The following is a 72,089-nucleotide window of genomic DNA, read 5'->3' on the forward strand; positions in this document are numbered from 1 at the left end:
GTTGTATTTTGTATTTAATTGTTTGCCCTACTTTCCCTCTCACAGCTTGGCACGCTGAAGCACCCACTCAGCACCAGCACACAGTGCGTCTGCTTTACATTTGTGTGTGTCCTCCTGCCAGTCAAACAAGAAGGTCAGTGCCCTCGTGATCCAAATTCACAGCAAATGAGTCGGTCCACGAGGGAACAAATCCCACTTTTTTTTCAAACTGAATTAATGAGGGCAGGAGTCATCATTATGGGATGTTTCTTTTATAATAAGAGTGATCACTTGAGAGCAGCTGTTCAAGAAACATGCAAACACATGTAACATCTCAGCATACGCGTGTGCATCATGAAATTCCCATGCTAATTTATTTTATGGCAGTCCAAGTGGGAATGAAACAAAAAAATGCAAGACTTTCAAATCTGAAGTTTTATTGCGGCTCTCTGGTGGAAACAAAGCTGTGAGGAGCATCTGGTTTCCCGGTGACAGGAATGGCCACCTGTGTTTTGACATTAGGGTTTATAATCATCACTACCTTTTTATTTAGATTAATTTTCAATCACAACCTCTAGGAACAAGCTGGTATCTGTTTGTAACACTTTACTCTGCAGTTTAGTAATAGCATTGTGATATTATGATAATGAGATGTAATATTGGTAATACCATCTTATTTTCATTTTATATTATTTATTCAGATAAAAGCTTGGCGATAGCAATGGACCACAATGTGAACTGTGCTACCTTGAAACAAAAGAATGTGTGTATAGGACAGTGAGTGAGGACGAACCTCAGCTTTATAACATGGACCTAACCAAGCTATAGATATTATCATTACCAAGTTATTACCTGGAAATGACATTAATATTAATAAAAATGCCTCCCTATTAAGCAATTTCCCCCTGGATATCAATAAGGTATTTCTGTATTCCTGATTCTATTGTTGTTACTCGGTTACTTTGCACTTAAATGTAAACTTTATAACACAAAAGAAAAAGAAAAATTAGATTGACAAGTTGACAAAAGGTCTGCAGTTTTTTTCACAAATAACATAAGAATAGGCTGCAAAGCTGGTGATAATTTAGACATGCTGCCAGAAGACAGGTCTTACTGAGCTCTTAGGAAACCATGACGGCACCTCATCTGTCATCTGTCATCCTCCCTTCAGCCCATCTCCTGGGCCTGGCTGGAGAGCATCCTCCATCTCTCCTTGCCCATATAAACAGACACATTTATGATGGATGAGAGGAGCAAGTGCACAAGCCTCACTCTTTGAACAGAGCACGACTCCATTTACACCTACAACATTTCCACAGACCACTGACTGGCGGCCTCACTCCTCAACAGTGAACCAGACCACTTTTTATGAGAGAAAGCAGACAGATATAATGCACACTTGGCTCCATTAGTAAGCACTCTAAATGTAATGCTGATGTTATAATCTAGGTCATTACAACTGTCTCAAAGGCACAGTGTCACTTGAAATATGTCCCTGCTATTATGACTCTTAGAAATATTCAACAATAGGAAGTCACAGTGAGATCTGCATCATGTTTATTTGACAGTACAAATTCATAGATTTTTGCTGAAACGAGAGCGGTGATAAGCGGCTGTGTCTTAGGTACTTTGCTAAATTTAATCTACTTTGCTTTGACAACCTCAGGACTATCAAAATCCATATGATGAATTATTCCCTGCTGCTTTTTTCTTATCATTAATTATGACATCTGTTCTGTTTTCTAGCTGTGAGATGCAATGTTTTCCTGCTTCCTGGAAAATGTGCATTACAAAGCTATTTTAGAGTCTCTAAGATAGCACAACTGTCACAACCTGTTTCATATTTAATATGTTTGCGTCACTCATCTACCAGATTTAGAGAAAACACAGTCCTATGCTATGCCTAGTCCTCTCAGTACCACAAGTTCAATACACTCCCCTCCACTATCTTGAAAACAGCAGTTGTTAACAATTGCACTTATCCACCATAACCATAGCTTTTTATTCCATTAAAGGTGCCTCACTCCTAGCTATATACTACAAAAGTCACAAATGTGATTAACCAGTTTGTCAAATAATAGCAGTCCTTTGCAAGGATCTGAAGTGTTAATCCCTAATTACACCTCTTAACATATTATTCCCCACTCTGAAATAGTTGTTCCCTGTTGTACTTGCAGGTCTACAGTGTTAGAACAAATCACTGCACTGTAACGCCAGAGGTTTACATTGTAAAAAAACAAAAACAACAAATAAAACACATTTATTTTATGACACTGTGGTTGCTGAACTTCTCAGAAACCAGAAGAAATGTAAAGTGAGAAGGTCGTGTGCCTGCCCTCACATGATACATAATGTTAATTCATTTGAACGATGAAATGATTATGGATTGAACTGTACACTGCTCCCACGTTTTGTGACATACAGCCATGTTTTATGGAAATGTGTATATGGTATATTAACCTAGGACAATGTATTTCAATGACATATTATTAATGATCTGTAAACGGTCTTTGAACATTATGAAAAAAGTCAGGTGAAATGTTAGCAACCATGCTGACATGGATAAGAGGATGTATGATTTTTAATTAGGCCATGATTTACTCATTCTTTTATTTATTTATATATTAACTGTAGTGGGAAAAAACGTGGGATATGCATTGCTGTCAACCAGCAGCACATCAACACACAGGCCTGCCTGTTTTTTGTGTATGAAGCCAAGTAATGATCATGATAATTACAAACAAATCAAACAACATGGCAAAGATCCACAGTTTACATTAGAGACTTTCCGTCTCATCCCGTCTTGAAAGGATTCCTGTCAAGTATGTGGGCTCATCTCACGCATGCACATGTAAATAAATCGCTGGCTGAGAATGTGTGTAATCTACAGCTGGCACTACTAAGAAAAAAAGACAGTAAACCTCATCAAAGAAGCTGTAGTCTCTGTCCAAATCAAGATCAAGACTGCTGTAATCCAGTTCCTTTCATCACCACAGGTTTTAACTGGTGCCGTTTAGCCTATTAGATTTCAAATTATTGCAACAACTTAATGATCTGTTTCTTTTTTTATTATTATTATATTGGTCTCTTATTAGTTTCTCTGGGCTTTAATCAGCACTTTGACATAGATGAGAATCAGTCAGTACGCTTCCATGCACAGTTCAGTGAAAGCTATGCCGTTGTAGTTCAACTAAACTACTGCCCTTGCTATTGTATTCTAGCAAATTTTTAGTTGTCTTCCTATCATCCATTAACTTAAAAATCTGAAATTATTTAAGGTGGCCGAGTCCTGGGAGTTACACTTGTCTTTTTTTTTGCTCTTCTTCTCCCAAATTTAATATTATGTAATAATCCACCCCATACTTTGTAATAAATTATGGATTTTTTGTTCTTTGCCTCCTGAGTGTGTGGAATTTAATTCACACTGGACCTATTCGTTTTAATTTGCGTGGCTAAGATTATTGAATTTGAATCTCTCTCTCTCTCTCTAACCCGTTACTCTGACACAGCACATGCTCCAAAGGTTAAGCTTGTGGAAATCGATAAATGTGTTAAAATTAACAGACCAGTGTTAGAAACAATTTAGCAATATTTTCCCTTAATTTTACCTTTTTCATGCCACATTTAGGATTACCTTTAGGTGCAATCATGACTCTTTTACTATTACTTCGAGAGTTGTTTATTTTTTCTCACTGTTTTTATTTTTTTTATTATTTCTGTTTTTGCTGATCCTGCTCCTATTGATTGGCTACACTCTGATGCAGCTGAGAGGGATGGGTAGGTGGTGTGTGTGGGCGTTTTATGATCCCTCCTCATCCTCTTTCCATCCTGTAAAGTGCTTAACGACAATCAATCTTAACTCCCCTCCTTAGGAGATAACGTTGACCATGAGGTTGGTATTGATTTGTGAAGAGCCCTCCAGGTGGTCTTTAGTCATTCCACAAACCTTACCCACCGGCCGACAGAGAAAAATACAGATTTAAAGGGAATTCATGTATCAGTGATGAATTAAGCTTCGTGGTGGTAGTTAGCGTAACATCAGCAATAAGGAGAGCATATCTGATAACTCAGGAGACATAACCTCTATTAATTAGATTAGCTGGCTGGTGAATGGAACAGTTAGATTAGTTGGTTACATAATGAAATGTGCTGCCTGACTGATTGTCACACTGATTTATGCTGCAGTCGACTATTTGTCGATGAGTATATCCTTCGTCTGACATCTGAATTGCACTGCTGTATGGCTGCTGCTCAGTCAAGATTATGGCACAAAAGCCTGTAACACAGCACCCCATGTATCGATTAATGCCACCTCCTGATCATATCTGTCATCCATCAGCCATTTCACGGGACTTCAGAGCAGAGAAAATGGTCTTGTTAAGGTTGACAATTTTATCACCAAGACAACTAAAGAGTGCTTACCAGTCACAGAGTTTTATTTTTTCCAGCTGAACATTGATTTTGAATATAAATGCGTCTGGCATTTAGAAGGATTTTCACTGAAAGATAAGATTTAAAATTCAGTACATGAGTACTGGGAAATCAATGTTGCAGAAGACTGGCTTGGCTTGTTAGAGGCAATCCTACAAATGGAAGGTCACTGTTCCACTTCTCTGTGACACCCGCTGTCCATAGTGATTAAGACGGACGTAGAACTGCCACTGCGGGAGCACCACCAGTATGACACTCCGATCGGTAACATCGCGCAACCAGAATGTTCACATCCATAGTAGTAACCACCTTACCATATGTGAGCGATTAAAAAATGAGGCTTTAAATCATGTAAAATTCAGACTTAGTATTCAGTATGCAGACAAAACCAAACTTCTTAAAGCTTGAAACTGGCATTTGTCTCACTGCCAACATGGCGCTGTGAGTAAACTGAGTCGTGTGACACCCGGAGCTGATCATGTGGAGATCCACAATTGTATCATTACAATTGCAGGGTAAAAGTAGAGTCATCTAAATGCTGATGTTAAAAAAGTAGACCTACCAATCTAAACTCTTAGATATCTTAAAGTCTCAGCTTTTTAATTATTACCCAACTGCTATTCCTTTTCATCCCTCTCAATTTAACTCTAGAGCTCCTCCCTCTGTAAAGATGTCATGACTCAGTACTAAAAGATCACAATGATGCAAGCTGAACCCACAAGGAAAACATGAGTGCTCAGTTGGTTCTGGATGGTTCAGTTTATTGTGACATGTTCCAGTGTTTCTGACAAAACACCAGGATGCACTAAATTCCCCTTAACTGCCCTCCTTGTGCACATCAAGGCGCCTAAAGCTTCTGTATTTATCACCATTCTTGTGTATGTAGTCTTTCGGTGCTGAAAGTTCACGTCTGGTGGTAAAAATGTGGAGGAAGATAAAGATAAAATATGTAACATCACTACCCATTTTACCAGCCTCTTTCTCTCTTCATGTTTATTCTAATGAGCTTCACTATCCTGATTGATATACATCTGCTCCCAAACAGGAAGCCACATGAAGACGACTTGGTACACTCTTTTGGAGGTCATTCAAATCCAATAGGAACCTGGTGTAATTAATCAAAATAATGACTGGGGTGGGGTGTTTTAACAGCGGTGTTGAACAAGTATGGGAGAATGGAGCATGTTTGACCATGTGCCAGTTGGCATGCCGTAGACATTTGTAGCTTTGTACAACTCTTCACTGTTTATACTTCACCCATTTTTCCGTATGTCCTCTCAAATGTGTCACACATTAGACTGTAGGTCCTTGAAAAGCACTGACCAGAAATATTTGACCATCTGACTGTTTTAGAAACAACATGTATGGTGAAAAAAAAAAAAGGTGCCCATTGTCACACACGGCACGTTGCTGATGACATCAATTTTAAGAACAGGTGCTTTAAAAGAACAAACAAACAGACTGGAGCTGCTGTGTCAGGATATTTAGGTATATTTCCACATTTGCTTCAAATTAATTCAGTGCATAAAATTCAAGTATCAGCCGTTTTATTTCTACATCATTCACAATGGCCCATGAGAAATTAAGCTTTTGTGACCTACATGCAAATCTTTTTGAAGTCGTTTTAAGTCACAAGAGGAAAAGAAACAAATGTCCATTATATTCAAACCATTGTCAAGTGAGTTCACACAATGCTGATTAAGCCTATCAGCCCCACACAATATATATGTTAGAAAATAGTGGCTCTGCTCAACTGTTGAGTGAAGAATAATAGGGTAAAGTTTCTCTTATGGTCAACATATGTCTTAGGTTCAGGAATTTTTAGTCGGGTTTGAAACATGGCTCAATTATTCGTTAAAGCCATAGGCTGCATAATTCTTCTCAAACAATGTTTGTTGAACAGGAGGTTTGATCCCAGTGCTTTCATGTTATTATTCTGTACAAACAATAATCAACAGCAACATTCACAGACGTTGAATAGGCCAGTGGCAGTCCATTAGGAGGAGAGGACAGAACTCCTCCAGGGGACTCCAACTCTCATACACGCAACCAAAGCTGGTGATAGTTGCTTTTCTACATGTTTGTTAGAACAAGACATTTAATAAAAGTGTGTTTCATTTATATTCTGCACAAATGTTCGCTGACTTTGGTCCCCACTTATACGAGTAGGCCAGTATGTGAGTGTCAGTGTGTGTTTGGCTCTTCCAGCTGACACACCCCAGCTTCTCAGAGCAGAGAAAGTTGCTGAATTTGAAACCTATTTTCTACACACGTCTAAACTTTTTAAGCATTCACATTTGGCAAGGTGGTTACTATCATATTTTTTTACTATATATTTTTCTATATATATATATTTTCCGTGGGGTGACAAAGTCAGAAGAGATGTTTAAGTAAATAGTGACAGCAGCAAACTTTAGGTTAAGGCATTGAGCCCAGCTCTCTGAAACATGAGCGAGGTAGTGAGATACCTAAACAAATGTGCAAAGAGAACATTTGGAATATGGACCTTTCAGAGGGTCCTCTGCAGGGTCACCCGTGGAGATGGGTTACAGTAATGACACTAGCAGTGTTATGGTGGCAGAGGTTACACACTGCAGAGTAGTACTACACGTTACAGATACAGTTACAAAGTCTAGTAGTCCCCACTGTTGCTCTCTGTCTGTCTCTATGTGTGTGCACATTTCCCATTTACAATATGAGCAGAATATTTTTTTTAGAGATTTGACTCTGATGTGGATTTGAACACGTAACCTTCTGAGCTGGAGTCAGACACCATTGTGCCACAGTGTCTGTTACACACTTAGGCCTACAGAGACTTGTTGTGTGAATGGGGTGAAGTCTGCCATCTCTGATTGCCTTGTCTCACACTGTGAAGTGGTTTTGGTGCTTGTAAATGCAACGGAAACTAGAAAAACAGTAATTTAAGCGGTTCAGGTTTTTTTTTCCTTTTTTCTTTTTTTTTCTTGAGTTCACAAAAGGTCTTTAGTGTAATATGCGCACACAGAAATACCACTTCAATTATATGGAACTCCGGAAATGAGAGGAAACAAGATCCATTAGGGTTCATCCTCCTACGCTGCGCTCTGTGATCACTGAATACTAACAAAATTAAATTAAATAAACGAAAAAATGAAACACAAAGTAAATTACAATGCCTGGAGGAGTTGAGGGAGTCTTCAGAGTCATGTGTGCACTAACAAAGCAGTAAGACATCCTTTACTACTCGACATGAGTCTGAACAAATGATAAATTAAAGGAACGCCATAGGATTGAGTGAAGAAACACATTGAATACAAATATTCCCACAAGAGAACACATGAATCAAATGCTTTGGCCTCACTCTCCATCACCATAGTTAATTATTGTTTCATTGATTTGATTTACCTCATAACAGCATGGAATCCCATATTTTTAAGAATCACAATTCTGGTGACTATTGTGTTTGTAGTAAATAATGTATAATATTTATATTATTTAATTTATAACCATCTTTTTTATTAGAAGGAGGAGCAAAAACAGTACCACTTTATTCACAATCAGCCTGTAAACTCTTTTGCCCCTGTCTTATCCTAAATAATTGCTGCTTTATATAATAAGACAGCAGAGATTGAAAAATAGATAAAGTAGAGTAATACTCAAGTATTTAAAATTGCGCTTTAAATATACAACTACAATATAAAGTGCAATTTTAAATACTTGAGTATTACTCTACTTTAACTTAGTTTTGGGATTCAAGCTTTTCCACACTAAGCATAAGATGTTCATGAAATATGATGCTTTGTTGTGGATCGCTTCACAGCATGTAAATTCAGCTTATGTGCTAATACACCACCAACAATCTCCTAATATATTTGTTGTAATGCTCAAAAAGAAAAGAAAAAACGATATTAAATCTTGTAGTAATTTCATCCACTTTATCCTCCACAGGAGGGTCGCTGTGCCAATCTGACCTAGGGCGATGGGCGGGGCGGGGTTCACCCTGGACAGATCACCAGTCCATCACTCCTACATTCACACCTATGGTCAATTTAGAGTGACCAATTTACCTTGTCCCCATTATTGCATGACTGTGGACTGAGGAAGGCGGAGAAAACCCACACACACGGGGAGAACATGCAAACTCCATGCAGAAAGGCCCTTGTTAGAACCTGGGTCTTCTTGCTGCAAAGAGCGCTGACCACCACACCAACAGTGTGGCCCACTTTGTTGTAATTTCCTTAACATTTTAAAATGAAGCAATGAGTTCTTTCATTTTGTTGCTTTTGTTGTGAATAATCACATCTATACACAGCGAGTATAAAGATAATTCTTCCCAAACAAAAGTTGCTTAAGTTCAAACAACTCAGTTACAGCAGGTGATTATATGTCGTATTATTATCAGATTATGGTGAACCAGATTAAGCTCCCAAAGAGAGATCTGAGACCTCATTTAGCATTTCAGTGGGCACTTCCAGAGGAGGTGGCATCTCCTGTCCATTCAAAGTACTACACACTCTCCTTGATGCTAATAATGTAGTCTGTCACCCGGTTATAGATGGAATTTAGGCCAAACGTGACAGGAATACCTCTCTCTTCAAAGTCATGCAGTCAGATAGTTCCTCGTTCATCGGCTGATGTGGTGGGGATGTCAGAAGTCAACCGTCAGCCTTTGCTCTCTGCGTGGGCTTCATCTTCTGGATATATGTCTCTTTGGGGGCGGTCATTTTAATATTCAAACCAAGCAGAGAGAACAAGTGCAAAGGGACAGCGGCCATTTGAATAATTGATGAGGCTGCATAGCAATACAGGATCCTCGCTCTCCTTTGCGTTCTCTCTTCACCATATTTTCCCTTACATCTTTTTTCCAGGCTTTTTTTTTTTTTCACGTGGCTTCTTGAAGTTTGTCCCAGAAAGCAGTCTGGGACATGAGCTAGCACAGCAGCCGATCCAACAATCCCAACAGACTGATGGTAGAAAAGATGGAAAAGAGGAAAGATTGAAACGAAATGTCTCACAGAGGGAAAGAAATAGAGAGGCCAAATTTTGACTGAAAAATGCCTATGGACCAAAATGTGAGATGAGAAGGAATCAGCTGAAGCTATTTCTGCCCATAATTTGTTTAATAACACTTTTACATAGCCTTTACCATTGTCTTTTTAAATTGTATTTTTATTTGACAGATCTCATGATAAAACAGTGATGCTCAAGTTCATGTCCATCTGTAGTAAAAAAAATGTTAAATGATATATACTAAGACAAATGTTATTTTCTGAAAAAAAAGGCTGAAAATAAATGTCCTTTTGTCTGTGATTCAAGCTTGATGCAGTCTTTCAGAAAGGAAAATCCATATAAGAACCGATGTGATTCTATTTATTTACAATGTTGCCTATAGCATGGAAAACAGAACCAACAGAGGCTTTCAAGCTGTCAAATATGCTTTAAACTCTTTGTGTAACGCCTTTTGCTGTTGATTGACTACCATATGCCATTGGTGGGCGGAAAATCTTTTGCATTGACACTGTGTATAGATGTTGCATGGCTTAAAATGGGGCTAATTAATATACACAGTATATTTAGTTTGTCTTTGCATGCAATAACAATGTAATCAGGGAGTGCAGTGTTGAAGCACCATGCGGTTGACATTGATTTGATTGTACAGATTTGCTGAAACTTTCATTGACAAGAACATGGTGCTGTGTATCCCTCGTTACATGCACAATATATACATACATATATATATATATATATAAACTGTGTTTAGGGGATATCAAGGGATCAAACTCCATGTTTCATGAATAAAATGCGAACAACATAAATTGTATCAAATGCATCTCTGTAGTGGAGACTCTGAACGTCTCTCACGGTCACATTAATACAGTATTAGAGCCACATGTGAAAAATGACACTGACATAAAGTCCAGTGGGTAAGGAGAAACAGACAAATGTCCAGTTATGTGGACGCAATGGAAATTCCTGTAGATGAGATCTCCACTCATTCAGCTTCCCAAATACTTATATGTACTTATATACTCATATGTGTTTTTATGGGATGCAACATTACTGGGTATGTTAGGTATGCATAAAGGAGGAAACCTCTGATATCCTCAGATGTAGAGGGAAAAATAAAAAGTTTTCAGATTAAGAAACTGGATGTGATTAATGTTAATGATGGCAGTTATGAGAAGAGCTTGACCAATGTATTATACTGGTTGGTAATAATAAGCTGTGAAAATAAGCTTTTTACAGACAACAGTATTTAGCTTTTTTATTTGATGATATTCAAAAAAAAAGAGGAGTTATTTTGATCGGCTCGTTTGCAGCGACTAGGAGGTTTTTAACCATGAAAACAAGTTAATATATGTAAGTAGACCTCCATAACTAACATATATGTGCTATACCAGCATTCGATGTCACCTTTAAATATCCTAAGAATTATACAGATCAAAACGTCATTCATGATCAAATGGTAGGAAAATGACATTGTTGTGATGTCAAAGTCAGAAAATAACATACACAATCATGTGGTGATGCATTAACTTCTGCAACCAATAGAGACAAGACCTACCCTTTATTTAGAATAAACAATCATTATACTATTCAAAAATTATGTCATGATAACACATGAAAATGGTTATTGTATTCTCAGTATGTCATTTTGTTTTGCTTTTATTGATTAAATTATTAATCAATAAAATAATTGTGAAATTGCTTTATATAAAACTCATTAGTTGTAGCCTCAAGGCACTTATTTGGTGTTTTAAAGATGACGGCGTCCTCCTGCTGGTCCATAATCCTCCATTGATGTTCATCTAGTGATCTAGTGACAGTGAAGCATAACAATCACTTCATTTTCGTATACTTGGACAGTTGGATGACACCTCGTGTCCTCTATGGAAGCATCTACCCCTTAATTTCCTGTTTCTCTCACAATTCATTCACATTTTTTCCCCTGCCACTGCTTCATAGATAAAATGTAATTACTTACTTCAGGAACCCGAGGCTCTCACTCTTTTTGAGTGTATGTGTGTGTGTGTGTGCGTGTGATATCAAAACAACATGTAATACATTTCCATTATAACTGATTCATATTCATCCACCCCCTCTCCCCTTTCTCAGTCTCATTCAGCAGCACGACCTCGGTGGCCAGGAGCCACTCTGTCACGTAGCTGAATTGTGGTCCATTATGTCATCTAATGAGACAGGCTGTTCATCTCAGATCAAATGAATGCACACTCACTTGTCCATAGCTCTAGTTCAGTAAGTCACTAAACCTCGTTCCCCACAATACCAACCTTTCTGGCACACTCTGGTTCTTTGCAGTGCATACATAATGTTGTTCTATCTACATGATCAGCACCAGTAAAGGCACTGAGGTTGCCTTGGTTACTTTTCTCTGCTTCCTCAGCATTTGTAAGGGAAATATATTAGTTGCATGTAAACATGCATTTTACATAAAAGCAGTGTGGAACATAATGTCATGTAAGAGTGAATAAACACTTTGCTGTGACACACACAGACAGACGCACATCTACATGTTGAATGCGTTGATCTATATGTGGCTGACTGTGGAAGTGGTGCGTTTTTGTAGTTGACTGAATAGAGACACACGCCTGTAGGTGGCAACCATGCCTCATCAACAACTGAGTCACACATGGACGCGCACCCACGCACGCACAGACACACTCAGAGACATCAGATCTGGGCTTTGTGCGTTAATGCCATTGATCCCAGATAATTAACGACCACGGGGTGATTTAAATGGGCAGATGGACAGGCAGGCAGAGTGGTCAAAGTTAAAGTGGTCCCTGGGCAATACAGGAACATGCTCACGCCTACACAGGCGCGCACCCGTGTGCACTTTTACATCCGCACGCGCACGCGCGACTCGCACACGCGGAGCTGTGCACTGGAGAGACCGTGATTTCAACATGCTCGCTATTCAAGTCATGGACTGCAGAGAGCGAGGGAACCATTAAGGAGTCGGTGGCAGAAAAAAACAAAAAAAAAACAACCTGCTTTATTTGCAACACACGGATGATGCTGCCGTGGCGCTTCCACTGGGCGAGGATCGCACACGCTGTCCGTGACAAGTGGAATTATTACTAATAGCTGCGCTTATGTAATCAATGCAACAACGGGTTGTTTTAGAGGGAAACAGCATCTAGTGGAGTCCTCCACGTTCCGCTTGATAGAAAATGCTATGTGCCATATGTTCTGCGATTTTTTTTTGGAGCAGCCTATGACAAGCCATTCGTCCTGATGCGACGCGTGTGATGGTTGCAGTGGGACGGATATCCTTAATTTTATCCAATAGGCGTTCTCAGGGTTTTCTTTTTTTTTCTTCTTTCTTTTTGTAGGACGCTCCTGCACCCGTTTCTGCGCTGACCTTATCAGCAATGCTGTGAGCAGGGAATAGTTAATTGTCATGACTGTGTGCTTTTCTTGCTCATTTGTTTCAAAGACAACTAATCCGCGCTAAAAAGAAAAAGAAAACCATCCAGACTCCCGAAAAAAAAAGGGGGGGGGGGGGGGAGAGAATAATTGATCCACTTTGGTTCGTCTTTTGCTTTTCTTATTGTTTCCCTGTTCTTCCTATTTTTCTTTTGGCAAAATCATTTGGTGATTTCTGAAGAGGAAACATTTGGTGGGAGTCATTTTCTGAGCTGTGACTAGTTTGGAGAGAGAGAAGAGGAGTAAAGGGCCTATACAGACTTGATCACCCATCAGAAACTCTGCAGGATTTCCTTCCTCCTCAGTCCAGAGGAATAGCTTTCCAAGTCCACACAGGCCACTGCTCACCTGAGGGTTTTTCATCGGCGCTCACTTCAGCAGAGGGAATTGTGACGAGAACCGCGCAACTCTTTCTAAATGTTTGGTATTTTTCGCAGGGCGAGCGTCTTGACTTGTGATCGAGCTACAGGGAGACGTGGACTGCAGCAGCCTCCGGTTCTTTTCACATGGAGATTTGCGCCTCGATCGCACTGCAAATCTTGAAAACGGGGACGCGGGCCCTGCTGGTTTTTGCACCGCTCTCATCCTCGATTTCATTCATTCGAGAAAATGCGTAAGTATTTATTTATTTATTTTCTTATTGAATTCACACCGCCTGAGCCTATGTTCGGCGTGACATGCTGTTTTATGTCTACGTTACTCATCGCCATTTAACCCGTGATTTGTGGTCTGCACGCAGACTTGCATGTGACCAAAGATACTTTTTATAAAACAATATTTTAATGTGCCTTTTTATTTTTCGCCTCTGTCTGTAGGTTATTGTTGCTGTCTGTGTCACGTGTAGACGATTGTGTGAGTGATGGTAAAGATGTGCAGAGATAGAAGAGGGGTTGAGGAGAGGTGGTCGTGGTGGCGTGTGTGCGTGGGGGGGTGGGGGGGATGGGGGGCATAGCTGGTGCAACAAATTGTGTGTTTGATCGCCTGGCACAGACTGCATGGGTCTGTTTTAGCCCCTCTTACCAGTAGGACATTGCTGCTTGAAAAGGGCCTACGTCATATGGTAATTCAAATTCAGTTCAGGTATTCTCAGCATACACGTTTGCAGCAAAAAGAGCGCCGGATTGGCCAGGTGGGCAGGGTGGCCCACAGGAAGGGAAGCCAAAGCTTCAGGACAAGCTTTATTATTCAGATTCTCTTCACGCTAAACCTCACGTACCCCCTTCTCCTCTGTGTGTGTGTGTTAACCCAGTATGTCTGCAAAACCCCAGCAAGCAAAGCAAAGCCACGTATGTTAGATGCACCTCAAGCTGAAATGAGGTTGTCATTCGTTACCTCAGCACTATTCCAGCAGCAGAACCAGTCCTTTTTTGAATTTCGACTTGTCAAAGTTCTGCAGTTGCTGCTTTGACAACACAGCTTCTTCAAATAATGAATAGGAGCTGTCCAGCAGTGGGGGGTGCTGAAGAATGCCCTGAAGTTGAAAATACTTGTGTGTTGTCGTGTATACAGGGAGAGCTGCATTTAGAGCAGCGGTCACATCTGAAAATAACCAGCAGCTGAAAGCATCCCGCTTCAGCCTGAACTGCTTCGTCCTCAAGTGCACACTTCCATCGTCACGGCTGGTGATTTTACGACCTGCCTGTAAAATGAAGGACACAGTCTAAGAGTTTAAGATTGGCTATTGTTGTCTAGTTGTCTACCATAGGAGCTCAGTGTACCTATAGCATTTAATCTATAGCATGTTTGATTAGGAAGTTTAGTCATTAAGTTGATGATGGAATCATTTCCCCACACTGATCACACATTTTGCTAGTCAGATTAAAATTAATATTGGTGTTAACACATACATTATTACATAGTTTGTTATATAATATGTATATCATAAATGCATTACTGTGCAAAAGTATAGGGCCACCATTAGATTTGTTGTTTTAGCAATGTTATAATGACATATATCACTATTTCTCTGTCTCTTTGTTAGAGTGTGACGAGAAAATACAGGGAATAAATAACAGAAACACATAACAAAACGGCTCCTACAGGCTAAAATGTCAAGTATTTAGTGTGACCTCCTCTTACACGTCATCATTTGTCCTACTATTTCAGGTCAAAAGAGTCTGCTGTAAAATAGGTCTATTACACCCGAGTATCCAAGACATGCTTGATCATTGTATACACGTTGCTTAAGTTTAACTGTATTTTTATATATATATATATATATATATATATATGTGAGTGTAACTTTGAATCACATCAATCCATTGAAAATTCTTAAGATTTCAGAATTTGATGGATGCAAAACTATAATTTTGAATCAACAAATCCCCAAAAAAATAAAATATATACATATATATATATATATATATATATATATACATATATACTACTACTGCTACTCTCAAAACTCGCTGAACGGTGTAGTCATTTTTGTTTCAGCTGCTTGAACTATAAAGTAGTGGGGAACATTGTCTCAAGAATAACTGACGGGCTCAGCTTGACTGTGACTGGTGACCATTACTCTGCCAGGGCGGTAAACATGATTTCCATGCTCAGTAAACAACTCTGGGACCTGTCATGGCCTGTAGACTTGGATTTGTCACCTGCACACCATTCCTCTGTCATCACAACATAGACACCAAAGCATAAAAAAAGCGATCGCTCTGTCAGGCGTATAGGTTTTGGCGTTCACCTGCTTTCTGAGGGACCGAGTGAATGTGAACCATGTCAGAACAGACCTGACAGAAACCTTCACTGTGGGAAACACACACAGTGGGCAAATTGATTTATTTTCATGTGTGACACACCTCCGTTTCAGATCAGGGTGAAGGATGACTCATTTAATCATCAAGTTTTTTTTTTGTTATTTTGCTGATCATTAAACATATGCTTTTGTCCCTACACAAAATACCACTATTGTTCATATGTGCTGTATATGTGATGTACTTCCATCTCTATATCGCTCCCTATATATTTACTTAACATGGTGTCGGTACATTTTCATGGTAACACCACTTTCCGCCACATTTTCAGGTCATCATCAACAATGAACCACAGCAGCCACAATAATGAGCCACTGGGTCTGCCAAGGGTTTTTACATACAACACTGAGCATGATGGGATGTTAATCGCTGGGCAATTTTAGGGTCCAGTTAAACACCTGCATGGAGAAAACTGCCTCTTTCCTCCTTTAGTTTAGATGTCAAAATAAAACTAGGGTTGTCAAAAGTCTCATTTTAGTGAGACATCTTTCAATGTAATAAAATCAGAATTTGGTTGTTCTATTAACAAACAAACGTCTCAGACTGTGATGATATTAACTGTCATTATTATTTGATTAGTTGACATCTGAGATGGTGAAATTCTACCTCAGACGTGATGATTTGCTGCTTTCCCCTGTGTCATGTCATCATATATTGACACTATGTGTGTTTTGGGGGGATTTCAATTTAAAGGTGTCACTTTTGGTTCTGGGAAAATGTGATGGGGATCATCATTGATTACTGAAAAACATCGAGTAATTAGTCCCTTGTGAAAGTTAATTGTTGCAAAAAAATAAATCCTCAGTGCATCTCCAGTAGGACGCCCCTTGTACTGAGTAAATTAATGCATAGCCGTGTGACAAGCTTCACCACGTCTTTGCATTTGTAAACCACAGCAAGTCTTTCTTTCAGATTAATGGTAATTTTAAAAGCTTTTGGTTTTAACCTGTCACCAGCAGAAATGCTGAATCATTTTCAAACTACTGTCTACTCCGTTGCACTTATGCTTTTGGCGACTGATGGAGGCAGTCAGTGTTTTTGAAGGATATGCTTTACTAGACTGGAGCATCGTTGTGTTGTTCCATCATCATTTATGCTGTGGTGTGGTCCTTCTGCATGCTTCTGTGTGTGATATGAGGATGGTGATAATTTATGGCTGAGGTCCCTCCAGGTTTGTGCTTTTTATCTTAATGAATACAGAAGGATTGTGTGTGCATTTCTGTATAGCATGTGCCTGCGTGACATAAATAAGCAAGTGGGATGCAGCTTGAGATTAGACTGACTTCCAGCCGGCTCCATTTTGATAGATAGCAGTCTGTATCTTTCTGGTAGCACCTCCACAAAACATGTGTTTGTGTCGAGTCAAGAGACAGGCCAATCTGAAAGGGTGGACCACTCAAGTGTGAAGGAGTCCAATCCATGCCAGGCTGGGGAGACTTAGTATTCACTGTAGCAGCTCGAGTTATGCCTTTGTGCACCAGAAAGAGGATTATTCAGCGAATCCTGCTCCGTGTCATTCACAAGTCTGCATTTCTTAATCAAAGCATATATGAACAAAGCATTAATGCAGAGAGGTGCATATATGTTTCAGTACATCCAGTACATTATCATCAAGTCTGCTGTATGCTGAGACGACAGTGTGGTTGCCTGTGGGGGGAAAAAAACATAACTTATGGCACAAATGTCATGATGACTCATTGACTGTTTTGACTACAGCCAAATTTCACCATCTGTGTTGTGTACCATGTGTCTGTAGTGGCCTGCAGCAGCAACCAGCCATCAACTCCAGTCAGAGCCTTTGAGAGAAAGCGTATGTTCATGCTGCTGGTACCATGTTTCTGTCTCCTCAGCAGCCGACCTGTTCCTGCTCATGCCATGGTGGCCTCTATAGACTCAGATATAGATTCACGACAACACGCATCCATACAGCTCAGCAGTAATCCTCTATTTTATGTGACTTAAGTGATGGTGGAGCTGTGATGTGAGGCACAGCTAAGTGCCACCCACTGCCCTGAAAAATGCATAATCACAGTAAACAATGCCCTAAAGGCAATTGTGGTTTCTCTACAGTTAATCTGCTGTTTTCTGTAGAACTTTTCCTCAGATTGTAGGAATACAAATGAGTCATAAAAAAACAACAGATCACGGACCTAACAGACAAGCACGGAAATCTGTGCATCATGATTTATGAGACCAGCAAGGGCTGCGTTTGGATAGCTGCTTTCATTTTTGGATCTGATCCCAAGTTCATAAAACACTAATTTGTTAAGTTCACAGTCAAACAATTAACTAATTAAAACTTTTATCTCCTATTTTTCAGTTAAAACTTATGAATAAATATTCAGTCAAAGTTATTATTAGTTCATCTAATTAGTATCCCTGTAAACCTGGCGATGGTAATGTGCTGGTTAAAATATATGTAGACTTCCAGGTCTTGGACACATGCATATTTGTTCATTTACACAGGAAAGGAAGTCCTAACCACAATATTAAAAAAAAATGTAAAACGTGTAACTCCACCATCAACATTAAGCCTCACTGAAATGTGATCCGGAGCTGCAATTGCTTAAATGTTTGTCTTTATTTTATGTTTTTAATCTCAAACATTCTCACATTGTGTGACTGGAATGTGATTCCTGTTCTTTCATGGAGGGCAGCAGCTTGGGTTCACAGCTGTTACAATCAGTTTATAGGGGAACAAATGGGGAGGTATCATATCAGTATGTCCATATAGAAACGTGTGCATTATTATTTATTCCTCCTCTGTCCATCTGTATAGTCACAATGTTCCAAACAGTAATATGTACCAGAAAATGTACCAAGAGATTGTGTTGTGTTGACAAACTGAGAATATGGAAGGTCAGTGGAAAAGTTTATATTCCTGCAGGAGAACTGCACTGCAGGAGTTGTGCAGTGCAACATGCTTCTTGGTTATAACCATAAAATGGGTTAGTTGTTGAAATCCATGTCATAAATTCTAAAATAAATGAATATGTCACCGATGCAAAGAGACGGGGTGTTTTAAGTATTGGTGAAGAATTCCTTCTCTTTCCATGTTTCAACATTAATAGTAACTTTGAAGAGATTAACCATTCACAGTATAGGTAGCTTTTAGTTAGGAGGTAAAACTTTGAGGAAAACATCATCATTATAAGTGTTCTTGTAGTGGCACAGCAGCAGCAAGTTGTTCCAGATGTAATGTAAATGTGTAATCTATTCAGTAATATTAAGACATGTACAGAAAACGAAGATAGAAAAGGTGCACCATAGTTTTTCCTTAATTTATATGAACCATTTTATTAGAATATGCTGGAAAGATGTTGTTAAAAGAAAAAAAAGAAAATTTATTTACTTAAGGATTTTTAGGTTTTGTTCTCAACCTACTGTTGAAGCTTGTGAATAGCACAGCCAGCCAAAAATGGACACCCATTTCTATCACTTAAGCTGACAAAACATATGTACATTGTGATTAGTGTTGGAGATATTGGATAAAAAAAGCTTTAAATGTTGATTAACACTGGCAGTTCTAATAATATCCTGAAGCGTAAACAGTATGTGGGAATGACCAGAAGATCCTGTTGTCTCTGGATGCCAAGAAATGACTGCATTGGTCAGACTTTTTGGATGGACTTAAGAGTATGAACCTGAATGCTGGTGGGTGTTTAATACCGTAGTTTGAGCCACAACCAAATACAACAGACCTAGAGGCTCAGATGCTCACATGCGGAAAGACCAGATTTCAAAGACTTCACTGGCGAACACTCACAACCAACTCACTCAGTGTAGGAGGAACAAGTGACAGTTCTACAGCAGAGCAAACAGAACTATCTTTTGGTTCTTTTTCTAGAGGCATTTAAACAACTGCAGGCCAGGAACAGTTATGACTTGTGCTCACAGTGTAGATCACAGTGCACATGCTGATGTGGAACTGACACATTGTGTTGTTTGATACTTGGCACTTAAAACAAAGACCAGAGACCTTTTGGTTATTCATAATTCATAAGATTTGCAGCTTTATTGGACAACTGTATTTTTTTTTTTGGTTTGATGCCTTAAATCAGGGGCCTCAAACTCAAATGACCTGGGGGCCAGTGAACTTCTAGTCTGGTCAGGTGAGGGGCGGGCAAGTGAAAAATGTCCAACAGTTTGAGTAAAGTCAACTGTTAAGTAGTTGTTGGTGATTTGAGCTTATCTTTCTTGATGGTTATTGCACACCATTTCAAAATAAAAGTGTTTGTTTCGATACAGAGCGATACATAGTTCACAAAATAATACATATTGATGATGTAAAATAAAATCTATAAATAAAAACAGACAAATATGAAATGGAATCAAAAGTTAAATCATTAATAATGTGTACAACATGCTGTGTTTATGGTCCATTTTATAACATTATAACTGGTGGGCCGCTTGAACTCAACCGGGGGGTTAAATGTGGCCCGCAGGCCGTGAGTTTGAGACCGCTGTCTTAAATATTTCAAAGTAATGATTGTACAAAAGGAAACATAATCTGGGAATCATGGATTTCTTAAGTTTGTGCCCTTTTATAAATGTGGAGATGTTACTAAAAATGAAAACAGGGACATTCCACTACAGTGAGGAACTGACTTGGAATTTCCTAGCAATCTTGACATTATTTAGACTATTCTGTAACACATATCCCATCTTCATGGGAGATATTTGCACAACTTCCATCCAGTAGTTGTTGAAATAGGTCAGTCTGGGCCAAGGTGAACCAGCTAAGTGATCAACATATACATATATGTATATATATATATATATATATATATATATATATCCCTACAAATTGCCTTCTGTTAACTGAATTTCTTTGATTGGCTTCTTTCTCTGCCTGTAATCACTGCCCAAAGCTGATCTGAGACACTATAGTTCTCCCTTTGAGTTTTCATGTTGGCATATTCACTGAGGCCAGACACAAAAAATCTAACTTTACTCTGCGAAAACCTTAATTATTGCATTGAGTTTATTGAAAACCACCCACCATTAAGTTTGCGCAGCACCCGCGCATATGTTGCTTCAACACACAAGTATACAGAGCAGAAACTAGCATAGTGCAGCACAATTAATCAAACCATAAATGCAGTCTGCAGTGGTAGTGTGCTGCATGCTATGTGGATGTGACAGCCTCTCCGCTCTTTGTGCCGTCTTCCTATATTCTACATTTCTTGGTTCTGTGACTGGTCACATGAAACTCGCTGGAAATGGATGGTGAACAAACAAACAACAACAAACAATCACAACAAATGTATGTTGAACGCATGACAGTCAAACACCAGAAGAGAGACGCACACAGTAACTGAGTGGCGAATGATTCAAACCCTGCGTCCAGGAAATGACCTTAGTGGGATGTTGTGATTCTGGCACCCGAGGCTCTGTGATGTTACTTTTATATTACTTCATGAATTCATGGATTCATGAAAAAAAAAACAATGTTTTCATCATGGTACACATGTCAGTTTTATATTTTATATACAGTATATTTTTCATGTTTCTACATCAGAGTGCCTCAGGTGCCTTTGCTTTGGACGGCCACTTCATAGACTCTCAGTTAAGATTGAAAGGACAGTAATTAGTTTGAATTTTGAATGGACTATTGTTCTTATCCTTAATGTGCACCAACTCTTACTCATTTTTTAAAAGGTTTTTGACCAAAACATGTGACCCTTATTCATCATACGTTTATATTATGTCATGAGAGGCCTCAAGTTCAAACTCAGTGAAGGTAAAATCAAGCCCCTTGACAGGGCTTTGCCTCAAATCCTGGGCGGATCTCACTGTCTGCTCATCAACCTCAAATTTACTCTTCCCTGTCTGTCATGATGAGTCTCTCTCATGTAAAATTCCCCACCCCTTATTCTCTCTCTCTTTCTAGATTTCCCCTATTTATGTATTTCACCACTGATATACATGTTATCTTTTGCCAGTCTGCATGCATGGACTTTTATGTTGCAACTTACTAGGAACAGAGAGTGATTCATGATACACTAAAGGGAGTTACCACGTCAGTGTAAAAGAAAAAAATGAATGTGGTTCATTAATACTTTGACATACAGTGCTGATTCTATAGTTGCTGAATACACTTGATGACTAGATGAAACCCCTGTAACTGGCACCAAGTCAAACACTACTAAACTGACAAGGAAAACTAGTAGGGCTAACTTGATAGCCCCTTTAGTGTGTGGCTGAGTGTTGCAATGGTTACAATTTTACCCTTTTACGACAACATGCTTTCTCAGCAGCAGGGTTTTCTGGATATGAATGATGCCGTTAGAACATTTTGTTCCCCTGTTGCCATGAACTGATACATTATTGGTGAACCTCATTGTTTAGCACAAAAGCATTTTGTCCTTCATATTCAAATGGAAAGAAATAGAAAAGCGCCCATGATGCTCTGTGTATCTTGCATCCCCAATAATAACAAAGTCATATGTTATATTGTATATAAAGCCTGGACTGAGTATCTGCTCCATTTGGAGCACCTACATGCCGTTTGTTAATGTTCTTACTCTCGTAGCTATTCTTGGCCACTGGAAATAGTGACCAGTCATATTTTTTTTCAGCAGCTACATTCTATGCTGATTCAGTTGATGCAGTTATGCATCAGTTATGAGTTAGAATATTTATTGTGGATAGAACAGAATTCTGCTGCTGAAATGAAATTGTCTTAACAACAGCAGCATTTCAGAAATGTAGCACACCTACAACATGCTGAGATAGGTAAAGCAGCTATGTTCACAATGCCACCTGACTCCCTCATTTAAGTCACGGGTCACTCTCTAATTGTGGGGTGTGGGTAATAAAAACAAGTGTGTGGTGGCGTTTGGAAAGCTCATATCCTTACAAATATTGGGAAAGAAATTAGGCCATCCTATCAACATTAAGTTGAAATAGTTTCAGCAGTTGGTTTTAATGCTATTCAAAAAAATCTGTATGTCAATGAGCCCTGCGATGGACTGGCAAACTGTCCAGGGTGTGTCCTATCCCCCTATGTCAGCTTAGATTGGCACAGCTCCCTCCATGACCCTCATGTGGAGGATAAAGCTGTAGAAGATGGATGGATGGATGTCAAATCTCCTTACCTCAGTATATACTGCATATTCCACATAACATGCATGCCTCGATAATGCTTGGGTTAAGAGGGAGTAGATGCTTTAGGTGACTTACATATTTAATGAATATGTTTTCTACTGTTGCAAATGTGTTTGGTTCTTAATGGCACCGCCAATTAATTAAGAAAATATTAAATAATGTAATTATAATTAGCTGCCGCCATAGATTCTAATCTCTTCACCAAAAGCAGCAATGATTTGTTACACTTCATGCTCATGTTTGTTTCTTTATAATGTCTTTAAGGATACAAAGATGAAGGTACATTTTTGCAAGCTTGCCAAACTAACACCTGCTGCTTGGACTTTAATTATCTAGGTAGGGAATATTCAGACAAACAAAGAGGGAGTGCCAAGTCTTTATCTCATTCACACGTCGGTACTGACACCCACCAACACTAATAATTAGAGAATGTAGCGCTGCTTCACTAACCTACCCGCTACTTGTGGTGCAGTTTTTTTTTTTTTTTTTTTTGTAGCTGATCCAAGAATAAACGAATGACAGTGTCAATATTCCAAAAATGTGGCAAGAATAAAAACTTCTCCTCCTGAATGTCAACTTCAGGAATGTTGTTTTTAGCTCATCCGCCATGTACTGTTTAATTTTGAGTCTAAGAGTTTATCCTGATCCAAAACATGAGCATGTACCTTTGAAAATGGAGTAATATACAGAACTCATTAAAAGTAGCATAATAATAAATGTTATAATGCACCATTTTATTTGAAAAGTTTAAAGTCCTTTTAGTCCATTTACTTCAACTTTTTGAAATTGTTTGTTTTTACTTGTTTTTACAAGGAAAATAGTAAATTCCACAGACTCTTAAAGACAGGAACCATAATTGTTTTTGGTTGAAAGTTTTTGAATTAATTAACTATTTGCGTTGAATATACTGTAATTGTGTTTGTATAAGTGTAATCCAGCCAGTGTGTGCCTTCTGATTTTGAAGGAGACACATACTATGCAAAGGAAGAACAATAACGTTAGTATTAGCATTGTTTTCTGGAACGCAAATGCCGCTATAGTTCTCTGGCACTTGTAGTCTAACAGATCAATAAATATGAAAGTACAAATTTCTGCTGTGCAACAAATTACAATTGGATCCAGACAAACATTAATACCACTTCACTTGTCTCCCAGTTGTGTTTTCCCATTTCTTTCCGTAGCAACGATATGTAGACTATGTATCGTCAATCATGTAATAGCAGCTAGGTTAACAGGCATATGGCGGTGCTGGAGAAGAGAGTAAACGGATGTATTATCTGTCCTGCGCTGCATGATGTTTCATTGTTGTTTCAGCAGTCAGCACACTGTTTATCCAGCAGCAGTAAATAAAGAATTACAATTAGTATTTTTTGCTCCATGTCAGAGAACGTTGGAGAATTAGGGGCTATCACTCTGTCAACACTCTTTGTCTGTGTATGCAGATGAGGCAGCCAGTGAAAAGGAAAGACAGAAGGAGAGCGAGTGCACTTGTAAAACAAACTCAGAAAAAAATAATAACAGCAATGAAAGACATTGCGTTTGTAGACAGTTTTTACAAACACTAACATTGTGCTGATCAAGGCTATGATCAGCTGTAACTGCTTAAATGTACGGCAGAAAATGATGCCACGGAGCTTGAGATGGAAAGTGTGTATCGACTGTTGAATATGGGGAGAGCCTGTGGTTCCATCTATTTCATATTCATGAGCCAAATGGCACGATGTAATATTCATGAAGAAATTAGATGTTGAAAACACCAGTATGAGTGAGGCCGTATGGTGAATGCATAGGGACTCATAAACTTTCTCTCCAATGTCCTCCACCGTTTACTGCCCTGATGCAAAAATTCAGATGTGGTCTTCTTCCACCATTGATCCTGATGCTGTTTTCTGCATGTTGAAAAGAGCTGCTGATGCTGACTGAATTCCACATGCGTTTTCATTTTCTGCACTGCATTATCTACAAGCAGCAGTAAAATGAAGATGGTCTTGGTCTTTCTTGTTTTGTTTTGTTTTAAATGTCCTGGTTATTGTACAAGAGGCTGAGAGCCGACTGGATCGGAAAAGACCGACTTTGTTCTGCATCTCTGATCAACTGGCTTGCTCGCTGTCGGGACAGAGAAACAGAAGTGTGACCAATCAAGCTGAGCCCTGTTTTAAAAAGGCCCTGCAGTCCTTGGGCAGAGGCCGTGTTTATGACCCAAAATCGAGGAGGCACGTCTGGCTGTCTTCCAAGCCCTTAAGCTTATATATTCTGTTTGAGCATTTCCAGAGGAGAGTGCAGGACTGCAAGGAGGCCCCACGAGACACCTGTACCTGTGCAACTAACTCTGTGTGTTTGTATAAACAGTATGAAAAGAAGACCATGCTTTAAACCAGCTATGAGTTCAAGAAGTGTGGGTGAGGATAGCCTTAATAATAATATATACAAACATAATGGAGCACAGTGTTACAGATGAAGACGCACTCTATAAGTAAAGAAAACACACAGACAAATATTAACAACAGGCTCGGAATGTTGTTGGAGATTACCTTTGACTTCAGCTAACAATCAAATTAAAACGCACCTCATTTGCATTAACCAAATTACAAAAATCCCCAGTAGTAGTTTGTGATTACAGTGCACAATTACTGTAATGGTGTGGACTTATCTCGAGTAATCAGTGTTTTACTCAAGGTCATAATCACATTTTATTGTATTAAATATTATTCAAGAAGACATTTTACCTATTTTACATTTAGCCAATGCCAAATGACATAAATCTGACATATATCTATTCTAACTTAATAATTGGTAAATGTGGACAGAAACGTAATGTTTAAATGTATAATGTATAATCTATATTTCATATCTCAATTATTCCTTTTCTCTATTAAGCACTTCAAATGTTGTACTTGGAAAAATTGATTTTTTTTATATAAACGCTAGAGAGCCAACACAGTGTATCAATAATAATCAGTATGTACAATGTTATGTACAAAGACTTTGAGGCAGCCATCTTAATTTTCTGCACTATACAACAGGTTTGTTTTTCCTCAGAGTGGATCCATGCCATCCAAGCATGTCCCCTTGCTAATGGTGATCATCAGGCATTAGCTTAAGACAAGTGTGAATGTTTGGCAGTTTCACTTTTTCTGCTTCACTCAAATTAACATGAACCCTTCTTACATTTCTCCACCCTGAATGAACCAGCGTGCTACTCACTGAGCTGTCATTTTTCTCAATACACAAAAGGATTATTCAATATATATCAATTTCAATCTTCCAGAGTTCTGAAAATAGTCCATAACATATGTTTCTTGATCAATCTGAGGTGGAAAAAGTCAAACTCTAAGCGACTCCAAGCCCGTGACCACTTCCAGTCCATTGAGCTTTCACTCCAAAACTCAGTAGCAGCTTCCTAAAGCCTGCCCATGGTCAGAGTCAAGAATATTAAATATTTTTTTTCAATACTTTTGAGTGATTAAATCCACTCACCATTCACTCTCACACTCACTCCTATGGTCAATTTAGAGTGTCCAATTTACCTAATCCCTACATTGCATGTTTTTGGACCGTGAAGAGAACATGAAGGAGAACATGAAGGAGAACATGCAAACTCCATGCAGAAAGGCCCTTGTTCCAACCGGGGCTCAAACCCGGGTGCTAACCACTAATTTGTCTGATCTGGTTCAACGACTTAATTCAGTTAATTGACAATGTTGCTCCGAATCTGAGTTGATTCAATGTGTATTTGCTTACTGGCCTGTCTGTTTTTGTTTTCAGAAAAGAAAGAATATATTGGATAGAAAATCAATAGCCTTTTTTTTTATTATTTAAGGCAACAAATCAGTCATGTTTTCCTCGTCTGATTTGCCTGTCTTGTGTTAAGTCAGGCGTTGTTTAGTCTCAGCGGGTGTCATTTAGAAAACTGAGTTTGCAAGATGTAATGGCTGACCTTGTATGGTTCGATCCAAACACAGGTTCTGTTGCTCACAATAACATAACTATATGTTGTACACCTGTATTGTAACTGTATCAACAGCTGAATTGATTTTCTGTCACACCTATACCAGTTTCCATTTGTCTTTAGAATGAGTTGCAAAGCAGCTTTTTTGATTTTACATATCAAGTAACACAGATACACAGAAAACACATCATATATGCACCCTGTGCAGCTGACTTTGCCAGATAATAAATGGAACAATGGCAAATGCCTTACTCAGTACCTATGTCATACTACAGATGCATGTTAATGTTCAGCTTTCTGTGCATTGACAGTGTCTGAATAGCAAGGTACAACACATTGAATAGGAATTTGCACAATAAAGACCTGGACTATCAGTAACGATATCAGACAGTGGACTTTAAGATGCGCAACAGAAGAGATCATTTAATTACTGAACATCTTGTGGGCTCCTTCCTTTTCTTTGCTTGGCGGTATTCAAGGTCAGTTGTCATAAGTTCAGGCCAATCTACTGCTGAGCCACAAGGGAGGAGACCACAGGAGAGATTCCATCCCAGAATTCAATTTTATTAAGATGATTGTGCATTCAAGCAATATTTCCCATTAGGGATTGATCCTTTGGTGCAGGCTACCTTCAGGCAGCGTCAAAGAGTTGCTCCGATTTTCTGTGTATAGCCTCTGCTCGTCCCTGCTTCACCAACATCACAACAAGAAGAAAACACCAATGCAGCACGTTTAACTGTAAGCAAAAGGTCAGATAAAATGTCTGCTGAGCCGTGTTAAACTAAAGCTCTTGGCTGTGACACTAACAAAGGTGTTTGACTTTGCATCGGCACTGTAGAGAGACACAGAGCATTCCAGACACCAGCATGTTTGTGTGTCTCAGCCGCTTAGAGGATTGCTTGTGTAACACCATCTGTATTCAGGAGATCAGCACCCACTTTTACACCAGGGCAGAGGGAGAGGAGCAACAGTGGCTTCAGCCAACATCTGTCACTTTCCCTCTATCTTCCTTTCACTCATCCACAAGCCGCTTTCATCCACTTAGAGTAGTGACACAAGACCAGATATGTTAATTGAAAAGACAACTCACTCTTCAGAGTGAATGTGGAGGATAAAAGTGTGTGTGATCATAGAACATGATCTGCTACAAAACGAAATGATGATTGGGTGTTGATAGTCAACCCTCCGTAAATGATTATGGAGCGAGCTTTGTCACATGCAACCAAAAGTGAAGTGTGCCAAGTAGAAATTAAGCGTTAACAGTAGTTATTGAATTAAAATCTTGAATTATTTGTGCAGGGTTTCCTTTTCAAAGTGCAAACTGGAGCACAAGTTTTGGCTACTGTTGTCTTGGTTTGAAAGTGTTGTTTTTGTTGTGTGTATGATGGTGGCATTGTTCAGTGATTACACATCAGAAAAACTAAATTGTTATTTAGCTTATTTAGTTTGTGTTGCTAACGTAAAACATTTCATTATCACCAAGATACAAGTAATATTCCAGGTAAATAATTCAAGTTTCAAAGAAATCAAGATTACACTGCCTCTTCCTACAAAGTATAGGCACTATATAATGTGATCCATAAATATACATAACATAATGTGTCACGATATTTGTACATTTTTTTGTGTTCTTGTCAATGCACATAATATCTATAACCTGGCCTTAAGCTACAGTTGCTTGGACTTTATATTACATTGCTCTAAATTATACAGATACCTGACATTTTTTAACTTAATTTCTTATAGGTAAAGTTTACATTGGGTTTTTATAGAAGATTCAATGAAAATGTTGTATAATGCTTATTGGATTTGTAACAAGTTTGCCAACTGGGATCCTACCCTCATATTTGTCTTGACCTTCTGTGTTATTATGCCATTAGACACAAGATGAAAATTAATTTGGAAAGGGAAAAAAAAATCTAATTTATGAAAGTGCATTTGGAGACTTTCAGAGCACAATAAAGCACATGACGCTCTGCAGCTTTTCCTCAGGTTGACAATGACATTAATGACCAGAAGGTTTGATGCCTGACATCACTGTAATTTTAAACATTCAGTGACTCAAATCTGTACAAAGCCGCAATGCATTAACTGCTATTACTTGTTTTTGAGACTGTTGATCCAACCTGTTCACTGATGATGATAAATGACCAAAAGAACAGCTTTCTGTTGACACTGTGGTCAATTGCTGCTGTTGAGAAAACACTTTGTGTGTCTAAACCAGTTGACATTTTCCCCTCCATTTTTGACAGCAGCATTGAAAAATAATTATTGCTTTGTACCAAAAATACAAAATAAAATACCAGACCATTTTGTTACCCCTTCATCTTTAAGTGCTTTTTCGTCTTTGGAAGGCAAAACTGCTTTTTACTTTACTTTTGGCTTGCAGACAGTTATTCATTCATATTTCGCAATTGTATTTATTTATTTTCGCTCTTGAACTTTGTTTGTGTAGTTTGGTTCATGTATTCACTCTTTCTCAGTGCTCCTGCTACAGATTACATGTCACATGGCAACTGCTACGGTCTTAGTTAATTCCAAACAAGCTGCTGTTGCTGACTCAAGAAAAGCAGATGCATCTTTTTCAAACAAATGTGTGCACATAATGTGTATGTATACTAAATCACTACTTTGTGGTGTAATGTGTCAATGGCAAACAATAGGCATTGTTAATTGTTACTTTTTTTGAGTTATTGATTTTATTGTGTGTGGATTGGCTATGTGTTAAGAGTTAAAGATTAACATATACGAGCAGATTGTTCAAATGATTTTAGCATCTTTATGTGGCTTGTTGCACATATCCACTGTGGATCAATGCTCACACACAATCAGTCTCCTTTCATTAATGAGGAGTGTGAGTAATCTTTCTCTCTCACACACACACACACATTTACTGAAATAGAAATACACACATATACACAACCCCATGGAACATTAACTGTAGCCGACAGATAATAATAAAATAAGATGCTGGAGGTTATAGCCATTGATTTGAACCACCTGCCAGAGAGGTAATTAGTCTGCTGGTTGGAGCAAGCAGGTACATGCAGACAACAAAAATGTAGGGTTGTTTTGACGCCAACCCTTTGTCACTGCTTTTAGAACAGAGAACATTTATTGTTCAAACATAGAACAAACAATTCTTTTTACCCCTAGAAGCTGAACAGTGCCATGATCAGCACATCCTAATTTTAGTTTGCTATTAAGTGACATGACATTGTTTTGGTTTTTCTCCCTCCCTGTGTGTGTGTGTGTGTGTGTGTGTGTGTGCATGTGAATGTGTGTTGAGCTGGAGCATGACACAGTTGTGTACGAATAAAGCTTTAATCTCACAGTAACATTTTTTTTTCTTTTAAACTTACCAGCAATGTGCAAAGTGAGTTAAATGTTCTTTATTCATTTAATTTATGTCTAGACTGACAATGCCAACTTTTTATTTAAATTAGCATTTTGTTTTTTTGTTTTGTTAATTATAGTTCATGTTTTTTTTTCATTTGCATTTGCATGTTTCTTTTTAGGAATCATCTTTTGATCTGTGATACATCATCCAATGTACTCTCACTAGGAGATTGGTCCACCAACCGCAGATAGTTTACCGTTGTAATCATGATTTATAAAACCTGAGTGCTGAAAAAACATTCCTCTTAAATGTTGCACGTAGAAAAGCAGTCTATCATGGCTCTTTCCATTTTGGAGCGGGCTCTGATTTTAATTACTATACATGGTGAATTAGCTAATGAATAATGAATGGATTCCTCACACTAAGTGCTCTGACTGCAGATGCAATTCTCTCACTCTACAACCCTCTCACACACTGCCAATGTTGCTTTCTGATTCTGTCTCTTTTCACCCCCCTCCAAGTAGAAACCTCTCACACACACATACACACACAGTTTCCTCCTAATTCTGCTTTTCTCACTCTCACTCAGATTTGATTAAATTTTCCTCTGTAAGGAATTATTTAGTGAAGATTGTAGAGAAGGAGCAGGAGACAAAGGAAGTCTCCAAGATAGATGGAGACAGATTGTGGTTATTGGAGGAGATAGAAAAAGGTGCTTTGTGAAAATAGTAGAAAAGCAGGCGGATTTAGGTGCTGTGTAGCTGGACTAAGTAGCAGAAAAAGACAACGTGCTCAATGTCCTCAATGTCAAACTTTATGGAGTTAATATTAATAAAAAGAAAAATCTCTACAAATACTCATTTATAAATGCGAGGTAATATATTTAGTACTGGATTATATAACAATCAGATTGTGTTTTCTGTTTACAGCCTGGACATGTAAACTTCAGACATACTCAGGTTTTGGGTGTGATATTATTATCATTATTATTATTATTATTATTATTTATTTATTTTTTAAATATCCTCATTATATCTGCATCAGTTCTCTGTGCTCCAGTTTCCTCCCACAGTTCAGAGACATTGGGTGAAATGGAGACTGTAATAGACTCTAAATTGCCCATAGGTGTGAACAAGTTTGTCTGTGTATAGCTGCGTTCACACATGCAATACAACCATGAACTTTAAAGGCATTTCCCAAAGGAGCTGTGTAAGAGAACACAAATGGAGGATTGGACATTAAACAGACCTCCTGCTGCAATCGCCTTAGCACAAGGTCTGTGTAATGTCCACTAAAGCCCATAGAGCTGGTAACTGTCTGGAAGAATTCACATTGAGCAGAGACATGTTGATGACATTTGTGTTTCTGTATGCCAATCACCCGTTTGACTAAAGCAACCAGTATTTTTCAGAAAGTGAGAATGTGTTTCACACAGACGGTCTTAACAGCCTGGTGTGAGAGGCTCTATTCTCCAGACATTGGCTTATATATGTTAACACCATGACAGACATGCAATGTGTAAATGGAGCTTCTCACCCATTGCATAACGGAACAGTATACTGACATAATATACTTATATATTGGATGTACTTATTTATTTATGAATATAATGATTATCACAGTAAATTGAACATGGAAAACAATGTTTATTATAAGTCCATTGAAACAGAGACAGCTGTAGGCATAATCTTAGAGAAACATGTAGCTGTTCTATTTTATTCATCGTCTAACAGTTTAAATCCATCCATATGCACTTTTGGGATTTTACATATCATAAACTATAATGCTTTACATAAATCAGTGATGCGACATCAGGGCAAGTATGCCAAGCAGTGTGTGACCATGCAGCTATAGCTAAAATATACCTTATATGCATTAATTAAGAGGCTATGTTTCTTCTTACATCTGATGTAAGATGGATTTTAATTTACAACATGTCATTGTCTCGTTACGTCTAGCTGCTGCTTTTTGTTTCTGTCCTTTTCATTAATGTGTCACATGTTAAAAGTCTGTGGCTTGTCAACTAGACTAAATCACACCACCTTGATGTTTTCTCATTTGTTCACTTCATGAAACCCACTGTGAGTCATACAAAGACCCCACTCAGCCCTGATTGTAGCTTCTGTCTTGAGCGGGACGATCACAAGTGAACACTGTTAAGTTCACACCTGGCATTAACATGCGTCCCGGATAAGTCTCCTGCTACCACATGTAGTTTGATCCTCAAGATGTATATTGCATATTTACTGTGTGTGTGTCTGCACAAGTGAGCAGTTAAAAGGAAAAACAAATCAGGAGGAGCTGACATTCACATAGCTGTAAAATTAAATAATATTTAGGCCATTAGCAAATAACTCATAATATGTTGATCTTTGTTAATATTGTGCAGTTGGCCACAAATATTGGGTGTTAATTATTTAAAAAAAATATATAAATAAATTAAAAACACTGTGAAAGTGCAGCAGGACAGATGTAAGTTCAAAACAGTGTCAAAGAGATTGGAGCTGTTTGTCAACATGTTGGCACATGTTTTGCTTTCACAAAAGTGATCGGTAGTGCAAAATTCCCATTTGTACTTTGGCATCAAAGGAAAAACAAACAATCCCAGATGAACAAAAATCAGCGTCACAGTGGCTGGACAGCTCTGCCTCAGGGCAACCACAATTAAATATAAAAGGTGTGAAATCTGTGAAGATGACCCAGGGTAACACTGACTCATGCTTAAAGCCTAAGGTTAATGTGTGAAAAGACATGTGAACAGTAACATGATATTAGAACTGTAAAACACTGGACAATTTAAGTAAAATGAGTGTGTTGATTTCATATACAGTGATATTTATGACAAATGTATTCCCATCATGAGTTGCAAATTGAGTATTATTTTAATGTTGTATATAATAAAACATAATTTATAGTGCAAAGTCAAAAAAATAGAAAAGCAATATCAGAATATAATTAAATATTGTTGCTAATATAATCTAAAATGATGTTGCAGGAGTCACTGTAAAAACTGTTTCCCTCGACAAAGTGTGCAATAATTACATCAGCAAAAACTTCAAATCATTTTGGTGTGTTTATCATATTCACTCCCTGACACAGCCTGTGTAGGACTTTATAGAATAAGTGAGACCAGAGATATCACTAGTGTTTGCCTTATCATGTTAGAGATTACATATTTGTTGGTACATGAAACATTAAATTTAAAAGAAATTCAAGGACAACAAGGACAAACTGGCGGGAAACCACATTTTTGAGGTGGGTACAAATTTTGGCACAACACCAACCCTCAACAGCTTATTTGCATGCCAGCTGAGACTTCACACAATGAACAAATAATGAAAGAAAAACAAGATGGACTACCTACTGCGTGCTGTCTACCCTGGCTACAAACAATCAATCTGTCATCAGTAGTAAGAAAACAAACACATTCCCTTATCTAGCACAACTACAGCTTGCGCATTCAGCAGCTGGCTTGGTGGATAATAAAACATAATAACGCTTCCTCTGCCATTAGCAAAATAAGATCCGATGATCATCATCCTTTGTAAAAAAAATAAAAAAAAAGAAAAGACAAAAGTTGAAAATGTACACGGTGTTTGTGCGGCAACAGTACAATAAATCCCAAGCCTTCCAAATGACCTTGCACAAGCAGAACAATAATATGGCTCATGGTGGTGAATTGTGATCCTCTTAGTTGGCTCTTTATGAAACACTGTGTGCACAGTGTACATCTGTCTCTCACAAAATTGTTGACTGCCACTTGAATAACTGCATTTTCTCTGCTTTGATTTCTGACTGACTTTAAGATGGTCTCCCACCAAGCCTCATGTACTGGCTGCTGAATTATCAAAGCAGATTAACAGAAAGAAAAGAGAGAGATGGGAGGGAGGGGAGACGCCGAGAGAAAAACTAAACACAAAATCACACCACTGAGGAAAAATGTCTGCTCTTCAGCTTTCATTTATGAGTCCAAATATATTGAATGTCGGTTATTTTTGAACAGACCTTAATCCTCTGATCACCCTTCTTCATGAGGTAGATAATTATAGTAATCTGGTTGAAGCGAATTAAATTTCCTAGCTGTAAATTGTTGCACTGGGATGAACTACTTGCTTTATGAAATGAATTATAGCGTCCTGCAGTGTTAACACTTCAGACAATGACTTAGGCAACACATATACAGCATGGAACATTGCTTCTGATCAATTTTTGAGATGCTAATTCACACTGCCGTCACCAGGTACCTATGCAATTTGACATCCCACATGGCAGGGATGTACTTTAAGAAGAATAGCTGAGCAGTACCTATTGTTCGGTATGTTCTATAGGACGAGGTGAGTAACTTGCTGTTTGAAGTAGGACAACCTAATGGCGCTCTCCTAATCTTCACTTCAGATAAAATTCTACCCTCCACCTCTCAAAGCTGTGTCTTATATTGAGAACTTCCTCTGAAGATATTCTTAGTAGAGGAGGTTTAAGGTGGCCCTCCTATTGTAGCCATACAGCAACGAGTTTGTAATGTACTCACTGTTCTTGTTCTGCCCTTGAGCAACTCAGTGATTCCCCACTGACTCGCTGCCAGCTCCAAAGAAGCTCCATGTGAAGATGACCCTTCCTTCTGACCTCCCTGGAGGCAGCAAAGTGAAAGACTGCAGGGATCAATAGAACTACCACATGCTTCTCACACTACTAGAGCCATTTGAAAAATTTGGGAAAGAAGAGCATAAATTTAACCTTCCACCAAGAGTCTATCAGTGTTAGTGGAGCTCTCATGTCTCTTATGTGTGTGAGCACATGCTTGGCCGTTCCATTCAAGTAGGTCATTATCAGTCATAGTGTAGTAGTGTAGTGTTTCTCACTGTTTGTACGTGTAAAAAAAACAAAACAATGTATTTGCATTGTTGAAGTTGCTGCAGAATATTAAATAATATATCCACCTTATGCTCAACGACAAAGCCTAATGACATACTCATTTTTCTCACGGTATTTTAGCTTTCCAGTTTAGTATTTATTGCTTTTTGTTTGTGTTAGCATGAAGGTAATTGGGTGTATAAAAGCTTACTTACAGTATTACAGGTGCAGACTGCATGCTCTTTATGGAGGCATAAATAGAAGACTGGATGCTTTTGAGAATATTTAGACCAATTCATTTGGTGAATCCCAGAGCAGATGTGGTCTCTTCACTGGTTTAATTTGAGCCATTTTTACTTTTAAAGTACATGTTTCTGAAAGCTGGAGCCAGAGGCTTGTAGAAGAATATAGATCTGAACCTAAGTAGATGTGTTAGTCCTGGTGATCGATCACTGTCACATCACTACGGCATCATACCTTCACATTTTGGAAAAATCTTTTGCTCAACCTCACATATCAGTGCTTACTGTCAGGAGCACAGTGCCAGGAGGAACATCTTATTTCATTTACACAGTTTATTGTGACATGTGGTTAAGTCAAATAAATTCAAAACAGAGTCGAGCAAACAGATAAAAATAAACAATAAGCTTTCAGCAGCATCAGTGTAGTTGTTGTTTTTTTTAAAATGTCATTTGTAGCATGATTATATTGTTGAAAATGAAATTTTAGATTGGAAGAAAAGTGCAAGTTTTGCTTTTTTATTTGTTGTATTTGATTTATATGGGTGTTTGGGTGCATACTGTTTTTGAATATTTTATTTATTGACTAAAACTATAAGAAATTTAAGCTCAGCTCGTATTTATTTGTTTCATAAACACCAGTGAGACTGTGCTAATGCAACCTACATATGAACTATGGATCAGCAAAGGAAAATGTGAGGACGTAATCTCAACATTGTGGTTTTAGAACTACGATGAAGGATACTGATGATTGACATCGAGCACAATCCAGACTAATGATTTCCGGTGAGAAACAGTGGCACATTGGTGGGGTGTAATATACTGGAAGAACAAAATCCATCTGTTGTCAGTTTTTTGTCACCTGAACGTTAACACAAAAGCTCCAAAGAGACCTCCCTTCAATTTTTCCTGTTCCGTCAATTTGCAATTTGTAAACTAGGGTGGCCAGAATTCATTGGCAAATAGGTGTGACTGAACAGAGGACACTCCAGTGAACTAATCCCTTTAAGCACTCTGCACTTTGCAGGGAGCGGCAACCTGCCAAGACCAGCCATTGAAGCTATGTTCCTATTGTGTCATTTTTAGTACAGCACTGTTGAATATTGCGACACCAGTAAAATGCCACAGTGAGGTAAACAATTTCAGACTGCAATCGTTTCTGTTCCTGCCCATGGAACGAAATCAGAAATGTTCATGTCATGTCATTAAAACGCATCTCCCTGTCCTTCTTTCAACAGCTTCTCTTCTTTTCTATCTGTAAGAAATCACATTTATTATGTTATTTACACATTAAGATAGAGCCATGTTTCACAGATTAAGCATAACATGCAATAAAGGCATCACCGCAATGTAAAATGTTTTAAATTGAATACTTAATAACTGATCTTTCAGACAAAATGAGGGTCATGAGTTCAATATGCTGGCTGCTCCTCCTCTGCATGAACCTGCTCCAGTGATCACAGAAATCCTTGGCTAAAGCAGTGATCTGTTTAAGCATCGTAAGAAGGCAGCTCACAAGGACTGTGCAGCTCATTATCCTGCCACCGCTGCCAGCTGTGTGTGCACTGCACCTAAATGCAGGCTTCCACCTGTTTTATATACTACATGCAGGGGGATGTGTTTCCAGCTTTCTGACCAAAACCAAAAACGTTAAGTAGTGAGACCATTCGCTCATACCAAGACTGCACCAACTGCAATTGAGTCATGATAGCATACTTTCCTCTGCCCATGTTTTCATTTAGTCCAGTCAGTGTCTACTTTACTGCGATGCGCTTCCAACTACAGTCACGCAGTCACAGGGACGCAGTCATGGAAGCAGATTGGTGACTTAGACAAGTGACACGAATACTAAGAGTACATTCAGTCAGTTTGCCACACAGGGCATCCTGTCTTAATCCCCTCGCAGAGACCAGATACAGCCTTGGCTGAGTGTGTTTGAACATGGAGGTCCCTGCAGATTATTTAGCCCTTGCTATTATTAGGAGGCAGGAAATGAAATTATGTCAGCACAAAAACTTTTATTTTAAAAATATCTCTTTCACTTCTTGGTATTTGCAGTACTGCATGGTGGCCCTGAGAAGTCATGGCGCTGCAAATATCACAACAAAACACATTAAGAACAACACACTGCAAACCCCACAACACAACGGAAATAAAAACCCGGAAGTCAGAAATGTTCTTGACATATACTATGTGCTGGGTGAGCAACTCCATAGGAATGAACGGAGCCAACAGGCTCGTGCTCTATCCAGTTCTTATCCATGGTGTGGAGAGGGGTGTGCATCACTTTCAAATGTCCCCTGGAAACACTTCTGTTGGGTTGTTCCATTCATTCCATTCTCCTGTGCTTTATATGAAGTACTTCAAGTGCAAATTGCTTGAAGTATATATATATATATACATATATATATACATCTATATATATATATATATATATAGATGTAAATATATGACCATAAGACCATAATTGCAGATAGCCGTTTGATTGCTCCCAATTTTGCCTTTATTTTAATTTTATCACATTCCATCACAGACTGAACAAAATGAGCGCCTGGTCATCAAAAATCATGATGATTTTCACCGATATGATCATGCCATCTGGGAGTGCTTGTGCCCTGTGGGGATGGCAGATGTTAATCTCAGGTCAGAGTGTCAGCTGCGCCACCTCTCACCAATCCCTGATGAACAGACCTGGATTACTGTTCTCTTTTGTTGGTTGGAATAAACATAAATCCCATTTTAGCTGTCATTTAGCAGAATGAATTTGGTAATATTCAGAACACTCTTGAATCGTGTGCACATGCACAGGCTAAGTCAGTGAGGGGAAATGTTTTTCTTGAATGATGATTTGTTTTATCCATGTTCCTTGTGTTGGCTGGATTCTGTAATCTTTATATATCCTACCAACATGGAGGAAAGCGTGTCTGCCTGGATTTGAATTTCTTTGGACCTATTCACCGATCGACTTCAAACTTGGGTGAATCATTGAAGACCATGACATTTTAATGGATTTGTTCAGAAAATCAACAGAAATTTTTATAATTTATTTATATCGTAATCATATTTTCTTAAGAACTGACACACATCCCTTTGATAATAACATTGATAGCACCATGAAACATGTGTGTCAAGCTACCCACCCAGTTTTCATTCAACCATTCATCCAAAACCTTGGCACTTCATACACATCTCTTTCTAGTGTCCTCCAGGTTCTCCGGGTTCTCCGGCTTCCTTCCACAATCCAAAAACATGAAATATGGGGATTAGGTAAATTGGACACTTTAAATTAACCGTAGGTGTCAGTGTGAGAGTGAATGGTTGTTTGTCTCTATGTGGCCCTGTGATGGACTGGCAAACTGTCCAGGGTGCACCCTGCCTATCGCCCTATGTTGGCTGGGGTTGGAGCAGCACCCCCCACAACCCTCTTGTGGAGGATAAAGCAGTAGATAATGGATAGATGGATGAATTAATTGAATTGAATCGACTGAATTTACCAACTTTAATTGAGAGGAGACAGCAGCCTTCACCCTGGAAGAGCCCCAATCCCTGAACCACATTTCCTTGGCATTTGATGATTGCACACCAGGACTTAAATCTATTACCTGCATGAATTTCCATGACATGATATGTTGATGTTCCTCCACTGACATTTGGAATACTCTAAAATGGGTTGCTTGTAGAAGAATGACAATTTCACAAACCTTTTCAATACATCCAGACAGTCGTATCGCAGGTTCACCAATTGGTTGAATCAGTGAACCATTAAGCTTGTATTCATGTCTCCTATTGTCCAAAATACAATTAATGGAGCATTAAAAAAATAACTGGACCCAATAAAGCTCCTTACAACTGGCTTTTTCCACTTAAATGAAGATTAGCAACTTTTTGGAATCATATACTTACAGTTGACAGAACATTTGAATGGCATTTGAATAGCAATAATGTGAACTTGCTTAGTGTCTGCAGCTGTGCCATGGCTTTAAAATCTCAGCTGAATGAAAAGTTGTAGAATGTCTCACCATTTTTACCTTGACTCTACTGAAAATTACATATCTTCCCTCCAGTCATGAACTGTTCAATAGTCAATGTTACTTTTATTATCTCAAAAATTCATTATTGTGGCTGTCAGTTGAACTTTGAATGTTCAGATTCAAAGCATAAATTTTTTCGACGCTTGAAAAAGGATTTCTTAATGTCTGTTTACACACCCCACAAACTTAACAACAATAATAATAATAATAATCATCATCATCAAAATCATAATAATAATGATAAAAATAACTAGTACCGCGCGCGGTTCTGAACGGGTTCGAGCCGACCCACGCGGGTCGCCGTGTGCCACGGCTCCCCGCGTGCCTCGCGCTCTCACCCGTTCATTCACCGCGCGCGGTACTAGTTATTTTCAGTACTAGTTATTTTCAGTACTAGTTATTTTCAGCGGCGTCCCTGTGCATGTCGATCCAAATTTCGGGGGGGATCGCGGCAACGTATGGCAAAGTTATAAGGCACTTCCTGTTTAAAATGTCCGACTTCCTGTTCGGTCAAATGCGCGTCCGTAAACGTGTTCAGGGAAGTTCCCTTGTCTTACATATCAAGTTTTGTTCAGATCGGACAATCTTAGAGTTTACTTCCTGTTTCGGGCATTCGACTTCCTGTTGGGAGGTCATCTCTTGCAGACATGCTCAGGACAGGTCCCTGGTGTCACATAAAAGGTTTCGTGCAAATCGGACAACGTACGGCAAAGTTAGAGGGCACTTCCTGTTTAAAATCGCCAACTTCCTGTTCGTCTCCGTAAACGTGTTCAGGGAAGTTCCCTTGTCTTACATATCAAGTTTTGTTCAGATCGGACAATGTAAGACTTAACTTCCTGTTTCGGGCGTTCCACTTCCTGTAGGGAGGTGACCTTTTACGGACATGCTCAGGACAGGTCCCTGGTGTCACATATAAGGTTTTGTGCAGATCGGACAACGTACGGCAAAGTTAGAGGGCACTTCCTGTTCAAAATGGCTGACTTCCTGTTCGGTCAACGGCATCTCCGTAAATATGTTCAGGGAAGGTCCAGTAACTCACATATCTAGTTTCATGTCAATCGGACAATGTAAGACTTTACTTCCTGTTTCGGGCGTTCCACTTCCTGTAGGGAGGTGACCTTTTACGGACATGTTGAGGAAGGGTCTGGGGTCCCACATACTAAGTTTCAAGTGGATACAACAATCCCTGTTGGAGCAGCATCCAAAACTATAAATGTAATTCTGTCTGCTGTCACCAGGGGGCGCTGTATTTGAAAATGAATATTTTCATATAGACGTGTTCAGGGCCGGACTGTCATCAATCCTTGCAAGTTTGGTTCAGATCGGACCAGGATTGGCAAAGTTGTAACAGTTTGTTTTTTTAGAATTTTCTACCACCACCAGGAGGTGCTATTTTCAAAATGTACCGTTTCAGCAACACAGTCGTCTTCAGCAACTAACCATCATCAACTATAGCAAGTTTGGTTGGGATCAGATCTTCCATCGCGAAGTTATAAGAGTTTCATTGTCTGTTGTGAAAAATTATTATTATCTCCAATTTTGGCGCCCCCTATCTCCTACGCCATACAATATTTTAAAAAGCTTTTGATAACTTTTGATGCTCAACTCGTCCACATTGATCTCACCAAGTTTGAAGGTGATCGCACAAAAGCTCTAGGAGGAGATAATTGAAATACCAGCTGTCATATTGTCTACTGTCACCAGGGGGCGCTGTTTTCGAAATTTAATATTTTCATATAGACGTCTTTAGGGCCGAACTATCATCAATCCTAGCAAGTTTGGTTCAGATCGGACCAGGATTCGCGCAGTTGTAGCAGTTTGATTTTTTGTCCCAAAAATCCGACTTTGCGTCGTTGCCATGGCAACACCGTTAAACGATTTGTTGTCATATTGATCACGCATCATCTACCATGTGTTTTGACTGTTGTCACCAATTTTGAGTGCGGTACGATTATCTGTGTAAAAGTTATTCCCGAAATCGTAAAAAAACTTTTTTTTTGTGTATTTTCTTTCACCACAAGGAGGCGCTGTATTCAAACTTCACCGTTTTTTCATAGACGTCTTCAGCCATGGCCCATCATCAATCATAGCAAGTTTGGTTCGGATCGGACCTTCCATCGCAAAGTTATAAGAGTTTTGTTTTTCTGATGCGAAACATCAGAATCATCACGAACTTTGCCGCCCCCTATCTTGTGCGCCGTGCGACATTTGAAAAAACTTTTGATACCGTGAGCTCCTCAACTGGTCCACAGGGACCTCACCAAGTTTGAAGGTGATCGCACGAAAACTCTAAGAGGAGTTAGTTCAAATACCATTGCTGCGAATTCGCCAAAATCGCCAAAAAATCGCCAATCAACCCAAGATGGCGGACTTCCTGTAGGTTTCACGGGAAAGTCGTCATCGACTTTTTTGACCGTCCCCACCTAATGAACGTGTGTACCAAGTTTCGTTCACGTACGTTAAACCCGACATGAGTTGACCTAATAGAAGTTTTTTGCGTGACTTTTTAGCCCCTCCCACCTCCAATTTTCCACGCATTTTCCCCGAACGACTTTCAGACGTAAATTTACACCAGGATTGATGCGGTCACAAAAATCTGTGAGTTTTGGGGTATGGGAAAGGCCTCAAAAATGCGATTTACTTTTAGGAATAATAATAATAATAATTAAAGCTGCAAGCAGCGTTGTACGGGACCTCGCGGCCGCCACTCTCTACCGGCATGTCATGTATAACGTGGGCTCTGGCCGGGTTACTTATCTCGCATGTGAAATTTAATGCAGATTGGTTGACGTATGGCAATGTTACGGGTCACTTCCTGTCTGGGAAGACCTACTTCCTGTGTGCAGGTCATGGTTTGCAAACATGTTGAGGGCGGGCCCTTGGTCTCACATATCAAGTTTTGGGCCGGTTGGTCAATGTTTGGAGAAGTTAAAGGGCACTTCCTGTTTCAGAGGAACTACTTCCTGTGTGCAGGTGATGTCTTACAGACGTGTTCAGGGCAGGCCCTTAGTCTCACATATAAAGTTTCGAGCCAATTGGTCAATGTCTGGTGACGTTAAAGAGCACTTCCTGTTTCAGACAGTCTACTTCCTGTGTGCAGGTGATGTCTTGCAGACGTGTTCAGGGCGGGCCCTTGGTCTCACATATCAAGTTTCGGGCCGATTGGTCAATGTTTGGCAAAGTTAAAGGGCACTTCCTGTTTCAGGTGACCTACTTCCTGTGTGCAGGTGATGTCTTACAGACGTGTTCAGGGCAGGCCCTTGATCTCACATATCAAGTTTCGGGCCGATTGGTCAATGTTTGGCAAAGTTAAAGGGCACTTCCTGTTTCAGGTGACCTACTTCCTGTGTGCAGGTGATGGTTTGCAAACATGTTCAGGGCAGGCCCTTGGTCTCACATATCAAGTTTTGGGCCGATTGGTCAATGTTTGGCGGAATTAAAGGGCACTTCCTGTTTCGGGCGACCTACTTCCTGTGTGCAGGTCATGTCTTGCAGACGTGTTCAGGGCGGGCCCATGGTCTCACATAACAAGTTTTGGGCCAATCGGTACATTTTTGGGCGAGTTACAGGGCACTTCCTGTTTAGCGTCGAAACGCATAATTCAAAATGGCCGACATCGCGTTGGGGTCAACTTCACATTTGTAGACGTGTTCAGGGGCGGGGTCTCGTGTCACATATAAAGTTTCATGCCGATCGGCGAATGCATGGCGAAGTTATAGCACACGTGTTGTTTCGTGGCGAGCCGCCGAAATTCGCCAAAATTCCGATGGCTGCCGTGGCCACGCCCCTTTGAATCTGCGAAAGTTTTCTATAACTTTTGATCTTGGATGGGTTTGGAACAATTTGACGCGTTTTGCGCGTTGCTACGATGAACGCCCTCAGACAAGTTCGTTCAGTTACGAAACTTGTAAAACGCCAAGATGGACGCCAAATCCAAGATGGCCGACTTCCTGTTGAGTCGAGGTCATGGTGTCAAAAGGATTTTTTGTTCGGCTTGCGCCGAAAAATCACCCCACCAAGTTTCGGGAAATTCGGTAAAACTAAATTTTGCCTGCTCCATAGGCAGTGACCTGTGGGGGCGCTAGTGAGCCATTTTGCATTGGTTTTTCGCAATTCCACAAATTTATCGAATTTTTCGGCAGTTCTGATGTGCGTGCCAATTTTCGTCCGTTTTCACGCTGGTTCAGGGGGTCAAATTCGAGATTCCATGCGGAGAAAAATAATAATAATAATAATAATAATTAAAGCTGCAAGCAGCGTTGTACGGGACCTCGCGGCCGCCACCCTCTACCGGCATGTCATGTATAACGTGGGCTCTGGCCGGGTTCCTTATCTCGCATGTGAAGTTTAGTGCAGATTGGTCGACGTATGGCAATGTTACGGGTCACTTCCTGTCTGGGAGACCTACTTCCTGTGTGCAGGTCATGGTTTGCAAACATGTTCAGGGCGGGCCCTTGGTCTCACATATCAAGTTTTGGGCCGATTGGTCAATGTTTGGCAGAGTTAAAGGGCACTTCCTGTTTTGGGCGACCTACTTCCTGTGTGCAGGTCATGTCTTGCAGATGTGTTCAGGGCGGGCCCATGGTCTCACATATCAAGTTTTGGGCCGATTGGTCAATGTTTGGCGGAGTTAAAGGGCACTTCCTGTTTCAGGCGCCCTACTTCCTGTGTGCAGGTGATGTCTTGCAGACGTGTTCAGGGCGGGCCCTTGGTCGCACGTATCAAGTTTGGGGCCGATTGGTCAATGTTTGGTGAAGTTATAGGGCACTTCCTGTTTCAGAGGATCTACTTCCTGTGTGCAGGTGATGTCTTGCATACGTGTTCAGGGCGGGCACATGGTCTCATATATCAAGTTTTGGGCCAATCGGTAAATTTTTGGGCGAGTTACAGGGCACTTCCTGTTTAGCGGCGAAACGCGATAATCAAAATGGCCGACATCGTGTTGGGGTCAAGTTCGCATTCGTAGACGTGTTCAGGGGCGGGGTCTCGAGTCACGTATGAAGTTTCGTGTGGATAGGCCAAAGTATGGCGAAGTTATAGCACACGTGTTGTTTTGTGGCGAGCCGCCGAAATTCGCCAAAATTCCGATGGCTGCCGTGGCCACGCCCCTTTGAATCTGCGAAAGTTTTCTATAACTTTTGATCTTGGATGGGTTTGGAACAATTTGACGCGTTTTGCGCGTTGCTACGATGAACGCCCTCAGACAAGTTCGTTCAGTTACGAAACTTGTAAAACGCCAAGATGGACGCCAAATCCAAGATGGCCGACTTCCTGTTGAGTCGAGGTCATGGTGTCAAAAGGATTTTTTGTTCGGCTTGCGCCGAACAATCGCCCTACCGAGTTTCGGGAAATTCGGTGAAACTAAATTTTGCCTGCTCCATAGACATGACCTGTGGGGGCGCTACTGAGCCATTTTGCATTGGTTTTTCGCAATTCCACAATTTTATCGAATTTTTCGGCAGTTCTGATGTGCGTGCCAATTTTCGTCCGTTTTCACGCAGGTTCAGGGGGTCAAATTCAAGATCCCGTGGAGAGAAAGAAAATAATAATAATAATAATAATAATTCCTAGAATAACAATATGTCCTCGCCCACTGCGTGGGCTCGGACCCTACGCGCACTGTGTGAGTGCTTGGTCCTCGGTCCTTGCACACTACTGTGTTTGTGCACAGTCCTAGGTCCTTGCACACTGCTGTGTGAGTGCGCGGTTTATGTTGCTCGAATTACAATAGGTCCTCGCACACTGTGTGAGTGCTCGGTCCCTAATAATAATAATAATAATAATTAAAGCTGCAAGCAGCGTTGTACGGGACCTCGCGGCCGCCACCCTCTACCGGCATGTCATGTATAACGTGGGCTCTGGCCGGGTTACTTATCTCGCATGTGAAGTTTACTGCAGATTGGTCGACGTATGGCAATGTTACGGGTTACTTCCTGTCTGGGAAGACCTACTTCCTGTGTGCAGGTCATGGTTTGCAAACATGTTCAGGGCGGGCCCTTGGTCTCACATATCAAGTTTTGGGCCGATTGGTCAATGTTTGGCGGAGTTAAAGGGCACTTCCTGTTTCGGGCGACCTACTTCCTGTGTGCAGGTGGTGTCTTGCAGATGTGTTCAGGGCAGGTCCTTGGTACCACATATCAATTTTGGAGCCGATTGGTCAATGTATGGGCAAATGACAGGGCACTTCCTGTTTCAGGCACCCTACTTCCTGTGTGCAGGTGATGTCTTGCAGACGTGTTCAGGGCGGGCCCTTGATACCACGTATCAAGTTTCGGGCCGATTGGTCAATGTTTGGTGAAGTTAGAGGGCACTTCCTGTTTCAGACGATCTACTTCCTGTGTGCAGGTGATGTCTTGCAGATGTGTTCAGGGCGGGCCCATGGTCTCACATATCAAGTTTGGAGCCAATCGGTCAATTTTTGGGCGAGTTACAGGGCACTTCCTGTTTAGCGGCGAAACGCGTTAATCAAAATGGCCGACATGGCGTTGGGGTCAAGTTCGCATTCGTAGACGTGTTCAGGGGCGGGGTCTCGTGTCACGTATGAAGTTTCGTGCGGATAGGACAAAGTATGTCGAAGTTATAGCACACGTGTTGTTTCGTGGCGAGACGCCGAAATTCGCCAAAATTCCGAGTGCTGCCGTGGCCACGCCCCTTTGAATCTGCGAAAGTTTTCTATAACTTTTGATCTTGGATGGGTTTGGAACAATTTGACGCGTTTTGCGCGTTGCTACGATGAACGCCCTCAGACAAGTTCGTTCAGTTACGAAACTTGTAAAACGCCAAGATGGACGCCAAATCCAAGATGGCCGACTTCCTGTTGAGTCGAGGTCATGGTGTCAAAAGGATTTTTTGTTCGGCTTGCGCCGAACAATCGCCCCACCAAGTTTCGGGAAATTCGGTGAAACTAAATTTTGCCTGCTCCATAGGCACGTGACCTGTGGGGGCGCTACTGAGCCACTTTGCATTGGTTTTTCGCAATTCCACTATTTTATCGAATTTTTCGGCAGTTCTGGTGTGCGTGCCAATTTTCGTCCGTTTTCACGGTGGTTCAGGGGGTCAAATTTGAGATCCCGTGGCATGAAAGAAAATAATAATAATAATAATTCCTAGAATAACAATATGTCCTCGCCCACTGCGTGGGCTCGGACCCTCCGCGCACTGTGTGAGTGCTCGGTCCTCGGTCCTTGCACACTACTGTGTTTGTGCACTGTCGTAGGTCCTTGCACACTGCTGTGTGAGTGCTCGGTCCATGTTGCTAGAATTACAATAGGTCCTCGCACACTGTGTGAGTGCTCGGTCCCTAATAATAATAATTAAAGCTGCAAGCAGCGTTGTACGGGACCTCGCGGCCGCCACCCTCTACCGGCATGTCATGTTTAACGTGGGCTCTGGCCGGGTTACTTATCTCGCATGTGAAGTTTAGTGCAGATTGGTCGACGTATGGCAATGTTACGGGTTACTTCCTGTCTGGGAAGACCTACTTCCTGTGTGCAGGTCATGGTTTGCAAACATGTTCAGGGCGGGCCCTTGGTCTCACATATAAAGTTTTGGGCCGATTGGTCAATGTTTGGCGGAGTTAAAGGGCACTTCCTGTTTCGGGCGACCTACTTCCTGTGTGCAGGTCATACTTTGCAGATGTGTTCAGGGCGGGCCCTTGGTCTCACATATCAAGTTTTGGGCCGATTGGTCAATGTTTGGAGGAGTTAAAGGGCACTTCCTGTTTCGGGAAACCTACTTCCTGTGTGCAGGTGATGTCTTGCAGATGTGTTCAGGGCGGGCCCTTGGTACCACATATCAAGTTTCGGGCCGATTGGTCAATGTTTGGCTAATGACAGGGCACTTCCTGTTTCGGGCGACCTACTTCCTGTGTGCAGGTCATGTCTTGCAGACGTGTTCAGGGCGGGCCCTTGGTCTCACATATTAAGTTTCGGGCCGATTGGTCAATGTTTGGTGTAGTTAAAGGGCACTTCCTGTTTCAGAGGATCTACTTCCTGTGTGCAGGTGATGTCTTGCATATGTGTTCAGGGTGGGCACATGGTCTCACATATCAAGTTTTGGGTCAATCGGGAAATTTTTGGGCGATTTACAGGGCACTTCCTGTTAAGCGGCGAAACGCGATAATCAAAATGGCCGACATGGCGTTGGGGTCAAGTTCGCATTCGTAGACGTGTTCAGGGGCGGGGTCTCGAGTCACGTATGAAGTTTCGTGTGGATAGGCCAAAGTATGGCGAAGTTATAGCACACGTGTTGTTTCGTGGCGAGCCGCCGAAATTCGCCAAAATTCCGATGGCTGCCGTGGCCACGCCCTTTTGAATCTGCGAAAGTTTCCTATAACTTTAGATCTTGGATGGGTCTGGAACAATTTGACGTGTTTTCCGCGTTGCTACGATGAACGCCCTCAGACAAGTTCGTTCAGTTACGAAACTTGTAAAACGCCAAGATGGACGCCAAATCCAAGATGGCCGACTTCCTGTTGAGTCGAGGTCATGGTGTCAAAAGGATTTTTTGTTCGGCTTGCGCCGAACAATCACCCCACCAAGTTTCGGGAAATTTGGTAAAACTAAATTTTGCCTGCTCCATAGGCAGTGACCTGTGGGGGCGCTACTGAGCCATTTCGCATTGGTTTTTCGCAATTCCACAATTTTATCGAATTTTTCGGCAGTTCTGATGTGCGTGCCAATTTTCGTCCGTTTTCACACAGGTTCAGGGGGTCAAATTCCAGATCCCGTGGAGAGAAAGAAAATAATAATAATAATTAAAGCTGCAAGCAGCGTTGTACGGGACCTCCCGGCCGCCACTCTCTACCGGCATGTCATGTATAACGTGGGCTCTGGCCGGGTTACTTATCTCGCATGTGAAATTTAATGCAGATTGGTTGATGTATGGCAATGTTACGGGTCACTTCCTGTCTGGGAAGACCTACTTCCTGTGTGCAGGTCATGGTTTGCAAACATGTTCAGGGCGGGCCCTTGGTCTCACATATCAAGTTTCGGGCCGATTGGTCAATGTTTGGTGAAGTTAAAGGGCACTTCCTGTTTCAGACGATCTACTTCCTGTGTGCAGCTGATGTCTTGCAGACGTGTTCAGGGCGGGCCCTTGGTCTCACATATCAAGTTTTGGGCCGATTGGTCAATGTTTGGCGGAGTTAAAGGGCACTTCCTGTTTTGGGCGACGTACTTCCTGTGTGCAGGTGGTGTCTTGCAGATGTGTTCAGGGCAGGTCCTTGGTACCACGTATCAATTTTGGAGCCGATTGGTCAATGTATGGGCAAATGACAGGGCACTTCCTGTTTCAGGCACCCTACTTCCTGTGTGCAGGTGATGTCTTGCAGACGTGTTCAGGCAGGGCCCTTGATACCACGTATCAAGTTTCGGGCCGATTGGTCAATGTTTGGTGAAGTAAAAGGGCACTTCCTGTTTCAGACGATCTACTTCCTGTGTGCAGGTGATGTCTTGCAGATGTGTTCAGGGCAGGCCCTTGGTACCACATATCAATTTTGGAGCCGATTGGTAAATGTTTGGCAAATGACAGGGCACTTCCTGTTTCGGGCGACCTACTTCCTGTGTGCAGGTGATGTCTTACAGACGTGTTTAGGGCAGGCCCTTGGTCTCACATATGAAGTTTCGGGCCGATTGGTCAATGTTTGGTGAGGTTAAAGGGCACTTCCTGTTTCAGAGGATCTACTTCCTGTGTGCAGGTGATGTCTTGCATATGTGTTCAGGGCGGGCACATGGTTTCACATATCAAGTTTTGGGTCAATCGGGAAATTTTTGGGCGATTTACAGGGCACTTCCTGTTTAGCGGCGAAACGCGATAATCAAAATGGCCGACATGGCGTTGGGGTGAAGTTCGCATTCGTAGACGTGTTCAGGGGCGGGGTCTCGAGTCACGTATGAAGTTTCGTGTGAATAGGCCAAAGTATGGCGAAGTTATAGCACACGTGTTGTTTCGTGGCGAGACGCCGAAATTCGCCAAAATTTCGATGGCTGCCGTGGCCACGCCCCTTTGAATCTGCGAAAGTTTTCTATAACTTTTGATCTTGGATGGGTTTGGAACAATTTGACGCGTTTTGCGCGTTGCTACGATGAACGCCCTCAGACAAGTTCGTTCAGTTACGAAACTTGTAAAACGCCAAGATGGACGCCAAATCCAAGATGGCCGACTTCCTGTTGAGTCGAGGTCATGGTGTCAAAAGGATTTTTTGTTCGGCTTGCGCCGAACAATCGCCCCTCCAAATTTGGGGAAATTCAGTGAAACTAAATTTTGCCTGCTCCATAGGCACGTGACCTGTGGGGGCGCTACTGAGCCATTTTGCATTGGTTTTTCGCAATTCCACTATTTTATCGAATTTTTCGGCAGTTCTGATGTGCGTGCCAATTTTCGTCCGTTTTCACGCAGGTTCAGGGGGTCAAATTCGAGATCCCGTGGCATGAAAGAAAATAATAATAATAATAATAATAATAATAATAATTCCTAGAATAACAATATGTCCTCGCCCACTGCGTGGGCTCGGACCCTCCGTGCACTGTGTGAGTGCTCGGTCCTCGGTCCTTGCACACTACTGTGTTTGTGCACAGTCCTAGGTCCTTGCACACTGCTGTGTGAGTGCGTGGTTTATGTTGCTCGAATTACAATAGGTCCTCGCACACTGTGTGAGTGCTCGGTCCCTAATAATAATTCCTAGAATAACAATATGTCCTCGCCCACTGCGTGGGCTCGGACCCTACGCGCACTGTGTGAGTGCTCGGTCCTCGGTCCTTGCACACTACTGTGTTTGTGCACAGTCCTAGATCCTTGCACACTGCTGTGTGAGTGCGCGGTTTATGTTGCTCGAATTACAATAGGTCCTCGCACACTGTGTGAGTGCTCGGTCCCTAATAATAATAATAATCTTTTGCATTTCAATAGGGTTCTTGCAACCTTGTTGCTCGAACCCTAATAATAATAATAACAATAATACTACTACTAATAATAATAATAATCACGATAATAATAACAACAATAATAATAATAATAATAATACATTTTATTTGTTGGCACCTTTCCAACACTCAAGGTCACCTTAAACACAAATGTGTCATAATAAATATTCCATATAGCAGTTAAGTCAGGGTATTTTAACACAAATAAGTCAGGGTAGCTATGGATCAGGAGGACTGGTAGTTCACCCATTAATCTCTGGTGTCTCTAGTCCATGTACTGAAAGATAACAAACTACCATCAGTGTATCATAAAAGTGCTGTGTGAATATGAGTTGAAAACGGTGAATGTGGCTTGTAGTGTAAAGTACTAAGTGGTTGGTAAAACTAGAAAAGCAACATAAAAATGGAGTCCATTTGCCTTTTACTATTTTGTGATTTATGTTTTAGTGTATACTAGCAGTGGCTGTTACTCCTCTCACAGAACTAGTCTCAAACACCGGCTGTAAACACACAATCAATCACTTCATGAACTCAAAATGCAAATTTGAAAATGTGTCAGACATTCAAAGCATTATGATGCATTTGACAGCTGCTGGAAAAACAAAACTTACCCTGTGTGTGTGTGTTTATCTTTTGTTTCTTTGTTTTTTAATTGGTCTCAGGAAGCAAGTCAGTGCCAAACATTCAGGTATATACATTTTATTTAGGCAGTTTCTGTGAATAGCATAGTACAGTACTGAGACCAAGCTGGGGGAGGTGAGTTGCCTTGATTTTTTTTTTTTTTTTGGGTGTGGGGGGGGGTGTTGTTTTAAGATAGACAAGAGTGTGATGCATGTCAAGTTACAACAGCTTCACAGCTTCAAACAACAAACTCTCAGGAACCCACAGGTTTTGTAAGATTATAAGATGAAGACGGCCTGAAGGGTTACAGCATCAGCAGAAACAAGGCGAAAACAAGGCATGCAACAAACATGCAAATGAAATTAATCAGTAATGTATTAAATTAATTAGGAAAATGGTGTTAAGTTCATCAGACAGCTTCCTTATAAGTCGCATGTATCTTTTTGAGACTGCCAGCTCTCACATCACTTCAGCTTTTACCCACTCTGTCAATGAACTGGATTGACAAGAAGGAGGAAGATGAGGAAAATAATTAAAGGAAAAGTCAGTAATTCATTAATGACAGATACCAAAGAACAATAAATAGCAAATAGTTGGGATTAGTAATCATCAAGAAAATATGTATTCATTGTCTAATGCTTTATCCTCCACATGAGGGTCACGAGGGGCTGCTAGCGCCAGTCTCAGATGACATAGGGTGAAAGTCCATCGCAGGGCCAGCATTCAGAGACAAACAACCACTCATTCTCACATTCACACTTACAGTCAATTTATTGTGTCAAAATACCCTCTGCATGTTTTTGGACTGTATGAGGAAACTGGAGAACCCAGGGAAAACACATGCACATAAGGGAAGAATATAGGCAATCTGACTGCATCTGCAGTACCTTTGTTTTCTTTACCCCAAAAACTATAATAAATTATGAGATAAATATGCTAAATACGCTGCTATTTGGGGAACAAGGATGGTGAAAGTAAATTGTGATTCACATACTAAGCAATTTAGTGGAATATAACTGTACAACATCAGGATTTGAATTGTGTGTGACACATGAGATACTTTTTGTATTTGTATCAACATGTGAGGTTCTTTGCAGAAGTGGAGGTTGAGTTGTTTATTTTATATTTTTTGTCACTCAGTTGTAATCTTCCCTTTGCATGGAACTATTTTCCCTCAGAAATCTGGAGGGAGAAGATAAATATACAAATGAGCCAAGACAATTATCCAAATCAAAATGTTACTTCAAAGCAAGTTGTTCAATAATGCAACATTCCTTGCTAAATGGCATATTCATAGATGTGTAATCTTTCACAGTTTGACTTTTGTAGAGCTGTTTCAACACTTGTCACATTCAAACCCACCACAATATGAAATATTTGTAAATGAAGTGTTACTTTTATTAACTCTGTCATTTAGGGATTTGAAACTTGATCGTCTGATGTGTGCAAAATGTCCAAGCTAGACGTCCAAGTAGTTTCACTAGTGGGAGTTGAACATATTTGCTTGCATTGCACAACAGTGCCACTGTAATTACCTGACATATGAAGTGCACTGCTGTTCTGAAATACTCTGCTGCACATTACAGTTTCTTGCTATGTGCAACCTGATTTAGACCTATAGTATGTTACCACAGCACATTTCCGACAAACTCATTATAACAAATTAATTTGGCAAATCACAGCAGTGTTGGACATAATTCCAATGGCTGCTGGTGCAGAGGCAGAAAAGTAAGGGTGGGTGTGTTTTTATGTTGCTGGCAGGATTTTAGATGTAAGCAGCTACTGCTTACAGTAGCTGCTTACATGTTGAGCATGCCACGATTAAATTAATCCATGCTGTGTTGCATCAACAAAGGAGGATTTTTGAAGTTTTTTTTTTCTTCTGAAATATATGTGCCATGCTTTATTGTAATGAGGCTTTCTCTGCTGTAATCTAGTGTTTAGAAACAGAGTGTTATATTGGCATCTAATAATCTCTAGCAGTGAGTTTGTCATGACAGTAATTTTCACCTTCACAGCACTTTGTAATTCCAGTCAGAAGAAATGAGCTCCTGCCAGTGGGAGGCCTTGTACTATCTGATTCCCCAGCAGAGGCCCATCTCTCTGCAGCCTGTGCACAGTGGCTGGCATGACAGACTGGCTGGTGTAAAAACCAATCCACATGCAGACTCATTTCTAATGATTAAGTCAGTGGAGTACAATTCTACTTCAGCAAAAATGTGTTCTGTTTAGAAAACACTAGTCATTAAATACTCATTACTTGTTGCTTGTGGGTTGACGGAAATAAATGATTAACTGATAGTTTGAGTTGGTAGACCTAAAAAGATAGAATGCACATCTAAGCACCCAGTAGGGAAGAATAATTGTTTTTGCACAACAAAAGCAAAGACTGCTTTGCTCTTGGAAAATGAACTGAGGAACTAAATGGTACAGTTTGACACAATATATAATTTCACAGCATATATGATATGTTTAGCATGTGATATGTATTTATTAATGTATAGGTTGACATATTTGCAGGCAGAAGATAATGAGGGTTGATTGCAGCACATTGACACTGGTGGGCACATACAGGCTGAGCTGTATGTGCATGGCTGCTTAAAATGTTTTATATTGAGCACATTCTAGACTAATCTAATCACATTTAATCTAATCTAAGATAACAGAGTAATGAGTTTCTTCTTAGTCACTTGATTTGGGAAATAATAAATGCTGCTTTAGTTATGCAACAATATCAGACCTCTGCACACACTCTTGATTCACACTATTCGCCACAGAATTAAGTGTGATGATATATTGGATCATACTGAATAGTAGACAGCACTGCACCACTACTTTAAATAAAAATGGGCATTGTTTATGAATCAATGGGGGCATGGGAAAAACAAATAATATAGAAAACACAAGAAATCAATCACATATGAAAAAAACTTTAAAAGCATAAAGCATTGACACATACACTTTGTGATTGTTGCTTTGGTGTCTGTAACTTTTCTTACAGTACAGAAACTACTGAGTCCTAGTGACGTGAACATATGGTACTACTTTTCAAATGTTCATGACTCAATATTTGTGTATTAAGAAATTCAAGGCTTAGGATTCCAATGGGTGAAAAGCTTACAAGAATATTATGGAATTCAGTTCGAATGGGAGACAGATGCTAAGTTCTTGTTTTTCATTTCCAGCCTCCAGTGTAGACGTATTAGCTTCTGTGAAGTTTAGAAATCTGGGACAGTCCAGGGTTAGGGAGCTAACCAAAAGCTTGTTCTATTCCACAGAGGGGCAACACTGACAATTAATTTAGCCTTTAATTCATCTTGCACTTGGTCTTGTGTTATTTGATGAACATTGTACTGTTTAAATAGCTAGCTTAGCTGCAAATAATGGTTATTTTCATTATCAGTTGTCTTGATTTATATCCAAGCTACATCTTACAATAGTTTGTGTGGCCACCAGTCTCAATTCATTTTACAATTTTATAACACAAAAATCACAAGCAGCAATAGTGCAAATGCAATTTTAATTACTTTAGCAGTGAAACTATTTTGGTGTGAGCCAAAAAGGAAAACTGCATCAATCTATGCCAATCTCTTGTATGTGGTTATTAAATTATATTCTTTGTTTTTCTTTTGTTGCAGAGAACACAAACAGCAGATGAACTATGAATGCTGAACACAATGATCTCCTCCCTCCAGCACCAGACAATGAAAGGTCGTAGGCTGAAGGGGGCACTGTCCAACCCCCTCTTTGTGCTGCTTTTGGCCCTTCAGATCCTGGTGGTGGCTGGGCTGGTTCGTGCTCAGACCTGCCCTTCAGTCTGCTCATGCAGTAACCAGTTCAGCAAAGTCATATGCACTCGCCGCAGTCTACGGGATGTCCCAGATGGCATTTCCACCAACACTCGCTACCTGAACCTCCAAGACAACCTCATTCAGGTCATCAAGGTGGACAGTTTCAAACATCTGCGCCACCTGGAAATTCTACAACTGAGCAAAAACCACATCCGGAGCATTGAAATTGGCGCCTTCAATGGGCTGGCCAGTCTTAACACCTTAGAGCTTTTTGATAATCGGCTCACGACAATCCCCAATGGAGCCTTTGAGTACTTGTCCAAGCTGAAGGAGTTGTGGCTACGGAACAACCCAATTGAAAGTATACCATCATATGCCTTCAACAGGGTCCCCTCACTTCGAAGGCTAGATTTAGGTGAGCTCAAACGTCTCTCTTACATTTCTGATGGAGCATTCAAGGACTTGAGCAACCTGCGTTACCTGAACCTGGGAATGTGCAATCTCAAGGAGATTCCCAACATTCTACCTTTGGTCAAGCTTGAAGAACTAGAAATGTCTGGAAACCAGCTTGCTGTAATCAAACCTAGCTCATTTACAGGATTAGTGAATCTCCAGAAGCTGTGGATGATGCATGCCCAGATCCAAACTATTGAGAGGAATTCCTTTGATGACCTTCAGTCACTGGTGGAGCTCAACCTGGCTCACAACAACCTTACCTTTCTACCACATGACCTCTTCACACCATTGCATCGCCTAGAGCGGGTCCACCTCCATCACAACCCCTGGAACTGCAACTGTGATATAATGTGGCTCAGCTGGTGGCTGAAGGAAACTGTACCTGCTAATACCAGCTGCTGCGCCCGTTGCCATAGTCCTACAGTTTTTAAAGGTCGCTACATTGGGGAACTGGACCACAGCTACTTCCAGTGTGATGTTCCTGTCATTCTAGAGCCACCCAGTGACTTAAATGTGACAGAAGGCATGGCTGCAGAGCTTAAATGTCGTACAAATTCACTGACATCCATCAGCTGGCTTACACCAAATGGCTCATTGGTGACCCATGGGGCTTACAAAGTGCGTTTGTCTGTACTCAATGACGGGACACTGAACTTTACTAGCGTCACAATGCAGGACACTGGGACCTATACCTGCATGGTTAGCAACACAGCTGGCAACATCTCTGCCTCTGCTGTCCTTAATGTCACCTCTGTGGAAAACAGTGGGGTGACCTATTTCACCACAGTCACTGTGGAGACCATTGAGACACCTGGTGATGATAGTCAAACACCACTTCCTCCATTTGGCTGGGTGTCATCCTCAACAACAAAAGGTACTCCTGTGTCAACGAGGACCACAGAGCGGACTTACACCATTCCAGTTGTTGATCTGGATGGAGATGGAGCCCTCAATGGCCTGGATGAAGTGATGAAAACCACAAAGATTATCATTGGCTGCTTTGTGGCCATCACACTCATGGCTGCTGTTCTGCTGGTTATTTTCTACAAGATGAGGAAACAGCATAACCAGCAGGATCCTGATGGTCCTGCCTCCTCTATGGAGGTCATTACTGTTGAAGAAGAGCTTGCAGGTGTTGCTGCCATGGAGAGACACCTATCGCTGCCCCCTCTGGAGCACTACAACCACTACAACACCTACAAGAGCACTTACCACCACCCGCCCATGCTGAGTACCATACACAGCTCAGCCACACAGGAACCTTTACTGATTCAAGCTTGCTCAAAAGACAATGTACAAGAGACTCAAATCTAATTTCTAAGTTTGACTAAATATCCAGTATCAGCAGTTTCCTACAAACACAATGGACCAAAACATGAAAACACGATAAAGGAAATTAAAACGACATTGACTTGACAGAGTTGATGTTGATAATGGTGATTGGCAAAGGGACGACATGATACTTTAACACATGTCTTTACAAAAGCAAAGATTATTTATTAAAATATGTCTAGTGACTAAATTAAGAAAAAAAACAAATTGTGATAGCTTTTTAGCTTATTTTATTTCTCTCTCTTTCTATGTGTGTAAATCTGCACAAGGGAAAGAATGGTTTACTAAAAGTGAATTTGGACTTCAAATACATCCCACGTGAAACATATTGCTGAGTTTGGCCTTATATTAAAATCAATGTGTCATTAATTTAATACTTTGATTTGTGTGGTTGTTGTGGTTATTTGCTAGTTGTTGAATAAATCGTGTCCATTTTAGCAGAGCATTATGAGACAAAACATAAAATGGGTTTATTTTCATTGCAGTATATTCTACCTGTCAGTCAAGACAAAATGGGATCTTTTAATGACACAGCTCTGGATGATATCACAGTGAAGCCAGCATGCCTAAGGAGCAAAGCAGCCAAATGAGTAAATGTGCATTTCCCCTGTGGCTCCTAAACAACAGACATACATCCTTCACTTTAATTAAGATTAAGTTCTTGCACCCACTCCTCCTCCTACATTTTCTTTACGCTTCATGTTTACTACTTCTTTCTTTCGACTACTCCTCTGTGCCTCTATCTCTAAATCCTCCACCTTCCCCTGTCTACCCTTGCTCTGCTTCCTACCCACTGTCTTTTCCTCTGTGTCCCCTTGCTTGTTTGATTGTCTCTCTGTCACTTTTCTCAGTCACGTTCCTCACCCCTCCGCCATAGCTCATTTGTCTCGCTTTATCCGTCGGCATGTGCCGTACGACGGCAGAATATTGCTTGGGAAAATGAAGGGGAGCATAAGGCTGCAGTCTGTAGCCTCTCCGTTAACCCAGCAATGATCTACGTTGTCCACTCAGTGTCATGGTACCTTGCCATCACCCCAGGGTCACACAATCTTGGAAGCTGATAGTCCATCTGTTAGTACAGATAAAGAGGCAAATGAGGCTACTTTGTAATGTAGTGTGACCCTGTCAGGCTAACACAGACAGGGCTAACATAGTCAGTGAAGCAACTAGAAACCTAGAAAAAAAAAGGGAGATGGGTTATAGCTCATTAATCTGTATCAGCAGTTCATTTGCAGACTAACAGAGGAAAGCTGATAACAAAACAGCGTGAAACTTTCCATTCTCCGTTTGCCCAACATCTAACAGGGGGTGGAGGCCTTTGATATTGAAGCGACCCCTGCTCAGTCTCATCTTTGTCAGAGAAAAACACACACTTTGATGGTGCATCATTTATAGACCATCCAAACATTGTATCTCCTGTAGTCTGTTCACGCTTTGCTTTTCATTTAGTCTCTCAAAGAGGAAGGCTTGAAGAAGGGGGAGGTAAGGATAAAAAAGTGAAGAATAGAAAGAGGGGGAGCCAGACGCACAACGGTCATGAGGAGTCTTCAAACAGAGATATTGCAGATATGAAGAGAGCGGAGTAAAAAATAGATAAGGAATAAGGAGGCAAAACTAGCCATCAGACTGTTGCCAAGGAAACAGTGACCTTGTACAGAAAGCAAGAAGAGGTGGATTTGCCGTTATCTTTGGTCTCTGTGCAACCAGCATTTTTTAAGCACATTTATCATAAGCAAATTTCCTTTCTGGCAATTCCGCAAATGAAAGTAATTATCTACAAACCTGGTATAATTAAACATGATGATTGTGATATGATTTAACCTGTACATGGAATCAACGCGGCAGACAAATGCCAGTGCTCATCTGCTAGATTTGTTCTGACATTTTCCACTGTAACAGGGGAAGATGGACAAAGATAGAGGGAGCACAATTTACATCTGAAGACTGGTCACATGTCTTGAAGTAGAGATGGATGAAACTGCTAATGGGGCAGTGACAGCTGAAACAGACACATTCATCATCAGCCTTTCATTGGCCATGAATGACAAGAATAGTACAGTCAATGGGTGAACCATTCTTTCCCTTATCCTTGTTTTCTTTCAGTGCTCGATTCCTTTTCAATGCTTTTGGTGGCTTAATGACTAAATGTCGACGCTGGCTACAGTGAAAAAAAGGTTGAGATTTTTTTTATATATACATACATACATATATAAATATAAATATACATATATTTGGGGAAGAGGAATGTGAGTAATGATTGGAATATCTCTGTTTTGGTATTTAATTGAGCAGGATGACTCATGTGAGATATTTGGATGCCAGGATGAAATTAAGAGTGACATGCAGAATGTTGGACTTGAAATACCAGCAGAGTGAGCTTGATTTTTGTGCAAAACCCCAAGCCAAGGTGATCAAATTCCTGTGTGTTATTCTGCCAACTGTCTATGTATTGGGAGGGTTACTGTATGTTGGAATATTCTCTCTCATTTTTGGAGAGGATAATCATTAAATGGTGAAATTTTTACAAAAACAAAATATTTTCAAAAACATATTAGAAAAAAAACTTGAGATCATAATTTTACATGTGCTTCAATTGTTAAAAAAAGACAAAAAAACAAAAACAATGAAAAAAAAAAAAACAAGAGACTTGTGCTTGTAAGGAGTCCAATTCATTTCTCTGAGGATGATGTTCAATTATTGATACCTGAGATTGTAGTTCATTCTGTACATGAATACAAATAAAAATTGCAATTCCTTTTTTTTTCCAATGGATTTCATGGAATGTATTGTTCACAGACGGTGTCACCATTGTGCCATCTTTGCTCCATTTGCACATGAAAACATTTATAGAAATATTCAAACAAAAAAGGATTACTAAGCAGCTCCCAGAATGCTGAAGTGAGGAGAATATGCTGTGAGGAAATGTGCTGTAGCTTTTTTTATGAGGTCAGAGGAGGGAATTTGATAACTGAGAGGAAAAGGAAGAGTGATCTTTCTGTATAATGCATGGGGAGTTGAATTCTTTTATCTAATTTGAATCACTCCATCTGTCTAACAGAAGCATCTCATTCATGCAGGCAAATTTGAGAATTCCATATTCACTAGCACAATGGGCCTCTCAAGCTCTCTCTGCTGACTCAATATGATGAACGAAGGCCCTGACAGAGCCATAAAGAACATTGCCACAGTCATACAACTACAAGTCTAACAGCAAATTCCAGCCTTAGAGTCATGTAAAATGGTGTTTCATGTCCAATCAATGAAACTGGAACCCAGGATCTCAGACAACCACGATTGTTATTTAAAAAAAAAACAAAACAAAAAACTAAAATTCACTACAATTCTAGCTGGAGATGGCATTTCATTGTGACATCTCAGCCAAATAGCACAAAATGGTTTAGATTGCCTTTGGGATTACTCCATTTCATTCTCAAAGTATTTGATGGCTGTCTGACAAAATGGTGCGAAGGAAATTGCACCATTAGGTTTTGTTTAGAAACATAGTGGCAGGTATGGTCAGTCAAGAATACTATTGTCTGTTGTGACAAAAACACAACAACATTAATTATTCCTTGATTTATGCTGAGCATGATCCAATCTCAATGATCCAATTGAACAGAAATGTCAATGATTTCCATGTTATTATGTAGTATATGCAGATGATTGTTCTCCCTCATAAGCTGTTAAATTATTTACTGTGGAATCAATGTTGCAAACTGTTAAGAACTGAGTACAATCCCTTATTTTTAGTACACTTCATTCAACATTATCTGGAAAGGTGGCACAAAAATAAAGAACCCTTGCTGTTCTTCTGTGTTAGTAAAAAAAAGGGTATTTCAAGAATCTGCTATTCAAGAATAGCACAGTGTGGCAATTACAGACAGGGAACAGGTTAGCAATAAGAATCTGAAATACCACACATGGTATTGCTTGGTGATTTATACAAGGACATCACATCTGAATAAACCAAAGTTTGTCAAGTATGTGTGACTTTGTACTCAGGGTCTCCTCAGTGCTTCTTTCTGAAAAAGTGAAAGGTGCTACAAGGAAAGGATTTATAATTCATATTCCAATATGATAAATAAGACTAGTGTGTCAGCATTTATTAGGGCAAGAGTGCACAATATGCATAGGACCCTATAGAAACTGAAGGAATTATTATTTAAATTTGAAACCATTTATTCTGAAAACATATTATAATTTTTTTTTGTGTCACTGCACTTGAGCCAGTCTATTAGGTTGAGCTGGTGATGTTTTGGGAAATGGTGCACCTCAAGGCGGTTGAAAACAGACATTAATTAGTCAATAATATTATTTTGTTTCCACATGATTAACAGTTGAGTAAGGCGTGATTTCTAGGTATTTTTAATGTTACAACATCTGTGATTTAATGATTGTTCTGTTTTCACTTTGCTCAGAGGTGGAAATATCTCTTAAAACATTTTCTGCTGCAGAGTCAGTGTGAAGGCAGCTTTGGATGGTGTTGTGTAACAAGTTTTTACCAATGAACAGACTAAAATGGAAAGTTATTAAGATCTAAAATGGAGAGGAAAACACATTTTAAATGAAAATGTCTAATTTATTTAAATCAAGGGCAGCAAAGTTGCTGATGATAATGAAGACCCATTTACAACAAGCTAAATTGTTATCCATACATAGGTCATATAAAGAATATTAAATACAAACCGGGCTAATCAAATATTATGCTGCTTTAAATCCTCTTTTAAATCCGCTTTTTGAAGTGTAGTATGAGCACTGCCAAGCACATTATTAATGCCGACACTCAACCTGGGACACATGCTGGTGAGCAGGGAAACAAGGAACAAAACAGACCTTAGCTACTTAACAAAAGGCTCATCTAATAGTTTATATGCCTGCTTAAGTCTATGATAAATAAACAGATATGTTTGCAGCCTTATCTTCGTTTTTTTTTTTGGCTGGAAACTGTTTGTACACCACTTACTAAAGTCCAGCATTTTTAGTTCACATGAGCTGCTGGTCTACTGCTGCATCATTTGTTATGTTTTGTGTCACTTATGCAAATCTGAAAATGTTTTCAAACACCAAAGTCACAAAACAACACATTTAAACTTATTGATGGGTGAACTATTTTCCTTCTCTGTGGACTTAAGTGCAAGGACTGAGCAGTTTACAAAGCACAACAAGATTACATATCTAGTTGGAAAAGATTATCTACTCTGTAGCAGCAATTATTTTCTTAAGATACCATAGACTTAACCAGACATAGGTTGTATTAGGAGAGCCTGTTGGCAGCTACGTTTTCAGTGAGAACAAGAATCCTTGTCGCAGGATGGTTCTTGGCGACAGGAGCATGCTCGTCACTAAGTGCTTACGCAGACACTTCAAAATACTGAACTGTTACTTTAAAATTAATCATGCCAAGGTCTTCTGTCTGATGCACTCCATGTGAGCCTGCACATATGTTGCCTTGTCAGGAATTAGCTCTTAAAGTAAAACACACAGTAATGTATTTTTAACATTTAAACCAAAAAATCATTATCATATAGTGGAGAGAGTTGTCTACACCATGGTACTGTACTTTGTCTCGAATAAACCTCTCTGTTTAACACAACAACACAATACAAGCATGTCTGAATATAAAGCAGACACGGTGCACATTGTTATGTCTTTGTGGGTTTCTACTTTAGAGTACATGGTAAGTGTGAAGAACAAACAGACACGTCTTTATGTTTGGAACTGTATTGATTTACTGAAGCATCATTTTCACATGTGCGCAACATACATGTCATTGTATCCATGGCGGTACAGCGCCGACTAGCGGGGCGGGTACAAAATAGCAAATACCTCACATCTCCTCTCCACTTAATGTAGTTCCAACACTGAACATGAATATGAGATTTCATTTTTTTAGACATCAAACTCATATCCAAACCTTGAGGTAGGGAGTAGACTGTCTCAAACCCCAGAGTCTGTCAAGGGTTTATTCTGCCCTTGTTCTTGAGACGTGACTCCTTAAACTATTATAACATAAACATGTCGGTGGTTAAGCAACACGGGATGAGTATCTCTTACCAGTCTCTCGAAGGGGTGTTCTGGTGACTTCTGGTGTTACCTGAGGTGATGCCACACTTACTGGATCAGAAGATGGATGAGTAGCAGGATCTACTGGAATGGGGGACGACTCTGTTTCATCCACCGGTGGAGCCTCCAACTCCAGTCTCCAGTGGTCCGATGATCCGACATCGACGGTGTATGATACAGGACCGGTTTCTGCGGATAACTACGGCAGGCGTCCACTTCTCACCTCCTCTCCCATAATCACGAACAAACATTTCGACACCCACCTCGAATGCTCTGGCTTTTTGTTTTTTCGATGAGCACACTGTGCCTCTTGCGCTGTCCCCACTCGTGATGCTACGTCCAGCTTCAACAAGTGATCGCAGCTTGCAACGCATGGAAATCATGGCTGGTGATTCCTTGGTAGTTGAGTGTGGAGTGTTACGATACATCAAAAGGAACGCATCCAATCTGTGTTGAATTGACATTGTCCCAACGGAGCATTTCAGTGAGTGGTTGACAGTTTGCACGAAACATTCTGCTAGCCTGTTTGTGGCTGGGTGGAATGGTGCAGAGCGAATGTGCCTCACTCCATTTCCCTTCATGAATGTCTCAAACTCACTCGATGTGAACTGGAGCCATTGTCACTTTCTAAGACTTCTGGAAGTCCACAGCGACTGAATAGCCCTCTCAACACCTGTATGGTCTTGAAAATTGTTGTGGAGCTCATAAGGTGCACTTCCAGCCATTTGGAATGAGTGTCCATGACCACCAAGCACATATGGCCTTGGAAAGGGCCAGCAAAATTGACATGGATTCTCTGCCATAGAGCTCCAGGCCACGTCTAAGGAGGGAGAGGTGATGGTCCTGGTGCTTTCTGGGTAAGTTGACAGGATTGACAGGATTTTGACACTTGTTCAATTTGTGCGTTGATTCCTGGCCACCACATATAACTACGAGCAACAGCCTTCATTTTCATCACACCAGGGTGTCCGGTGTGTAGCCCAGACAGTACTCCCTGTCTCACCCCTGCTGGACGGTCAGTTCATGAATGGCATCAGGGCGCTGTCCACGTCCTGGACCCTTGGGAAACGACCTGTGGAGATCTCCAGTACCTGAGCAATGAGAGGATCCGTCCTACTTTCTCTGCAGATCTCCTTGCAGCTCACAGGTAAAGCTTTGAGGGGTTTGATGTGAAAACTGTCCACAGCATTGGTCCTTTCCTAACCCGTCCTTTCCTAACCCGTCAGCATTGCCATGACATGCTGCCTCTCTGTACTGTACAGTATGGTGTTATCATGAGCAGCCAACAGTAGAGCCCACCGCTGCATTCTGGTGGCAGCCATAGATGGTATCGCTTTGCTCAGGCTGAGAATTGTGGAATGATGGAAAGAGCTTCACGTTCTATATGTGCATAATTCTGCTCCGTCTTGATCAAAGTCCTTGACGCAAAGGCTATAGGCCTCTCTTGGTATTTTTTCCACACACAGAGCAGGGTTGATTGTCACCTTATAATTGCCGCAAATCCATACATCGCCATTATTTTTGGCAACTGGCATGATGGGTGTTGCCCAGTCACTGAACTTTACAGGTGAAATGATGCCCTCTTCACACCATCTGTGTGAAGAGCCTCAGCCTCTACTTTAGGCCTGAGAGCATAAGGAACAACTCTTGCCTGGCAAAACCGTGGTTGATGTTCTGCTTTCAGAGCTATGGCAGCTTCAATGCCTTTCAGTGTGCAAAGCTCATTCTTGAACAATTCCTTGTGCTTCTGTAGCACACCGCCTAGTGTGAATCATCTTTATTTTCCGCCATCTGTATTTTTCACAGCCATTCTCAACCGAAAAGTGGAGGCCAGGCCCCTTTAACCATTTAACCAGCGGTAGCTTAGCCCTCTGCCTATTCATCTTTACTGTGACTGTGATAACGCCCTCTGGTGAAAGCATCTCATCCATGGATGTCTTCAGTATGACATTAGTATGGCTCAAAGGTAAGTGGCATAATTTCATGTCATACAGTTCTTTTGAAATAAGAGACACTGCAGCGCCTGTGTCTAACTCCATTTCAATTATCTTCCCTTAGATTTTCCATTCTGTGCCATCATATACACTGTTAACTCTACACTCATATACACTGTCTAACCCATCACTGCTTTCTTTTGCATCAACGTGGTCTTCTCCTTATTTACTGTGTCCTTGCTTCTACAAACTTTGGATATGTGATCTGTACTACCACAACTGTGACATTTTTGATCTCTATAGTAACAGTCCATTTCCTTATGATTCATTTTTCCACAGCGCATGCACTTGTTACGCAGTTGCCTATTGATTGAAATTGCATGCACTTTCATTGCACTACTTAGCTGATGCGTTTGTCTTGCTACTGTCTCCATAGAAACGGCTACCACCATTGCCCTCTTGAAAGTGAGCGCGGCCTCTGTCAGCAATCTCTTCTGTATTGCCTCAGTGTTCAATTCACATACGAGCCTGTCTCTGAGACAACTTTTTAATGACTGCTATATATTGCGTCACTGATTAATCCGTGTATCATTCATTCTTTTCATATTCAATTGAGATTCCAAAATCCAAAAATGAAATATACATACAAAAACAGTGGGTCATTTTTTGTACATTCGATTTATTGCTCAAATCAAAATTAGGAAATGAAATAACAGGGCCATGGAAAGATTTTGATTTTGATATTTAATTTGTCCGATTTGTGTCAACCAGAATCAATCATGAAGAGTTTCATCTTGTTCAGAGGAATGAATCGGGTGACTCTAAAGGAAGACGACATGACGACTGAAAAAATCGGCAGGATCTTCCAGGTAACTTATTGTAGTTAATCATCTAAAAATAAGTCTAATTTATTCTGTAAAATTGCTCTGACGTAATGTTAACTGTTAGCTAACATGTTATTTTATAGCAAACGTTAACTTTACTTACGTTGAACTGAACCCCTTCCTTCACTGTTTACATTTGAAAAGGTACATGGCCACAGTCTCTACATCACCCATGACAGCAACGTAGCCCTATTTCCTGGCCCTGATGGCCACTTTAGCACTAGACCTCATAGGTCATTACGAGGTGCACGGCGTGGAGGACTCATCTACTGGCAGTGTGCCAGTAACACACAACCCTACCCGCTTCTCCTTCCACCGCCCACCCAGCGCTGCTGCAGGTCCTGCTGCGAGGGCTTCTGCAAATCCAAGAGCTACCCTGGCAAAAACATTGTACTGATGGACAAGCTCCGCCAGACTGTCTCCCAGCAACCCCCTTGGAAAAACGTGGGGTGGGGTAGCTGACCGGTACCCTGTGTGCAAAAGACTTCATGGTCACAAGTTCAACTCCACCCCTGGCAGGTTGCACTCAATTCCCTTGTACGTTTGGATAAAAGTGTCTGCCAAATGACATGTAATGTAATGTAAAAAAACATAATTGACGTCAATGGCAGCGAATGAGTTAAGATTGGTGTGATGGTGAAAGTTTTATTTGGTCACCTTTCAATCCAGTGACTGTGTCATGCAAGTACTGAGCAAATATTTTTTATTAACTGATTCTAATGAGGGCCACACGGTTGGTGTAGTGGTTAGCATTCTTGCCTTTGCAGCAAGAAGACCGGGGTTCAAGCCCCAGTTGGAACGAGGGCCTTTCTGCATGGAGTTTGCATGTTCTCCCCGTATGTGCGTGGGTTTCACCGGGTTCTCCGGCTTCCTCCCACAGTCCAAAACCATGCAATATGGGGTTTAGGTAAATTGTACATTCTAAATTGACCATAGGTATGAGTGTGAGAGTAAATGGTTGTTTGTCTCTATGTATGTGGCCCTGCGATGGACTGGCGAACTGTCCAGGGTGTACCCTGCCTATCACCCTATGTCAGCCGAGATTGGCACAGCACCCCCTGCGACCCTCTGGTGGAGGATAAAGTGGTAGAAGGTGGATGGATGGATTCTAATGATTCAGTTACACTGAAAACAACTGCTTCACTAGTCACTTGTTTGCATGTAAAACAAAGTCACGGCAGTTTCATGCATCCAGTGATGACTCTGCCCACATTGAGTGGGCAGAGTCCCTAAACAAACCTAAACCGTGCTGTGCCGAGACAAGGGACCATAGGTGGAAAAGGGGCTTATGTCAAGTCAGTATGTGGTCCTAGATCAGATATATCCAATATGTGGCCATGTGACATAAATGAGAACCTTCATATCAAAGGTCATGTGGATTTTTCTTGTACGCATGCACTGAGCAACTTCGACTGGAACCAGCAGCATGCATTGGATGAGCATTGACATCACTGATGTGCACTATGTAAGCACTGCAAGATTAGACAGAGAAGAATGTCACAATTTAAGTTAAATCTGAAGTTAAATAAAGAAATTTCATCTTACCTCATGTTTCCCACTTCAATACTAAATGGTCCTACAAATGTTCTGTTGTTGCTGATGAACAAAGTCACTTTGTGAATGTGAACTGTCAAATCCGATCTGTAATGGATTTGATCAATGTGGCTGGTTATCTTAACATAGCCAAAATGTTTGGGTGCTCACGTACGTCCTTGTATACCGTCATGGACATAGTTTTAAAAAGGCAGGAAAAAGATTCCTGTCTTTGTTTGAATCACTGCATTCACAAATGTATTTTTTTTTTTCGTAACTGAAATTGGTTTTATCCTATCAGTAAAGTCAGTTTGACACAGATGTAGACTAGGTCTGACAAATGTGTTTCAAGGTGCTGAAATTTGACACTCAGTACAGTTTTTGGCATCTCTCACATTTTTGGCAGCTTGTATGCACAAAGCAGACAGATGTTTGTCTGCACAGGCTGGATAAGAGATGGAGCCAAGTGTCTTTATGGCCCCGTTCAGACCTGCTATTAACATCCGTCCGGAGTGATTCAAACATAAGTGGACAGCATTAAGTATGACTGTTTATATCCAGCATTAAAATGCAGCATGGATACAATTCCTTGATAATGTGATCCGATTTTGCCTCACCCTGCTAAATTCAAATACAGTTAGGACAAAATGTATTTGTAAAAGGTCTGACTGCACAAATGTTTGTGTTGGTGCGTGTGTGTCTTTTCTGCTTAAAACAAGTCTAAAACTACAACTAACTGGTTTCATTAGCTTTGGGGACCAAAAATCAATCTGACATTCGTCAAGAAATTAATTGATATCAAGTGGATTTTATTGTGATAGTCAAGGACCTGTCTTTTGTCCTCAACTGCTGACACCTTCAAATGGCTGTCAAAGGCTTAATGTTCAGTTACTTAGCCTAAAGTTAAAATTTGGGGGTGGGTTGTTGGATGGTAATGCATTATGTTGATGAGTGCTCTTTGTGTGTGTGGGTGGTGCCATATTATTATTTTTTTTCATTTGGTTGCTGGCTAATGGATACTTTATCATAATACTAGACAGAATCAAATGACTGAACAAATGTTACTGCAAAAACCTGCCTTCCAACTTTAAAGGCTTGTGTCCCAGCAGAGACTTTGACATACATGTTTTGTGCTACATTTATTAGCTTTGTTGGATTCTCTGGTATCACTCCGAACTGAAAGTGGATTTGAGCAAACTGGCAGCAGCGGCAGAGGCATGTGGTTCCCGCCTGTTTGACTTAAAATGGACAGCAAAGTATACATGTACTAATACTACTACTACTACTACTACTACTACTACTACTACTACTGTACAAATGATTAACAAATCACTAGAGCATACATGAGCAAATCAAGCTAAAGCACATTAATACTCAAACAAAACATATGCATACCATAATTAATGCCATTAGATAGAAACGCACACATCATTTTTCATCAGTGAACACAAAGAAGGCGGTCACGCAGGTCACACTCTCAAGGGACAGATAAAACATAACACATAAAACAGTGTTTAAATGTAGGATTTAAGCAAGTCTCTTTGTGCTGCTAGTGTTGCAGCTCTGGCATAGTTTCAAGCAGCAATGGCACCATCATAAAAGTGCTACTTTGACATATAGGAAAAGCTGCAGAGGAGGAGAGAATATGAGCAGATATAACAGCTGTATACACAGGTGTCGTAATGCAGTGGTTGAGTGATTGATTACCAAGCAAAAGAAAATAATAATTGCCATTCATTTAAATGTAATATTTTGGAGTTTTGAACTGCTGCTCAGACAAAACAAGCAAGGCTGTGGTGAATCACGATCACATGTATATGAAATTAGTTCAGCCCAGGACTTTGCTGTTGTTGCTGCTGTAAGCTCAGGTGCATCAGAGTTGTCTTATGCTGAACGGGGGCCTGTTTCAGAAAGCAGGTTTAGTGAAAACTTTAGTTTAGTTAACCCTGAGATGAGGGAAACTTTGGTTTTCGGTTTTACAAGCCAGTTCAGCTTAACTGTAAGTCAGTTACCCAGGCAACATACTCCGTGAACCTCACCTGCTCGCTGGCAGGTTTTCTTCAACAAACCCTGAGTTTCTCTCTCTCCTCCTCCTGCTGAGCCTGAATCAGCTGTCTGACACTCCGTCTCATTTCCTCATTCATACAGTTGATATCAAAACACATATCAGGGCGTATTCACCTGCCACCCACCAGTGGACTGTGCCATGCGCCGAAAGTGAGGGCCGGCACGCGCTGGCCTAGGTGGGACCAGCTTGTGCATTTGAAATTTTATTGTTGTTTGAGGATGCTCATGAATGTATTTGTGAATGTCTGGTTTGTTGTGCGCCGTGATTTCATAGCGCTGTCCATGGTAATGAAATGAGCCTTGTTGTCGGTGTCAGCAGCGTCACGGGGTGACCTCATTTTATATTTCCAGATGTTGGCTATGTTTACACTGAGTATATTTATTTAATTTCAACTATGTAGCCTAAATGGTCTCCAGTTTTATGAAGTTGTTGTTGAGAATGTATCTTGGTGCGGGGAATGTTATTGATGTTATGGTCTATTTGTTTACATCCTTGTCATCGTTAATTAAAGAATTGCAGTTGTTTAACGCTTTCAATTCATCGTACTGTTGCTTTTTTTCCGCGATTATTTATTTTCTCTGCAATGATGGCTGAGGTGAAGGTCCCGCTGTAGTGCTCACGGTTCGCCACTGATCTGATGCAGCTGGAAACAGTTTAACTTCAATGTAGTTTAGAAGTGACTTTTTGAATCTATCTGCAGACGAAATCTTAATGTGCTTTGACAGCATTTCAGTGACTGTTTATATTTACATGTCGAAATATAGTCATGAAATAGCGTTGAGCAAGATGTTTTAATGTAAAATAGAGTCAACAAACGTGTCAGTTTGATCCATATTCTAATCTTTAGTTTCAGTCTCATGCCTGTCAGGTTACAGCTGAATAAATATCAAATCAAATGTTGCATATGGTAGGACTGCAGCATTTATCATCCATTAATGAAGTCTGTTAAATGATGAATGAGTGGATTACACTGTATAAAATGTAATAGTGTTCATTTATTGACTCCTCTCTTCACTCCTGTTTTTGAAGATAAATGTCACATTGGCATGTCTTAATGTTTCTGCTCAACTGGATTAAAATGGAGGCTGTGCTCTTTGTTTACCCGTTGCCATGGTGAATTGTAGTATCAGATCTCCATTGAGGATGGCTTTTTTCATTCCCAACTCAGAGTGAACATACTCAGGGTTGATTGAACCAATGCTGATCTGCGTATATGTCATTGGCAAAGCAAAATGCATGACCAATCATAGTTGGTAAATACAGCTTTTTGTTTTGTTAATTGTATATTCAGAGTTAGAAATAGAATTGTAGAAAAATTTGGAGTCGCAAACTATATTCCGAGTTAGAAATAGAATTGTAGAAAAATTTGGAGTCGCAAACTCCCCTGACCACATCAAGGTCTGACATAAAAAAAAAGTCAAGAAATTGAAAATACAATAATAACAATGATGCTGCTACTACTACTTATAAAAAATATAATCATCCTTATATTGCACATGTGCTGCATTAGGACAATTACACACAAACACTTTTTAAACCAACTTCATTTATAACACATGAAAGCTCAGACTGACAACAGTGCAGTTCAGATACTGTTGACAATAAAAACACAAGGGGGGCATTTTGTATAAAGGAGGATAAGAATGATGATACTTCAAAGACGGACATCAATACACTTTCTCTTCATGTTTTTCCCATCTGAACATACATGTATTTGAATGGATTGAAGGATTTCCATTAGTTAGAATACTATACATGCCCCTTTCAGCACACACGGGATAACGCACACAGAGTTGTCTGTTACAATCTGGTGATGAGTGACTGCAGGACCTGGAAATACAAAGCCTGAGCTGATGAGTGAATTGTGAGGAGACAAGGCGGGGCATGACAGAAGGACTTGTTAAGGTTACTGTTTTCCAAAATGTGAATGTACTTGATGGCTATAGAACATGAACGATTTACAGAAATTAAACATTTCCATTTCCACAAAAAATGTGCACAGAGGAAAATCATTTAAATACCACTGGTATTAAAGATGTTGTTCAGCTGCTCTGGCAGAACTTTTCAGTCCCTGATGGCAAAAGCCAAATTTCGACACATATGGGAAATGTTCCAGCCTTCACGAGAGTTAAAAGGAATCTATAAAACTAATAAATAAGTAGATAAAGGTTAAAAACCTGACACGCTGCATTGGTGCTCAAATGAAGTTGCCACACAAACTGCAGCTATGTCACAGCAGGCGAATAGGGGATTACAGTAGACAATAAAGCTATACGAGATAATAAATTATCTTCACAGCATTCATTTAAGTTGTTGAGAGACATTGCTAAATCAGCCTTTTAGCAGATTTATCTTATATTAATCACATATTAAATCAGTCATTTAAATTATGTTAAATGGAACGACTGATGTCAAATTTAAACATAAGCTATACGTATTGCCTTGAAGGACCAACAGACTCATTATTTTTAAAACAGGCAAATACAGTTTAAAATACAGTTGAAGACATGGCTTTTTACCAAAGACTATGTATAAAAAATAGACATAGTCATCACATTGCAAAACCAACTCCTGTTTGAAGCCTCAAGAGTTGCAGTACCAGCGCCATGTCTGTTTTTGCAACAGGAAAGTCACCAACATTGAGACAATACTGGCTGTCAGTCACAGACAAACATCATCTTTGGGAAACTAGCACTGTATGGTTTCCTGTAAACAGGAACATGATTTACAAAATTTACATTATGTTTTATTAAACAGCTGAAACTAGCGATTAAGATGATTAACTGAGTCGCCCCCTGGTGGCTAACTACTACTTCTGTCACAGTTCATTGAGCAGTTTTTCACTCACCTGACTCCACCCCACTCTACCTGCCAAGACACACCTCCTCATCAAGCCAACACTACTCACCTGTGATCACAGCTGCTCCTCATCTCCTGCAATCAGCTCTCCAGCTCCTCACTCACTCCTTTGCCAGATTGCACTTATAGTTCTCATGCAAAGCACACCAGTGTTTATCCAGACTCCCTTTCGATTGCTGACCCTGCCTACCTCTGCCTGAACCCTGGATGTCACCTCAGTCTTCTGTCCCTGACCACGCTACTGCCTCAGTGTCTCTGGTTTCTGTCTCCTGCGTCTCCTGTTCCCTGGACTGTCTGGTGAGCAATTTGTTGGGTTCAACTCTACGCATCTACCTGCTTGCTGGTCACCCTCAAAGAAACTACGTGCATATCTGTCCTCTCTGCTTTCACAAATCACCAGAATTAGAAAGCTGGCCCAGACCTTGAGTGGATCAGACTGTACTCTGCACAGGAGGATGTTGTCACAAGTGATCTCTGTCATGTATTTTGTCTCCTGTCCACAATGCT

At 40.4% G+C, this 72,089-nt stretch overlaps 1 protein-coding gene across 1 annotated transcript; it reads left to right on the plus strand.

The window, feature by feature from the left end:
* The first annotated feature begins 13,335 nt into the window (after positions 1-13,335).
* lrrc4cb (leucine rich repeat containing 4C, genome duplicate b) lies at positions 13,336-56,569 on the plus strand. Its single transcript, XM_058630077.1, has 2 exons — positions 13,336-13,453; positions 54,301-56,569. Exon 2 carries the CDS (start codon positions 54,328-54,330, stop codon positions 56,221-56,223), a length of 1,896 nt encoding a protein of 631 aa, XP_058486060.1. The 5' UTR covers positions 13,336-13,453; positions 54,301-54,327; the 3' UTR covers positions 56,224-56,569.
* Positions 56,570-72,089: the final 15,520 nt, after the last annotated feature.

Source organism: Solea solea, chromosome 5 (assembly GCF_958295425.1).
Source record: "Solea solea chromosome 5, fSolSol10.1, whole genome shotgun sequence".
NCBI classification, from domain to species: Eukaryota; Metazoa; Chordata; class Actinopteri; order Pleuronectiformes; family Soleidae; genus Solea; species Solea solea.

What these genes read in the sequence shown, in the direction of transcription:
- lrrc4cb (XM_058630077.1), top strand. Translation starts at nt 54,328, where the DNA reads ATGCTGAACACAATGATCTCCTCCCTCCAGCACCAGACAATGAAAGGT.